Raw genomic sequence first — 55,313 nt, forward strand, 5'->3', positions numbered from 1 at the left:
ATCCACAATAAGCACTTATGGGACACACAAAGCAATTAGATGTAAAATATGATATCAAAAACAGTAATGAGAGGAGGAGAGTACAAAAGCAGGGATTTAAAAATGCATTTGAAATTAAGAGATCAGCAACTTAAAACAATCATATATATATACACCTCATGGCAACCACAAACCAAATATCTATTATAGATACACAGACACACACACACACAAACACACACACACACACACACACACAAGGAAAAAGGAAAAGAGAAAAAAAAAAGGAATCCAAACATAACACTAAGATAGTAATCAAATCACAAGAGAAGAGACAAAAGAAAAAGAAATGTATAAAAACACCTACAAAAACAACCCACAAACAATTAGCCAAATGGCAATCAGAACATACATATCAATAATGACCTTAAACGTAAATGGACTCAATGCTCCCATCAAAAGACACAGAGTGGCTGAATGGATACAAAAACAAGACCCATATATATACTGTCTACAAGAGACTCATGTCAGATCTAAGGACACACACCAGCTGAAAGTGAGGGGTTGGAGTCCCTCCCATCAGGAAGCTTGCACAAGCCTCTTAGATAGCCTCATCCACCAAAGGCCAGACAACAGAAGCAAGAAGAACTATAATCCTGCAGCCTGGGAACGAAAACCACAATCACAGAAAGACAGATAAAATGAAAAGGCAGAGGACTATGTCCCAGATGAAGGAACAAGATAAAACCCCAGAAAAACAATTAAATGAAGTGGAGATTGGCAACTTTCCAGAAAAAGAATTCAGAATAATGATAGTGAAGATGATCAAGGACCTCAGAAAAAGAATGGAGGCAAGGATTGAGAAGATGCAAGAAATGTTTAACAAAGACTTACAAGAACTAAAGAACAAACAAACAGAGATGAAGAATACAATAACTGAAATGAAAAATACACTAGAAGGAATCAATAGCAGAATAAATGAGGCACAACGGATAAATGACCTGGAAGACAAAATGGTGGAAATCATTGCTGCAGAACAAAATAAAGAAAAAAGAAAGAAAAGAAATGAAGACGGCCTAAGAGACCTCTGGAATAATATTAAATGTGCCAACATTCGCATTACTGGGGCCCCAGAAGGAGAAGACACAGAGAAAGGATCCAAGAACACATTTGAAGAGATTATAATGGAAAAGTTCCTTAACATGGGAAAGGAAATAGCCAGCCAAATCCAGGAAGCACAGAGAGTCCCAGGCAGGATGAACACAAGGAGAAACATGCAGAGACACATAGTCACCAAACTGACAAAAATTAAAGACAAAGAAAAATTATTAAAAGCAACAAGGGAAAAATGACATATAACATACAAGGGAACTCCCATAAGGTTAACAGCTGATTTCTCAGCAGAAACTCTGCAAGCCAGAAAGGAGTGCCACCATATATTTAAAGTGATGAATGGGAAGAAACTACAACCAAGAATACTACTCACCCAGCGAGGGTCTCATTCAGATTTGAAGGAGAAATCAGAAAGTTTACAGACAAGCAAAAGCTAAGAGAATTCAGCTCTACAGCAAATGCTAAAGGAACTTCTCTAAGTGGGAAACACAAGAGAAGAAAAGGACCTACAAAAACAAACCGAAAACAATTAAGAAAATGGTAATAGGAACATACGTATTGATAATTACCTTAAATGGGAATGGATTAAATGCTCCAACCAAAAGACACAGACTGGATAAATGGATACAAAACAAGACCCCTATATATGCTGTCTACAAGAGACCCACTTCAGACCTAGGGACACATACAGACAGAAAGTGAGGGGATGGAGAAAGATACTCCATGCGAATGGAAATCAAAAGGAAGCTGGAGTAGCAATACTCATATCAGATAAAATAGACTTTGAAATAAAGTATGTTACAAGAGACAAGGAAGGACACTACACAATGATCAAGGCATCAATCCAAGAAGATATAACAATTATAAATATGTATGCACCCAACATAGGAGCACCTCAATACATAAGGCAAATGCTAACAGCTATAAAAGATAATTGACAGTAACACAATAATAGTGGGGCACTTTAACACCCCCTTACACCAATGGACAGATCACCCAAACAGAAAATTAATAAGAAAACCAAGCTTTAAATGACAATTAGACCAGATAGATTTAATTGACATTTCTAGGACATTCCATCCGAAAACAGCAGATTACACTTTCTTCTCAAGTGCACATGGAAACTTCTCCAGGATAGATCACATCTTGGGTCACATATGAAGTCTCAGTAAATTTAAGAAAACTGAAATTGTGTCAAGCATCTTTTCCGACCACAACACTATGAAATTAGAAATAAATTACAGGAAAAAAAGAAACGTAAAAGTCTCCAAACACATGGAGACTAAACAGTATGCTACTAAATAACCAAGGGATCACTGAAGAAAACAAAGAGGAAATGAAAAAATACCTAGAGACAAATGACAATGCAAACATGACAATCCAAAACCTATGGGATTCAGCAAAAACAGTTCTAAGAGGGAAGTTTCTAGCAATACAGTCCTACTTCAAGAAACAAGAAAAATATCAAATAAACAATCTAACCTTACACCTAAAGGAACTACAGAAAGAAGAACAAACAAAACCCAAAGTTAGTAGAAGGAAGGAAATCATAAAGATCAGAGCAGAAATAAATGAAACAGAAAGAAAGAAAACAGTAGCAAAGATCAATGAAACTAAAACCTGGTCTTTGAGAAGATAAACAAAATTTATAAACCTTTAGCAGGACTCATCAAGAAAAAGAGGGAGGGGACTCAATCAATAAAATTAGAAATGAAAAAGGAGAAGTTACAACAGACACCGCAGAAATACAAAAGATTACGAAGGATTATAAGAGACGACTATGAACAACAATATATGCCAATAAAATGAACAACAGACAAGAAATGGAAAAATTCCTAGAAAGGTACAATCTCCAAAGACTGAACCAGGAAGAAATAGAAAATATGAACAGACCAATAACTAGTAATGGAACTGAATGAGTTATTAAACGACTCCCAACAAACAAAAGTCCAGGACCAGGCAGCTTCACAAGTGAATTCTACCAAACGTTTATGAAAGAGTTATCAGCTCTCCTTCTCAACTGTTTCAAAAAACTGCAGAGGGAGGAACACCCCCAATCTCATTCTATGAGGCCAGCATCACTCTGATACCAAAACCAGACAAAGATATCACAAAACAGAAAACTACAGGCCAATATCACTGATGAAAATAGATGCAAAAATCCTCAACAAAATATTAGCAAACCAAATCTAACAATACATTAAAAGGATCATACACCATGATCAAGTGGGATCTATCCAAGGATGCGAGAATTTTTCAACATCTGCAAATCAATCAGTGTGATATACCACATTAACAAACGGAAGAATACAAATCATATGATCATTTCAATAGGTGCAGAAAAAGCTTTCGATAAAATTCAACATCCATTCATAATAAAAACTCTCCAGGAAGTGGACATAGAGGGAACATACTTCAACATAATAAAGGCCATATATGACAAACCCACAGCTAACATCATACTCAACAGTGAAAAGCTGAAAGCATTTCCTCTACGATCAGGAACAAGACAAAGATGCCCACCTTCACCACTTTTATTCAACATAATTTTGGAAGTCCTAGCCACAGGAATCAGAGAAGAAAAAGAAATAAAAGGAATCCAAATCAGACAGGAAGAAGTAAAACTGTCACTGTTTGAAGAGGACATGATACCATACATAGAAAATCTTAAAGACGCCACCAGAAAACTATTAGAGCTCATCAATGAATTCAGTAAAATTGCAGGATACAAAATTAATACACAGAAATCTGTTGCATTTCTATACACTAACAATGAACTATCAAAAAGAGAAACTGAGTATATGTATAACTGATTCACTTTGTTATAAAGCAGAAGCTAACACACCATTTGTAAGGCAATTATACTTAATAAAAATGTTTAAAAAAAAAAAAAAAGAGAAATTGAGAACACAATCCCATTTACCGTTGCATCAAAAAGAATGAAATACCTAGGAATAAATCTACCTAAGGAGGGAAAATACCTGTACTCTGAAAACTATAAGACACTGATGAAAGAAATTAAAGATGACACAAACAGAATGAAAGATAATACTGTGTTCTTGGATTGGAAGAATTAAGATTGTTAAAATGACCGTACTACCCAAGGCAATCTACAGATTCAATGCAATCCCTATCAAAATGTCAACGGCATTTTTTACAGAACTAGAACAAATAATTTTAAAATTTGTATGGAAACACAAAACACCCAGAGAAGTGAAAACAATCTTTTTAAAAAATTTCTTTATTTATTTCTCTTTATTTATTTTTGGCTGCGTTGGGTCTTTGTTGCTGTGTGCGGGCTTTCTCTAGTTGCAGCGAGCGGGGTCTATGCCCCATGTCCCCTGCCTTGGCAGGCGGATTCTTAACCACTGTGCCACCAGGGAAGTCCAGCCAAAACAATCTTGAGAAAGACGGACAGTTCTGGAGGAATTACACTCCTTGACTTCAAACTATACTATTTAAAAAGCTACAGTAATGAAAACAATATGGTACTGGCACGAAAACAGACACATAGATTAATGAAGCAGAACAGAGAGCCCAGAAATAAACCCATGCACATATGGTCAAAGGAGGCAAGAATATACAATGGGGAAAAGACATTCTCTTCAATAAGTGGTGCTAGGAAACTTAAACAGCTACAAAAAAGAGTGACATTAGGACATTTTCTAACACCATATCCAAAAAGAAACTCAAATTGGGTTAAAGACCTAAATGTAAGACTGGATACCATATAACCCCTAGAGGAAGACATAAGCAGAACACTCTTGACAGAAATCGCAGCTATATTTTTTTTGCATCTGTCTCCGAAAGCAGAGGAAATAGTATAAAAGCAAAAATAAGCAGATGGGACCTAATTAAACTTCAAAGCTTTTGCACAGCAAAGGAAACCATCAACAAAACAAAAACACAACCTAGAGAATGGGAGAAAATATTTGCAAATGATATGACACATAAGGGGTTAATATTCAAAATATAGAAGCAGCTCATACAACTCAACATCAAAAACAAACAACTTGATTTAAAAATAGGCAGGGGCTTCCCTGGTGGTGCAGTGGTTGAGAGTCTGCCTGCCAATGCAGGGGACATGGGTTCGAACCCTGGTCTGGTAGGATCCCACATGCCGCGGAGTAACTAGGCCCGTGAGCCACAATTACTGAGCCTGCGCGTCTGGAGCCTGTGCTCCGCAACAAGAGAGGCCGCGACAGTGAGAGGCCCGCGCACCGCAATGAAGAGTGGCCCCCACTTGCCGCAACTAGAGAAAGCCCTCGCACAGAAACGAAGACCCAACACAGCCAAAATAAATAAATAAATTTATATAAAAAAAAAAAATAGGCAGAAGACCTGAATACACAGTTTCCCAAAGCAGACAAACAGATAGCCAACAGGCACATGAGAAGATGCTCAACATCGTTAATCATCAGGGAAATGCAAATCAAAACCACAATGAGATATCACCTCATATCTGTCAGAATGGCTGCCATCAAAAAGAACACAAATTACAAAAGTTGGTGAAGATGTGGAGAAAAGGGACCCCTCCTGCACTGCTGGTGGCAATGTAACTTGGTGCAGCCATTGTGGAAAACAATATGGAGGCTCCTCAACACTGAAAATAGAAGTACCATGTGACCCCACAATTCCACTCCTGGGTATATAGCTGAAACAACAAAACAAAAACAAAAACACTAATTCGAAAAGATACATGCACCCCGATGTTCATGGCAGCATTATCTACAATTGTCGAGACATGAAAGCTATCTAAGTGTCCATCGACAGATGAATGGATTAAGAAAATGTGGTATATATATATATACACAATGCAATAGTACTGAGCCATACAAAGAAAGAAAATTTGCCATTTGCAAGAACATGGATGGACTTGGAGGGTATTATGCAAGTGAAATAAGTCAGAGAGAGAAAGACAAATACTGTGTAATATCACTTATATGTGGACTCTAAAAAATACCACAAACTAGTGAATAGAACAAAAAAGAAGCAGACTCACAGATACAGAGAACAAACTAGTGGTTACCAGTGGGGAGAGGGAAGGGAGAGGGGCAATATAGAGGTAGGGGACTAAAAGGTACAAACTAGTAGGTATAAAATGAGCTACAAGGATATATTGTACAAAACAGGGACTGTAGCCAATATTTTATAATAACTATAAATGGAGTATAACCGTTACATATTGGGAATCACTATATTGTACACCTGTAACTTATATAATAGTGTCCACTAACTATACTTCAATTAAAAGAAAACACAATGAGATATGAACTCACACCTGTTAGGATGACTACATCAAAAAGCCAAGAAATAACAAGTGTTGTGAGGATGTGGAGAAAAGGGAACCTCATGCATGTCGGTAGGAATATAAATTGGTGCAGCCACTGTGGAAAACCGAACGGAGGTTCCTCAAAAAAATTAAAAATAGAACTTCATATGATCCAGCCATCTCACATCTGGGTATTTATCCAAAGAAAATGAAAATACTAACTAATAGAGATATCTGCACCCCATGTTCATTGCAGCATTATTTACAATAGTCAAGATATGGAGACAACCTAGGTGTCCACTGATGGATGGAAGGATAAAGGAGATACACACCCACACACACACACAAATAGTATTCAGCCATAAGAAAGAAGGAAATCATGCCATTTGTGACAACATGGATAGATCTCAGGGCATTATGCTAAGTGAAATTAATCAGACAGAAAGACAAATACTGTACAAACTCAGTTATATGTGGAATCTAGACAAAACAAAAGCCAGGCTCATAGATACAGAGTGTTCTGCATGGTGGTTGTGAGAGGCGGGGGCTGAGGGTGGAAGTGGGAGAAATGGGTGAAAGGGATCAAAAGGTAAAAATAAATAAATAAGTAAATAAGTAAATAAATAAATTAATTAAATGAATACTCGTTGCAACATGTATATACATATATAAGCTCATTACAGGCTCATATATAAGCTCACACATATAAGTCAATACTAAGCTTAGAAATACTGTTTAATTGATTATTGAATCTACTGAAAAAAATGCATGAATTTTATTTTATGCAACTTAAAATTCAATAAAGCTGAAAACTCCTGCCATTTAGGTAAAATTGGATGCGAGTAGGAGAGCCAGTTGTGGTAGACTGATTGTAAAACTGGCCCCAAGTTGTCACACTACCTTGTCTCCAGGCCCTTTAACACTATGAATTTGGTTCTCTTCCCATGCAGAGTTGGAACCTATTTTTTGCAACCTCCTGAAGCTCAAAACCTCAAAGGCTTTGCAGTTTTATTTTCAACAGTTTCTGCTCTTTTATGCTTTCCTCGTTTTGCTTCATATTTGACGCCCTTTTTCAACCCATGCACTCCCTTCTTACGCATGTAAAAATCTGTACCACTTTACTAGAAATTCTACGGTAAAGAGACCAGGGGATGATTTTCACACACATCACAGCACAACCCAGGGAAGTCTGTGGTTCACCCATTTCTCAGACTCTCTCACAATAACAGGAAAGGCTGTTATAAAATTCATCTGTGCACAGCAACTTCCTCCCTGCCTCAGCCACAACCCTTTCCTGCCTCATCACCTTCACCTTTGGTCTTACCTGTCACACATAGCTGTGGTCGCTTCACAGGACAGAAAGGTTAGGATGCAAGGTCCACTTCTCCTCCTCTACGTGGCGTGATGCTCTCACAATGGACTCAGACCTGGAGAGGAGGCCTGATTAAGGACCCTCACGCTCGGTCTTGAGCTGAGGAAAGAACCAGTGCAAATCAGTGGACGCAGGTTGTTCTGCTTTTCTATGCCTTTTAGAATCCTGACAGTGGTGCTTTAAAAGCCTAAACTTTATATAGAAAACTTAACAAGTCAATTTTTTATCATTGCCTGTTTTGAAGCAATAGCAACTTGAAATTTGTATTAGAATTTCTCTATTTCCAAGTTGTAAATGGTCACAAGTAATTCTGTGTAAATATAAATATGTAAATATCACACATTCTCTCTCATTACATTTTACTTCTATTTAACGGGAGATCAGGGATTTCAGTGTCCAGAAAGCAAACTGGCTATATGCCAAGCATTCTGGGAAATGGACTGACATCAATTATAGACCACAGACGTTCTCTTTCTGCAAACCCTAATAAAAACCAGGGTGCCATAGACAATTAGGAGTATAAGTATCAGAGACAAGAGGTTTCAACAGATTTCCGGAAGGGTGCATTGGAGCAGACATCCACAGCCAACATGGCCCCAGAGAGGCTGTGGCTGAGGTGGCCGCGGATGTTGACGGAAGCACCTCGGACAGGTGGGCTTCAGAAATTTCAGCTCCAAGGGGAGGGGGCTGTAGGGCTGAAAGCAGGGGATTCGTGGAAGAAGTGAGTATGAGACACATGATCCAGTCATCTCCTCACTTCCCCTCATTCGGAACCTCACACTTCAAGGTCCTCTCTTCCCGAGTGGGTAATTGAAGGAATCTCCCCTAAAGATTAGAGCATCTCCAGAGAAAAACCTCTGCATTCTGGCATTTTGGGTTCCCTCTACATAACAGCCTGTCCTGCGGTCACCTCAGGTGAGCCTGCAGTCGGCACCCCTCACTCAGACGTGGAACTTCCAGGTTTTCTAATGATTTATTCCAAACTACAAAAAGGCAGTCAGGGAGAGCTGCTGTTTGACGAAAAACTGCAATATGAAAGACAGATGAAAGAGACAAAGATAAACAGCAAAAATAACCCCAACGGGAGCCATACACGCAGGAAACAAAACCAGGAAAAGACTAACCAAACATAAAAATAAACTTCTCTTTCAGATATCTAGATTATTAATCCTCCCACTGAAATCAACTAAAAATACTGAAAAATATTACATACATTTTCTTAAAAGCGTAGGTGAGCAGGCAAGAAAATAACCTTTCTCAGACACGGAACTAAGTGAAGGTGGGCAAGTGGAGTACAGCAGCTAGCTGTCACCCTGAGGATATTTCACCTGCCCTGGAGAATTTAAAGTCTGCTTTTCAAAACCACACTGACAACAAAGACTGAGAGTTCTTGCTACCAGCACAACCTCACTAAGAGAATTTGTAAAGAATGTACTTGAGGCAAGAGGAAAGTAATCACAGATAGTAAATCAGAGGTTGAAAAGAAAGAAGAAAGAAAGAAGAAGGAAAGAAAGAAAGAAAGAAAGAAAGAAAGAAAGAAAGAAAGAAAGAAAGAAGGAAAGAAAGGAGGAAAGAAAGGAAGGAAGGAAGGAAGGAAGGAAGGAAGGAAGGAAGAAAGGAAGGAAGGAAGAAAGAAAGAGAGAAAGAAAGAAGGAAAGAAAGGAGGAAAGGAAGGAAGGAAGGAAGGAAAGAGTGAGCAAAGGAAAGAAAGAAAGAAGGAAGGAAGGAAAGAAAGAAAGAAGGAAAGAAAGAAATAGAAAGGAAGAAAGAAGGAAGGAAAGACAAAGAAAGGGAGAGAAGATAATGGTAATAACTTCCAGGGTTTAAAAAGGAAAAAAATAAGAAAATAAAAATACACAACAATAATGCAAAAATGGGGTGGAAGGTGGGAATGGAGTTTAAATGTTCTATAGTAATTTGTTGTATAAGAGGAAGATTAAAATATAGATTCCCTTTAGACTTTGTTAAGAATATGTGTTGTATGAGGAATATAGCCAATATTTTGTAATAACTGTAAATGGCATGTAACCTTTAAAAATGGTATAAAAAATTTAAAAATTTTGAAAAAAGAATATGTGCTGAGGCCACTAAGAAAATTAGGAAGAGTGTATATAATTTCCAACTGAGTAGAAAAAAACATAGAATGTGAAAAGAACCAAATAATCCAAATTAAGGCACAAAGAAGAAAGAAAAACAAACTATGAAACAGGTTGGACAAGTAGAAAGCAAAAACTAAAATATTACAAATGCATCCAAATAGATCATAAATTATAACTATGATAAATACACCAATGATTTCTGATAAAAAATAAGTATTGTTTGGAGTGGATTGCAAAGGAAATCCGAATCTAAAACATGAAACTTGAGATAGGTTGAAAGCAGAAGCAGAGGCAAATACAGCAATCCAATTCTAAACAAACAAGAACAAAATATCAAATGAAATAGAATTTTCATTCAGTGTTTCTTGCGAGCCTATTATATGCCAAGCACTGTTTTAGGCAATTGGGTATATTAGCAAATAATAGCAGGTAAAGATCCTTGCCCTCCGGATCTTTCAGTGTTCCTTGAAGGGACAGAAAAGAAACAAAAAAGGAATAGTGTGTGAATTATAGAATAATTATAGGAGATGTTCACTTACGTAAGAAAAAAAAATCAGGGAGCGTGGTAAAGAGGACCAAGAGTGAGAAGGCAGGTTAAACTTCAACAGTGTGGAAAGGGAATACCTACAAAGTCCTATCCCGCAACATGGCAACTTGTTGATTGCAAATCCTAGAGAATGCAACCCAACATAGGAAGAGTTTTAGATAATCGAGATGCTTTTTAACAAGAAGAAAGAACTTTGAGAACAATTGCCTTGGGTATTCCATTTTTTATATTTGTTTATAAATATAGATGAGACTGATGTTTAAAAATATAAGTTGGTTTGCAACGTCCTCGGGATCTTCCCAGGTGTCTTCTGAAACCCGACGGTGAGGCAGACCACTCCGGGTGGGCAGCTGGCAGGTTTAATAAGCAAGGAACTTATAAAGCTTGTCCTGAGCGGCCACGAGGAGAATAGCTTTCCACCCGTGTCTGCCAGAATCATCAACCTTTATCCAGAGGCCTTCAGTGGGTTCGGTCCCGTATAGCATCCAGATAGTGTCAATTTCTACTCAAGGCTGTATCCTTGCGGAGGCTTCTGGGAGTGGGGAGGCCAGGCAGAATGCACATTCCAAGGACAGCGGAGTAGGTGGGGAGCCCCCAACTGCGTGGGTCCAGTTCTTAGGTCCAACTCTCAAGCCCCGTGACCCGCTCTCGCGATCTCACAGGCTCTCGTCTCGCACACCGCGCCCTGGTGGTCAGCAAGGGCTTTCACTAGCGCGGAGGTGGCTCCTTTGGTAGCTCCCTGGCTGCACTGGTGGCAGATGTCACAGCAACAATACAGTCACATGCAAGAGAAAACGCAGGTTAAGACAATGATTCCCAAAATCAATGACCAACTTTCTCTACCAAGAACCCTATGATCCGAGCCACTGATTTACTAGGTCCCCAGGTAGAGGGGTCAGATCCCTCAGGGTGTTCACTTGTGCCCTCATGTGACTCAATAAAGACGGTACATTAACAGTCTCAGCAGTAGGAACACACTGCATTCTGTTTGGACAATGGCACGGGTGCTTCCTTGCCAGGCAGGGATCATGTCCAAGGCCATTCTAGTTTGGAGGGCAGCTTTTCTCTTTAGAGAAATGTCAGCGTTCAGTAAGGACAGGCTTTGTTGGCTACCATTCAAGACTTGCTGGGTGAACTTATCAAGGGCTTCTATGTCTGTGTACCTTCCAGAGAGGATGCAATTTTGCCTCTATATTCAACAAATTACCATTCCAATGAACTTTTGGTTGTTTGTGGATTATATACGCAGCACTTTACAAATGATTGCTGTGTCTCAAACATGCCTCCTTTGACCTTGGGGCTCATTTCTCAACATCTCTGGAACCCCTTCTGCTGGAGTCATCTTTGAACTTAAAAGCCACAGTGGAAAACAAGTCTCTGATTTGTAGCTTCCTTTTCTTTTCAAACAGAAGCATGCTTTCAAGTTTGATCATTGACCCTGTTCACCAGATTGAGAATCTGGCACAAAGTAAATCCATTCTCCATAGGTCAAGTTGTGATCTCTAAGAACGGTCAGAACTTTGGCCACAGTCATACCATTAACTTGTTGTGACAGTCTCCTATTCATAGCAGTGAGCTTTACTGCCTGTCCTCTCCTTAGCCACAAGGACGGGGAGACTCCATGGCACAGACTTTTAGCTGGTCGAGGCTCCGCTCTGATTGACCGTGAGAAAATAAGGCTCAGGGCTCTTAGGGACGCTTCCCCCCCTTCAGATGTTGCAGGCCCTACTCCACCCCTTTGAATCTTTTGACTCTGTGGGATGTACACATAAATACCCCTCTGGGAATGTGGTCATGTCAAATTTCTTCCCATGATCTGCACGAGCAGAGCGCTTCCCTGGACTCCTGCTACACCACTCACGGGAAGCACGCAGCGCCACTCTTACAGGAAGAGGGTTGGCAAGATCTTGGCGTTCTTCTCTAGAGTGATCTCCTCCATAGCAAAGAAGGTGATCTATGGCTAAGCCTGTGATTAAATAAGACAGGCTTCACAAAGAAGGGAGGGCAAAGAAGGAAGACATTTATTCTTGTCTCCTACTGGCCCATCAAACTGGGCCCATTAGTGCCTCATGAAGGAAATCTTGGATAGCTTCTGCCCTAAGCGCAAACCCTCTCCAGTCTCTGTGAGTCCCATTTGTGTAATTACAACATCCAACCCAATAATCAAACTCGGAATTTCATTGCAGGGTAAAGCCTCTCCTTCCCCTGGCTTGTGCCTGCTTTCGCCGAAGGACCAGCAGTGTGCACAGGGCTTCTTCCATCTCTCCCCACCCTGCCCTTCGCCTCCTCCTCCTCCCGTCACTCGCGTTGGTTGTGACTCCTCGTGGGTTGGAGGAGAAGAGGAAAAACCATTGAAGACAAGTCAGGTGTAATCTGGCTTTGGGGGATGGAGGCGCACTTCGTGGCTCTTTTCCTCACGGGGCCCCATTAATGACTGTTCAGAGAGTCTCCCTGGAAATCTGCAATTACAAGTCCAACTGATGGCCACTATCTCCCCTCCAGCTGGTCACTTCGACTCCAGTTCCGGGCACAGTTGCGATCCCTGGTGGACTTCCGGGCAAGTCCCCTTCAAGCTGGCTTTGGCTGGCTCCCTCCTGTGTGGCCCACGTTTGGTTTATGGGGAGCACATACTTTTGCCGCACAGTCAGTGAAAGTTGTGGTTGCTTCCAATCAGCCTCCTCAGTCTTTACCCCCTGGCGCATAGCAACGTCCTTTCGTATTATATTTCCCACAGGAGCACCCGGCTCCAAAGCTAAACTCCAGAGGACACAGGTCATGTCCTCCCAGGAATCGCTCACCATACACCACTCATGTCCTCTGGCAGCATCAAAGCCCAAGGGGCCACCTTACTTGCTGTGAGGTGAGAGGGAACCGTCGTCCTATTGGGCAGGGCACACAAGTGGAGCCCCGGTGGAGCCTCCCTTATTAAATCACATGGTTACACAGAGATCTCCCTCTTCACCAGGGAGCCAATTACTCTCGAGATGAAGCCCAAGAATTTGCCAGTCCTGAAGCTTGTTGTCCTTATGATCTGAATGTCCTCTTTTAAAAAGCCCTTTCCTCTTGACCTCTTCAAACACCTACCGAATCAGTTGAAGAGCTAAACCTCACCTAACTGGTTTCTAGCTCCTTCCTTGGCAGGTCCTGCCCAGATCTTCTAGTGTATGAGTTTGGAATGTGGGGGTGTTGGCAATACTGAGGACTCAGCTGAAATTCACATTTATGTTCATATCCTGCCACATTCACCCCAGGCCTCTCACATAACCTTCAGTCCAGAATTTCAATGTAGGACGTTGACATTGGACCCGCCCTTTGACGTCTGCTACTCAGCTTGTCACAGACCTAATTGAGTACTGTCACTCCTGAGTCTACCCCGATGATCTTATCTGCAGACCCTAACTTTCCTGTTTCTGAAGAGAAGCATGATGAATCATTCCAGGCACCCACATGGACACATCCTATACATCCTTCATAGGAGATTTCAAGCCCTGAATTCTTCCTCAAGTCTTCTCCTATGAATCCTACTTTCATTCCCCAATTATGGGTCATGGCTCTCACATATTTCAACAATAGGAATAATGCACACAATAAGTGCTGGAATTTCCAGAGACCTCAGAACTCAGAACCACCTTCAGAGAAAACTGGGATGTAAGGATTGTGAAGATAATTGAGCAGGCAAGAATTCCTTCGACGCAGGAGAAGATAATGTCGATGATTTTTATTTGATTTACTCATTTCTCCTCTGGGCATGACTTACCTTCCAAAGTGGAATATAAGTTGCATCTTCCATAGGCCCTAACATATGCCTTGATACACACAAGTTAATTGAATTCATAATGCTTCTGCAAGTTGCTGAGAGAAAATATCATTTAAATGGTCCTTAAATGAAAGGTGTCAGGACAGTGCATGAATAGTTCGCTCTCTAGAGACAATAGTGCACTGATGAATCACTCACAAGGAAGTACCTCTAAATATAAGAATTGTGTTATCGGGAATAGCAGTTTGGACTAGCGGTGTTATGTCACAACATATATTGTGAATGTTTTCTCACAATGGGCTTTTCTTCCATGCTGTCTTTACTCCATTCGTGATATTTGTGACGACCCTTAGCATGAGCAGGTATTTGGGATCCTATTTTCTCCAGATTTGATCTCGAATCCCTGCCTCCCTAAATTTCACCAGTGCAGTAAATACTCTCAGTCACATTCACAGGCAAAGCAAAGGACAGCTGTAAAAAGTCCAACAGTTTGAGTTTGGGTTATCTGCCATCATTATAAATGATATAAAGTCATCCCTCTAACTTTGAAGTTTTGCAATGATTTTAGCCGGACGGAACCTTTTATCTGCTCACTGCCAATGTCACAGTCCATGGGGGTAAACTTGTCCCAGAGATTGCAACAGTCAGGAGAGATTTTTCTGCTGGCAGAAAACACTAGAGTGAATTGAAAAACAACAACAACAACAACAAAAGTCAGGGAATGCTCTGAAAGAGAAAAAGAAGTAGGTATCATAAGATGTATCAATCAGGATTCCAGCAGAAAACAGATGGCTTAGTATAATGAAGTAGTTGGAGGAGAGCCTAGTGAAGGGGCTTCCTACAAGCTGTGGATACAGGGGTTGGAAATGACAAGGGAGAGGGCTAGGAACAGCGAGGAAATTACATCCTTACCCTAAGGGGTGAACAAAAGCTGGAGCCCAGAAGGAGAGCTGGGTAGAGAGCCTCCAGGGGAGGAGTTATGAGCTTCGGCTTAGGGTTGCAGCTAGTGGGAGATGCCCCTGCAGGGAGAGAGGCAGGAAAACAGATACCCTGACCTTGCTTTTCTACCGTCAAGAGCTCTCCTGCTTGGAATTCCCATTGGCAGAAACCAAGCAGAAGTCAGAGAGCAAGAGATCCCACTGACGTAGTCCATTTAGATCAGCGTCCCAGGCAAAAAGCTAGAGTGAAAGAAGGGTGAACTGTGGATCTGCAGAGGCAAGAAAAATATTTGGCACAGAAGAGATTTCTAAGGGACAGCAGGGGCATTTTAAGTTAGGATGGTACCTTAATAAAAAAAGAGAGAGAAAAAAACAATAAGAGGATTTATCAACCTCCACATCTCCGTGAACCACAGAGTAACGGTGCCAGAGAAGCCTGATGCTTCACTAACAAAGTACTCATAGATGTGGATTGAAATAAGACACACTATCAGTGGTGCTGACACTTAACGTATGCAGGGTTTCTTATTTGAAGTTTCCTAAATTGACTCTTTGAACTCTCTGAAATAGATCATTGCCTGCTTATGTCAATTTCATAACCTCTTACATTCACTGGCATCGTGTAGAAGGACAGCTGGGAGCCGGGAGTCTTGGGGAATGTGCTGGGAAGATATTTCATTCTGGTTAGCTCTCACTGCATAACAAACCATCCCAAAACTTAGTGGTTTAAAACAACAACAATCATTTATTTTTCTCATGAATCTGCAATTTGGGCAGGACCCCGTGGGGATGGCTCACGTTTGCTCTTTGCAGCTTCATCAGTAGGCAACTGGAGAATGCACTTTGGTGTCGCCTCGCTTGCATGGCTGGCAAGCTGCTTTTGGCGGGCAGCTGAAGTATCAGCCAGGGGAGTGGGCCAGTGACTTCAAGTCCTCTTCATGCGGGTGACTTGGGCTTCCTCACAACATGGTGGCCACATTCCAAGGGCAAGCACCCCGAGACAGCAAGGAGGCATTTTCCTTTTCTAACCTTGGAAGTCACATGGTGTTGCTTCAAACACCCAGAATTTATCAAAGCATTCACAAAGTCCATCCAATTTCAAGGCAGGGGACATAGACCCATAACTCAATGGAAAGAGTAACAAGGTCAGATTGTAAGAAGAAGTCAGAAAGAAGATATGGTTTTAGCCCTCTTTGGAAAATGCAAACTACCATATTAACAAGTTACAGTAAATTGAGAAGTAAAAATACAATTTACACTACTTCCAAAACATTTGCCATACTTTTGAAAGAATATTTTTAATCCCCTTGAAAACAATTTGAAATAAATTCTCCTTGGCTTCTTCCCTTATATTTTTCATTCGTTCATCATGCTTCTTCATTAGCAATTTTATTTGTTCCTCCTTTTCTTCCTGTGGTCTATGGGCATATTCCTTTTGAAGTAGTTTAATTTCCTTTTCTAACTGATCAGCGTAGATTTTCTTCAAGACTTCCTCCCGCTTTCTCAGCTTTTCCTCCGTGTCCTTGTATATGGCGTCGGAAAAGTAAGCCCCCTGGTTGTTCTGCACCATCTTCTCTATCAGCTCCACCAGCTCCCGCACCTGAGCTTCCTTCTCAGCCTGGTCTGTACTCCTGTTACTGAAGGCGCAGCAGCGGTCTCCGCACTCCTTGAGGATGCTTCGTAGCTTTACATCCGCACCCCGCACAAAGTCGCTTAGGCTGTGGTCCTCCAGCTCCTCTTTGCGAGTGAACAAGATGATCATGTGCTTCGTGGCTGCTTCCCCAAACACAGCCTTGATCAACGCCACGGTTTTCTGCTCTTCCTCCGTGTAGCGGCCCAGCTGCATGACCAAGACGATGGCGTGAGGTCCGGGGCAGGAGGCGAGGACACAGCGGCTGATTTCCCTGCAGGTGGTGCTCAGGCTCTCCTTGGTGTCGAAGAGCCCTGGGGTGTCAACAACGAGAAGGTCTCTCCCCTCCCATTTCCGGGATGCTTTCTGACAAGTTTTGGTAACAGCCTGGGCAGCAAGCCTAGACTTGAATACGTTTCCCCCGAGGATGGTGTTTCCTGTGGCACTTTTCCCACTTCCAGTCTTCCCGACCAGCACGATCCTCAGAGCGTTGTCCTGGGCATCAGCCATGTTTATATCAAGGGGCCTTGGGGCTTAGGTACCCACAAGATCTTAAGAAAAGGAAGGAGAGGGGAAAAGGGTCAATTTGGGCAAGTGAGAACCATTCCCAACTCTCTTTTTTTTTCTTTCTTTTCCTCCCTGAAAATGTGTAATATTCTATTATGCATAAACAGCTCAATTGCTGTGGAAGAAATAACAAAGTACTTAAAGAGTATCCCCACAAAAGAGTCATGTCCAGATGATTTCACATGGAATTAACTGAAACCTTTGAAGATCTGATAATCTCAGTGCTACTTAAACAATTCCTGATCACATAAAAAGAAAGGAAAACGTTCAGCTCTTTCTATGAAGCAAGTGTAATGTTGATCCTAAAAGCTAACCACGATTTCACCAACAAATAAAGTGATACACATGTCTCATGTGTGAGTATTGATTCAAAAATCCTAAATAAATTATTAGACACTAAAAAGCAATACACCTTGACTAAGTATTACTGTTTCAGAAATACTAGGGTGGTTCAACATGAGGAAATTGTTGTAACACATCCCATTAATAGGTTAAGAAGAAAAGGAACTAGGTGCAAAAAAGACATTTGGCCAAATTCAACACTGATTCATGTTCTTTTTTTTTTATAAATTTATTTATGTATGTATTTATTTTTGGCTGCATTGGGTCTTTCTTGCTGCACACAGGCGTTCTCCAGTTGCGGTGACCAGGGGCTATTTTTCATTGCGGTGTGCAGGCTTCTCATTGCAGTTGCTTCTCTTGTTGCAGAGCATGGGTTCTAGGCACACGGGCTTCAGTAGCTGTGGCTCACAGGCTCTAGAGCGCAGGCTCAGTAGTTGTGGTGCATGGGCTTAGCTGCTCCACGACATGTGGGATCTTCCCATACCAGGGCTTGAACCCGTGTTCCCTGCATTGGCAGGCGGATTCTTAACCACTGTGCCACCAGGGAAGCCCAACACTGATTCATGTTTAAATCATAAAATTTAAATGAATAGATACTTCTTTAACATGATTTTACATAAATATATATTAAAATTTTTTTTCATCGCTTTTTTTTCATGCAACTAAAATCGTTGATTATGAAGTTCATTTGGATGAAGAAAACAGAAAATTAGCCTTGGCAATCAAGAAAAGAAAAATGAGGGAAGACTAGCTCTACCAGATAGTAGAACATTATAGTTCCTATAATTAAAGCAGTATGATGTTGGTGCACGAATAGAGAGAACAGTGAAACAAAAACAGAAGATTCAGGAGTAGACCAAACTGATCACACTATATTCATTTATATTCAATTCAATTATATCATGTTATATTTATATTCAATAAGGCAGCATCTCACATCAATGGGAAAAAAGATGGACTAATAAGCAACACTGAGATAACAATACAGAAAAAGATAAAACTGCATCCACTCCTGATGCCATTCAAATTCCAAATAGATTAGAAATTTAAATGTAAAAAAAATCCATATGATAATAGAAGAAACATGGATAAATCTTTGTAACCTGGGGGTGGGGAAAATATTTCTAAGATTTGAAATAGAGTAAGGAAAAAGACTCCTAAATTTGATTACATAAAAATCAAAAAGATAATGTGAGGCAAACAAACAAATAAACAATCCATACACAAATTAAAACACAAATGTCAAACTAGGGGAAAATTCTTTTTTCCAACTTCTGTAAAAGAGGGGCAAGGGGCAATTTTCCTTTTACACAAAGAATATCTATACAGATGGCCAACAACCACATGAAAAGATGCTCAGCATCACTAAACATTGAAGAAATGCCAATCAAAGCTACAATGATGTATCACCTCAGAGCAGTCAGAATGGCCATGATCAAAAAGTCTACAAATAACAAATGCTGGAGAAAATGTGGAGAGAAGGGAACCTTCCCACACTGCTGGTAGGAATGTAATTTGGTGCAGCCGCTATGGAGAACAGTATGGAGGATCCACAAAAAACTAAAAATAGAGTTACCAGAGGATCCAGCAATCCCACTCCTGGGCACATATATGGACAAAACTCTGATTTGAAAAGATACATGCGCCCCTATGTTCTCAGCAGCACCATTTACAATAGCCAAGACATGGAAACAACCTAAATGTCCACTGACAGATGAATGGATAAAGAAGATGTGGTACATGTATACAATGGAATATTACTCAGCCACAAATAAAATGAAATAATGCCATTTGCAGCTACATGGATGGGCCTAGAGATTATCATATTGAGAGAAGTAAGTCACACAAGGAAAGACAAATATCATATGATATCATTTACATGTGGAATCTAAAAAACATACAAATAAACTTATTCACAAAACAGAAACAGACTCACACACATAGAAAACAAACTTCTGATTACCAAAGGGGAAAGTGGCGGAAGAGGGATAAATTAGGAGTATGGGATTTATGGATACATACCACTATATATAAAATACAAAAGCAACAAGGATTTACTGTATAGCACAGGGAACTATATTCAATATCTTGTAATAACCTATAATGCAAAAGAATCAGAAAAACAAAATATATAACTGAATTACTTTGCTGTACACCTAAAACTAACACAGTATTGTAAATCAACTATACTTGAATTACAAAATTAAAAAATAAACAAAGAATATCTAAAAGTAGAGAAACAAAAGACCAGCAACTCGATAAAAAATGGAGAAAGATATAAATAAACAGTTCAAAGAAAAAAATGTAAATATCCTTTGAATATATAAAAGAGATTAACATTCACTCGTAATAGAGAAAAATATATCAAAACATAGAAAAATTAAATTAATTATTTAATATTACACTAAGATACTATTTCTCACCTACAGGTTTGGCAAAAATCCAAAAGTTTGCTGGCATAATATATTGGTAAAAGGTGTAGGGGAAACAGGTGCTCTCCCACATGGCTAGTGCGAATGGAAAAGCAGTCTAAAACATCTAGAGGAGAAGTTAGCAATATCTTGCAAAAGTACATGTGCATTTACCCTTTGATTATCAACCTCAATTTTGGGATTTATCCCAAAGGTACACTGACAAAAATACAGAAACAAATTATGCAGAAGGCTGTTTACTGCACCACTATTTGAAATAGCAAAAGACCAAAAACCTATCAAATGCCCATCAGTATGGGCCTGGTTGAATAAACTAAGGTATATTCACGCAGTGCAGTACTAGCCAACTGTAAAACGGAATGAGATATATCTTTATATCCAGGTACGGAGACATCTCCAGGATATATCATTAAGCAAAAAAAGCCAAGTGAAAAAAATAATGTAGAGTTTACTATCATTTCTCTAACAAGGAGGACTGGGGCCTACATATATAAAAGGTAATATGTATATTTTTTCATTCATACGTAAAAACAATGGCAGGATTATCGGAAAAGAAAGCAGACAAAAAAGTTACTTATATGGGGATGGAAGAAACAGGGTGGAGGGAAGCTGGGGATAGAAGCTGGGAGCTAGACTACTTTGGATATACTTAGATTTCATAGATTTGATCTTGAAAGCATATATTATACAGCAAAAATTATATTTCAAAATACTAGTAAAAATCCAAAGCAAATGAAACAAACTAGCCAGATTGTATTTTGTGTGGTGGATGAACCACAAAAAAATTGGCCCTAGAGACTTGACAACGCAGTAATTTCTTTGTCCATCCCCAGTAGGATATAGTTAAGCACCACCCCCCCAAAAAAAACCTGCAAAAAATTGTTTTCGGGAATCCTACTCTTAGTTGTGTGTATGTGCGTGTGTGTGTTTCTATAGTTTTGAAATCCATTGAAAAGGCATAAAAACAATGATGAGCTCAGTAACAGTGAGCACCCTTCGTGCAGATTGTAACCTTCAAATGCCATTTCCCACCAGAAATTCAGGGCTCTCAGGAGAAAGCATGGATTCCAGGTCTGGGCCAGGCAATGTACGAGTTGAGCATAGACCGTCTTGTCATACTAGACAGCAAGGATGCTATGAAAAAAATTACTAGGATCGCATCAAAAGGACTTAAGAGCCAACTTGAAGACGATCCCCCACGGGACAAAGATGAGACAGTTTGAGCATCAATAAGAATAATGATTCCAAGGGATTGAAATATATCAAATAAGTTAAAATCTATGTGTTCATAGCAATGCCATCTTCTTAGAAGAAGTCAGTTGTTCGCTTTGGAGTATGTTAGGAGTATGTCATTCTGAACGTTGACAAAGGGAAAGAACAAAGCATTTATCTTGTCTTTCTTATATAACTGTGCCTCGTGGAAATGAAAGAATTGTTGAGGGGAAGTTTCTTTTTATAGGATTATTCCATCTAATAAATGAAGAAAGAATGATAGAATTAGAATATCATAATTTGTGACCCTTAAGGAAACGTATACTCAAGGTAATCATTAATATCTGAGACAACCAAACATTATGTGCCTTCTGATTGACGTTAACAACTGCACCTGTGAAGTACTCCCACCAAAACACCAGCCAAGCTTTAATCTGACCAAGCTTCTCCCTAAACAGAAGGCACACAAAACACTGGAACTAGAAGAGCATGACAAGTGACATTTTGGGGTATAATCAACAAAGTGTACACTTCCAATTCTGTTGGACAAAAGACTTCCCCTTTCTTAAAGAAATTTTACAGCAAGAAACAAGGAAGGTAGAAACCTATGTGTTAAGTTAAATTTAAGAGATTTCAATGAATTGCAATTTATGGACCTCATTTGGGCGCAACTTCAAACAATTTTTAAAATTATGAGACAATCAGGGCAATGTGAATATAACTGGTAATTTTCTAGAAATTCTCATTGCTTTTTGAAGTCTGATTATGGTAATTTTTTAAAATGGTCTTTATCTTTCAGACATACATACTCAAATATTTACTGATAAAGTGACACAAGGTCTGACATTTGCTTCAAAGTAATCTGGGGTGGCTGGGGAGTGGTGAGTATATAAATGAAACAGGACTGGCATAAACTGATAATTGTTGAAGCTTGGTATAGGTACATGGAAGTTCCTTATATTATTCCCTTTATCTTTCAATAAGTTAAAAAAAATTCCACAATAAAAAAAATAACCTGGGTGTAGTGTAACCGCTACTGAATGTATACTGTATACCAAGCACACTAATAAATATGTTTTGTATATTACAGTCATCCCTCCATATCAATATGGAGGGGGGATTGATTCCAAGACCCCAACATGTTCCAAAATCTGCAGATGCTCAAATATCTCATGTAAAATGGCTAGTACAGTTGGCCCTCCATATTGGGTTTTCATATTGGCAGATTCAACCTACCTTGGATGGAAATTTCCATCCTCTTTGGTTGAATCTGCCAATGTACAACCAGGGATATGGAGAGTTGAATGTGCATTTATTGAAAAAAATCCACATATAAGTGGACCCGCACAATTCAAATCTGTGTTGTTCAATGGTCAGTTGTGTCTCACTTACTCGCAAAACTAACCTGCAAGGAAGCTAACTTTATTACCTGAGTTTTTTAAATGAGGAGACTGATGTGGCTCAAGAATTCTGAGACACTTGCCCAAGGTCATTGTGCCAATAGGTGTTGAACAGAGAGGGGTCCAATTCAAAGGCTGTCTGACTACCACGCTCACTCTTAAGCACTGCACACTACGGCCTCTTCTTGTTCCTTCTCAGATCCGTCATTCTATAGTCTACATCAGGTCAGAGGCAGATGAGGGGAAGACAGTCCACACTCTTTCCCGAATGGTGAACTGGTTAGCAAGCCTATCATTAGGGAAGGCAAGGAGGGGGGTCTCACATACATGTTTTTTTTAGAATAGCTAATCCTCTCTGCCTGGCACTTGCTCCGCAACTCATATGTCACCCTATTAGGGACACAGCTTCTCTCTGTGAAGTGTCGGAAAGAATTCAAAGTGAATTCTAGATTTCCTGTGTCATTAGTGACCTGGGTAATCCCTGGAGAGTCACCATGCTCTCAGGGGTTCTGATCCTCTTTAAGGAAAATCAACAAGGGCCTACTGTATAGCACAGGGAACTCTACTCAATATTCTGTAATAACCTATATGGGAAAAGAATCTGAAAAAGAATGGATATACGTATATGTATAACGGAATCACTGAGCTGTATACCTGAAAGTTACACAACATTGCAAATCAACTCTACTCCAATATAAAATAAAAATTAAACTAAAAACAAGAAACAGGGGTTTAGACTGGGTGGCCTCTGAATTGCCTTCCAGCTCTAAAGACCTGCCTTGGGGACACTCATTTCCTATTAAGGGAAAACTCTGGGTTATCAAGTGGTACTCAATGTCCATCACAACAGCAACTAGACAGACGGTGCAGTTTTCAGCTAAGGTTTGTCCTGTTGAATATGAGGTGTATGGACATTATGCTCATAAACGTCTTTCCTCCCCTCTCTCCCCTCCACCACCAGCACTCTGGCAGCATCCTCCTTCCTGCGTTGCCTGCACACCACCTGGTCCCTTCTCGGGCCACAGCCCACCCCCACGCAGACTCCCTGTATCCTACTGCCCCTCGCAGCTCTATCCTCTGGGGCCTCTTCTCAGCCAGGCTCACCTTTTGAAGGAGTTGATGAGTTGTCAAGTTTTCTCCAAAGAAGCTGTTTGAGCCCGTGCTTTTGCTTTAACTATGAGGGGAAAATGTTTGCACCCTCTGAAACCTCTGAGCCAGGAAGCAGATTGGGTGGAGCCAGTGAAGGAACTGTTTGCCTTTAAAGAGACAGAAATATTGCCCCATAATCTGGTGGGTGCTTCAGCTTTGACAAGTTGAAAGCTTTTTCTCCGTGTGCCTGTTATCACACCAACATTGCCAAAGTTATACTTGTTGTTTGGGGTTATTGTGGTGGATCCAAAAGGCCCTTAGTAAATGACCTAAATCTTGCCCAGAAAGCCAGTCACACTGTCTGATCATCATTCCTGGGTGCACTGGGAGACTGCAGGGCTCTTCGGGGAAGAAAGAAGTCAGACACGTGCCTTGGTGTATCCTAGGGATAGCGCCAGTCTATTGCTGGGTGGAGAGTAGAACTTGTAAGTGATGAACTTGAATATTTAGCTGAAGAGATTTCTAAGTACAGTGTGGAAGGTGCAGTCTGCTTTCTCCTTGCTGCTTATAGTAAAACGCAAGAGGAAAGAGACTGGAGTGATGCAGCTACAAGCCAAGGAATGCCGAGGACTGCCAGCAACCACCAGCAGCTGGGAAAACACAAGGGAGGATCCCCCCTGGAGCCTTCAGAGAGCATGGCTTTGTCAACACTTTGAGTGTGAACTCCCAGAACTCTGCAGCAATAAATGTCTCTGCTTTGAAGCGTCATAGTTTGTAATAATCTGTTAGAGCAGCTCTAGGAATCTAGTCTATCACCTTTCTCTTTTCCTCTACCTTTTCCCCTGCCTGCTTTCTGTTCCTCCTAACGGCCTAAAGACTCCTCTCCTGCATTACATGGTCTGAGCGGTGCAAATTGACTAGAATGTGCTCTTCTGCATCCCCTACCCACACGTCTGGCCCAGATGGACCATGAAAGTCTCAGTGATTAGAGAAGTTGTGGCTTTCTCAGGAGTTTAGCTTTGAAATTCTCTGGAGACTCTAGCTTTTTGTCAACAATTTACACAACACTGTCAACTGAAAAAAGTGCACAACCGAAAAGTTGAGAATTCTCTTTTATTCCGCAGACTTTCTGAGGACTTGAGGCCCCGGAGGCAGCCCCTCAGCTAGCTCTGAGCGACCACTCCCAAGACATAAGAGAGGAGCCTGGTACTGGATCTTTACAATCGACACGGCGCTTTTCTCCAGCACAATCCAGTGTCAGTAGATCGGCTTCACTCTGTGCGGGTCAGCGGACCCAAGTTTGCTTCAGTAATAGAAATCATCTGTCACGTAAATGCTATTAAAAATGCATTTGCCTAACTGTATTTTCTTTAATTTGCTTTTCTATATCAGTGAGAAGATTTTCAACGAAACTGAAATTTAAGAGTTCTGTGTTTTAGAACTTTAGGGTTTAATTTATCATGCCTTCAAAAGCTTGCCTACGGTAGGTACTCAATAAAGACCCTCTTTTAAGTGCACAGGTTAGACCAAGAGCAAATCTCTATTGTCACTGTTATTAGCCCCTGAATATTAGTTCTTAGTTTTCCTTTATGTTGTACAGTCCCAGGTAACACTATCAGTTTCCTTTAGTTGGTTTAATAAATATTTCCTGAGGGGCAGGTCCATAAGCTCTGTCTTATATTGCCACACAAGGGAAGTAATCCCCAGTGAAACATGTCTATCCTACAATATAACTAAACAAAAGCGATGTAACCGTCTTATATAAAGCCTATTTACATATACCAATTTTTATTAACTTTCATCTCAGTGTTATCATCTTATACCTTTACCTTTAGTTTCCATTAGGAGCCAATCAACAGGTCTTCTCCTCTCTGGGCTCAGACCTAGGTGGTGGCGACATGGCTAAATGCACCAAGAAGGTCAGAATGGTGGGTAAATACAGGACCCATTATGGTGCCTCCCTCCGGAAAATGGTGAAGACAATTGAAATCAGCCAGCACGCCAAGTACTCTTGCTCCTTCTGGGGCAAAATCGAAATGAAGAGACGAGCTGTGGGCATTTCCCACTGTGGTTCCCGCATGAAAACTGTAGCTGGTGGTGCCTGGACCTACGACACCACTTCTGCCGTCACAGTAAAGTCAGCCATCAGAAGACGGAAGGAATTGAAGGACCAGTAGAAGCGCCACCATTTGAAACATTGCTAGCCTACAATAAATGGGTTAATTTATGTAACAACAACAACAAAAACAAAAAACAAGGCTTGTTCTTACAAGGACTCCTAGAAGTTTTTTTTTCTTTTTATCCCCAACCATTTAATCTATTTTGTATAAAAAGACTCTGGGTCCCCAGGGACTTCCCTGGTGGTGCAGTGGTCAAGAATCTGCCTGCCAACGCAGGGGCACAGGTTCGAGCCCCGGTCCGGGAAGATCCCACATGCCGCAGAGCAACTAAGCCCCTGAGCCACAACTACTGCCCCGCGTGCGCCTAGGGCCCGCGCTCCGCAACAAGAGAAGCCGCCGCAATGAGAAGCCTGCGCACCGCAACGAAGAGTAGCACCCGCTCGCCACAATTAGAGAAAGCCCGCGCACAGCAGTGAAGAACCAATGCAACCAAAAATTAATTAATTAAAAAAAAAAGACTCTGGGTCCCCAGAGAGGAGTTGAGCCAAGGGACCCAGGCCCTGTTGTCAATCTTTAAACTTGACTAACTGGCCTAACTGCTGCCTCAGGTAATCGTTGTTCAGGTATCTCAGTGTAATTTTCCTTCTGCCCTTTATATAGAGAGATATATTATAGATATACATATTTATTTATTTTAAACTGGGGTAAATAGAGTGGACTTGATTGGGGCCTTTTAATGTTGGGGACCAGTTGGGGGGGTCCTTTTGGACCATCCAACCTTAGGTCATGTTCTATCAAAACCTTTTCCTTTAATCTTATTAACATTCATTTTATTTACCCATTTTTAAATACCAGTGATAGGGATAGAGTAGGATAGTTACACAGGTAGTTTTAGAAATGCCACTAGGGGATTATAGATGGAGAGGGAACTTTAGGCAACTTTGGGAGACCACTCTAAGTTAATGATCACTCAGGAAAGCTATTGGAACATCATGAAACAAAGCAGGCTTGCTGAACAATAAAGCCATATATAAAAGCACAAGATATTCAAGGTCAGCAAGATACTGATCCTTAGGACCAAGTGGAACGGAGCAGAACGCAGAACCCTGAAGTGCCCCCCCCCCCCCAACCAGACTGTAGCCATGACATAAGCTGCTCCATCTTGAGCAGTACTGAATCTAGGGCCAGCACAATTCCAGGAACTGCCCTCAAGAGAACGCGATTAACATTATTGCTCATAATAATCTATATCTTTGTGGACAGCCAAAGAATTGTAGCTTTTCTGCTCATATATGTAAACAGGCAACTAAAATTGTCAGCAAAGAGGTGCTACAGACCCATCATGTCAACATCTTCCACTCTGAGAGGATGGCACCCTATGTCAGCATGAAGTTATAGAAGATGAATCTTTGCCCCTAATCCCATAGAAATGGAGTGATCTTTAACAGTGGGGAATTGAAAGCAGCTCTTTCGCCGCTTTCCTGTTTGCCCATTTCCATTCCCCTCTAACCTTAAAATAACCTAATTATAGGAATGAGATCACTAGGCAATTTAACCTAACTCCTGACTTGAGCTCTCCTGAATGCACACCATGCCTCGTCTAACCTGTTGAACCTTTTCCTAGATTAAACGAAGAATGAAGAATTAAGTAGCTAAGGAATGACCAGCTCTCTGCCCCCAGTAGCCTCCTAGGCAATCCTGCAGGCAGATCACACAGGCAAGATAATATCTAAAGAGAGAGCCAGCCAGCCTGCACACAATGGAGAAGGATGCAGAACCCAACTTCTTGCTTTGATGATTCACTGAGATTCCTGTCCCCCATTTTTCCCTTTAAAAACTGTCATGGCTGAGCAGAGTCTTCGGAATTGGTTTCTGGACATGAGTCCACCTTCTCTCCAGATTGCCAGTTTTTCTGATTAAAACACTTTTCCTTTCTACTGACACTTGCCTTTTACATTATTGGCTCCTGAGCGGCTAGCAGCTGAACCTGGGTTTGGTAACACAAGGACAGGAATATAAGGGAAAGGTGACATTCCAAAGCAGAAGACCCTCATTATACTGAAACCTGAGATGACTTAACATATTTGAGTATATGTTGCCACACTTCTGCTGATCTGAATAGCGCCATGACAGTCCTAGTTTGATCGTATAGGGTCAAAAACACCCCCGCCCAACGTGAAAGAGGAGCTAATGACGTAAGCATGACATCTACTCAAAGAATGAGGAAGAAGGTGGTCTTCTCTCCCTCCCCACTTTTCCTTTGGTTATAAAAATGTAGCCCATTTAGTTCTCGGGCAGAGCCCTCTTGCTTGCCCACTTGTATCCTTCGCGAGGGTCCTATATTAATAAATCTAGTTCTTACCTGTCACATTGCTTCTTGCTGAATTCCTGCTGCACCGAGACATGAAGAACCTGAGCTTCATTAAGTCCTGAGATGAGTTGTGCAGTTTCAGTTGGAAGATTGTGGGTTCGAGTCCCAATTGAGGTGTGCGGTTTCACCAAGAAAACATCTGTTTATAATGAGAGCTTTCTAAAAATTTACCGATTTAGAAGTTTTTCCAGTTTCAAGGATCCATCATCTGGCCATTAATGAGATACAATATTAATAGTGATTCAAACCAATAAGATGCAAGAGGCTTCCCCACAAGAGGGTGCAAAGGATGCACCTAAAAAAGATCCAGAGGGTTTATTCCCCAAAATAGTCTAAGAAAGTACAGGCTGATGCAACAAAGGTTAAGATGGCAACAACAACAAAAAAAGAAAACCCTGAAAGTTGACACAGGCAAAAGACTGCTCAGAATCCAAGTCTATTTGATTGGCTGCTAAATGTGCACCTATGGGTACCTTTTGGATGGCAGAGACTATAACAGGAAAGAGCCAGTTCTGACTCCATGTTGGATCTGTTTCTTTGCCTTTAGCCTTTGCTTTTCGTTGCTTTTGTGACTATAATCATACATAATGGGCTGCTTCAGGGAATCCTACCCACCTGTGAAGGGCTGCAAGACAGAAGAAATTAATACATCCCCTCCCCGAAGCTGGCCATTCCAGGAGATGTTTTGCAAGACTGACGGCCTTTTTTCTTTATTTCCTCCCCACCTCTCCCTCTCTATTCTGCCTTTTTATTTACTTCCCTCTCTGATTCTATAAAAGAAGCTGGCATCCAGACCCCGATAAGATGCTTATTTTGAGACACTAGTCTGCCGTCTTCTCAGTCTGCCGGCTTTCCGAATAAAGCCGTATTCCTGGCCTCAACACCTCGTCTCAGATTTATTGGCCTGTCATGCAGCGAGCAGAGCAAGCGTGGACTCCGTAACAAGACCAAGTCTTCAACACACAGGTGTACACACCGAAACGCCCAAAGATCAGGTAGAACATTGACATTTCAAAGGCACAGGAAGAGAAGTGCCAGTCCCCACTTGAAGGGCTTTTGTTTCTTTAAGGTCAGAATACTGAAAAGATGTTTCTATTAAGCGGGCTTTTCTAATTTAACTGTGTAGGCAATAAAAGAGCCCCATCTTAGCCATTTTAAGGGTGAGAGTTCCTTTAATTTCCAATTCAGTAGGTACTTATAAGTATGAGCTCTGTACATACATGAATCTGGCTGGAGTTTTAGTCGGAGGTTGGCTTTCTGATGCCCCTCATTTTTGTGTGAGAGAATCTATTTCCCATTTTAAAGTTGAGCTTGTTGGGGATAAAATTTACTAGTGTGCTTTTATCCTGACAAATTCTTGTGAAGATAGCCAATTTGAGGAAAGATGTCAGGTCAGCCTCTTATCAAACCATTCGTCCTAGACCACTCAGTATCCTTCCAGCTGAGCAAATCCCAGTGTTTTTCAACCGGCTGCCCTAGTATCTTTCATCTAGAAGGGGTCACTCCCCAATATCTTTGAATTGGGGAGCCAGGTAAAATCACTGCCAAATTAAACTCAAGATCATCAATTAATAATTGGGAGATCCGAGAACCAGGAGAGACTCACGCAAATTCGTCTGGACCTTCCCAGGAGGCAGGTGGGCACAAGAGGCCTCTGCTGGTACCAAGGCTCTGGTTCCTCGTAGAGTTCAGATGGAGAGAAATTTGCTCTGGGGCGCTTTGTGATCGGTTACCAAAACTGTCAACTGAAAAAAAAAAAAGCACCACCTAAAAGTTGAGAATTCTGTTTTATTCGGTCGACTTTCTGAGCACTTCAAGCCCAGGAGGCAGCGTCTCGGCTGTGAGGGACTGCTCCTGTTGAGGATGGAGTAGGATAGTTACACAGGGAGTCTTAGAAATTCCGCTAGGGGATTAAGGGTAGAGAGGGAACGTTGGGAGACAACTGTAAATTAACTATCACTCAAGAAAGCAATGAGAACATCATGAAACAAAGCAGGTTTGCTTAACAATAAAGTCATAAATAAAAGCATGAGAGAGATATGCCCCAGGCCATTACGTGAAGAAATGAGGCCTGCCTCCTGCTGGTCGACATCAGCAAGATAATGATCCTTAGGACATGCACCTCCGCACATACCAAGGACAGAAATATAAGGGAAAGGTGACAGTCCAAAGGGGAAGACCCTCACCATATTGAAATCTGAGATGATTTAACATATTTGAGTATATGTTACCACCCTTCTGCTGATTTGAATAGCGCCGTGACAGTCCCAGTTGGACCATATAGGGTCAAAAACTCCCCCACCTGGTGCAAAGGAGGAGCTAATGATGTAAGCCTGCCGTCTACTCAAAGAATGAGGAGGAAGGTGGTCTTCTCCCCCTCCCCACTTATCCATTGATGAGAAAAATGTAGCCCACTTAGTTCTCGGGGCAGGCCCCTCTTGCCTGACCCTTGTATCTTTCACAAGCATCCTATACTAATAAATCCACTTCTTACCCATCACTTTGTCCCTCACCGAGTTATTTCTGTGCCAAGACATAAAGACCCTGAGCTTCATTAAGTTCTGAGATGAGTTGTGTGGTTTGACTCCCAACAGGTAAGAGAGGAGCCAGGATGTATAGGAATTTTGCAAAAAAGAACAGGTAGTCAGAACTTGAAAAGATTACTGTTAACTCAAAAAAAAAAAAAATCAAGACAACAAGTCAATGAATTTAGTGCTTTTCTCTATCTGAGAAGATGCAAGAGTCTGGGCTCATGGAAGTCATTCCTTTGATATGCACCTTAGCTGTCTAGGGCCAGTATCCTGCTCTCTGCCATCCTGAGTCCCCTCAGGGGACACGGTTGGGGGTCTGCAGTGGCTGGGGGCGCGGCAGCAGGCGGCCTGTTTGTCTCCATCCTGAGTTCCCTCAGACTCACCGTGGGGGTGGGGAGGGCGGTGGTCGGGGCTGCTCGCCTGATGGCCGTGGCATCCTTTGTTTGCTGACATGGCAAGCAACATTTTTCATTCACAACACCAAAATAAAAACCCAAAAACTGTTGTTTTTTTTTTAAAGAGAAGCTGAAGGAATCAAGGCCTGGGAGTGCCATTTAAGGTCTCCTAAACTCTTAAGGGGAACAGGCTGACTGCCAGGCTATTATGAGCTCAGTGAGTTCTAAGACCACCTGCCTTACATCATGTCCCAGTCCCACCACCAAGAGCCCAGCCCACACTTTTACAGAATACCAAATTCACACAAAAGAATCGTTTTATCTAAAAAAATAAGAAGAGGAGGACATTATCCTTTAAAATAAGACAAAGCAAGCTTTAATGCATTGAAAGGTGTGGAGGACTTCTCCCGAGGCTACACTGGCGGTGCAGGATTTCCGTCTCTGTCTGAGTGGCTTAGCAGCATTTAGCAGCCTCCTGTGAGCCCATGACACTTGTCTCGTTCCATGAGACTCAGTCGTACACTCTCATATTAGCATATGGGCACCAGGTCTCTCAGTTAACATACGAAATGCAGACAGTGAAAACGTAGGTGGGTCTTGATTCTGTCACTAGCAAGATCTATGGTTTGGGGGAGAAAAATATTACCCCTCTGAGCTCATTATCTTTACAGATGGGAAGATAAGGAAGTATTACTGAAGTCAGATGCCTATTGTGGAATCGTATCATACTCTAATATCTGGGCCTTGCCCAACCAGAACAAATCCCCAGACTCTCCCACTGGCACGAATCATGAACCCTGGCCTGCTTACCCACACTGCTTCTCAGATATCGGTTGGTTATAGTTATAAACTTCCAGCAGTGGCGCAGAAAACAGCGCTCCTAAAAGGGAGACCACCATGTGGGGGGGAACATTCCTGAGGCTCTTGGCTTCAGGGGTTTGGGGTGAGGGACCAATATTAGTACCGGCCCTCCCCTCCCAGTGTTCTTGAGTTCCGAGGGTCATCAGAGCAATGGATGGTTACAGACAGTTACATATATCAGCTTTATTTACCGCTTGGCTCCAATAGCCAAAAAAGCAGTCAGCAAGGAAATGGGTTTTTCACCCACAGTTTTCTATTTCTCTCAGGAAACCCACAGTTCCCTTTCTTCTTTGCCTACCTAGATTTCTTAGTCCCACACCTCCAAAGCCCACAATGTCTGCTTAGAAATCCCCTGGATTCTTAGCCATTCCATGATCCTAATGGTGGAAGAGCCCGATTAAGAGAACAAGAACTGGGAAAGAATTTAGAGGCTGCCATAGTCACCCGATAGCATTCAATAACTTGCTTTCTTTCTGCGGTTTGTAATTTGGTTTGCATAATTTCTGCTATGATTTTCATTTCTTCCTTTTGGTTTCAATTTGACAGCTTTTGTTGCTTCACTTCAATCCTCTTGTAAAGACAATGTTCTTCAGTGCTTTCTTACTAATGATGGGTGCTATAAATAAAACTTTAACAAGGGGTAAAGGAACAACTGCAATGTACACCTCAGCATATCACAGCAGAAACTTCTTTTTGTTTCCCATAAACCCCTAGATTTTCAAGAAGTGGGCAAGAGGATGTTCTATTGTACATTCACTTGTGCAGAGAAAAACCCACATCCTGCCTCAGCTGCCGCCATTTCCTGTTTGCGCCTCCTCACTACTCTGTCTTATTCATCACTTGAAATTGTGGTCATAGCACAGGCTAGAAAGGCTAGGTTACGGGGTCCAGGTCCCCCTCTTGGTACCTGCTGAAGTGTTCAGAAGGGATGAGAGGAGAAAGGCTAGGCCAAGGAGAAATCTCACCGTGGAAATTGCACTGAACTCTCCTTAGGATCCTTTTCAGACCCCTCCTCAGGCTGCCCTGGCCTGAGGATGAAGTGAAATGGTTTTCCTGTGAGTCTCCAAACCCACAGCAGGGCCTCATTGAAAGCAGGTCCAGCAGTCAGCACTTTTGACTTCAACATGAACGAAACAAAATAAGCTCTGCTCTAAACTGGAATAGGTGTGTATGGAGGTTGCTATCTTTCAAAATCCTGACAATGAAGTTCTCAAAGCCTAAGTAGCTAATAAACAGCTGAGCAGCCTCATTGCTTTTGACTGTTGCTTATCGTGAAAAAAATATAACTTGAAAATGGTACTTAAATGACTCATTTCTAAGCTTTGAGAGGCCGCACGTGACTATTTGGAAATATAAGGAGACACTAACATTTTTCTTATCCTCTGTCAGTATAACTTGTTTGCCTTTAGTGGAAAACCAAGGATTCCAGATAAAATAGCAATCTGGAAGACAATGGCAGCTGCCACTTAGGACCCTGTTAGCTATATTTCATTCAACTACAATAAAGAACCACAAGAAGGGGAAACTAAACTCTACAAAACCCATGCACTCAGCAGGAAGGAAGAAGAGGGGAGCTAGCAACGTGGCCAAAGTTTAATTTAAACTAATGACAAGGTGTCCAACTCCAGAAAGAATTTTGGGAAGCCCTGCAAGCTTTTTACTGGTGAAAAACCATAACCAGTGGAAATTCTCTTTTAAAGAAAGCAAAGTCTCTAGACGTTGTCCTAAGATCATATAACAAGTGAATAGACATTTATTTTAAAAAAGTCTACTGAATCTGAGTAAGAACAGTGAGAGTCGTGCTTGAGCCGTGACCCACTTTTTCCATTCCCAACCCATCCTCTGCTCAGCTTGAAGGAAACTCCATTCTAGGCAGGGGTAGCCAAGATGATGGGGCCCCCTCTCCCCTCAGCTACCCAGCAAGAATATAGTATAGTACCAACAGGGCCAGGCTGGCCACATTTCCCATCCCCTCCAACACTGAGCTGCAGAGACGAAAGTTCTGGTGAGTGCAGCCAGCAGTACCCTATTGCTCCTCTATTCATAGGGCAGACACTCTACCCTAGGCATGACAGGCCACAACTGCCCACACTCCAGCTCCCTCTTAAGATAGAGGTTTCATGCTAGGAGAGGCAAGTTGAGAAGTCCAGAGGCTACCATCCCCTGCTCTGGGTTTGGAGCTGTGGCTCAAAGATTTTGTTCAGGATGAAAAGAAGTTCATAATAACAGAAAACTCTAAAGCCCTCCCCAAAGGAAGCAATTATTTGAAATAGAGTGTAGGAAGTTCAAGTAAAAGGGTATTTTTTTAAAATTTTTTAAATTTATTTATTTATTTACTTATGGCTGTGTTGGGTCTTCGTTTCTGTGCGAGGGCTCTCTCCAGTTGTGGCAAGTGGGGGCCACTCTTCATCGTGGTGCACGGGCCTCTCACTATAGTGGCCTCTCTTGTTGCAGAGCACAGGCTCCAGACGCGCAGGCTCAGTAATTATGGCTCACGGGCCCAGTTACTCCGCGGCATGTGGGATCCCCCCAGACCAGGGCTCGAACCCGTGTCCCCTGCACCGGCAGGCAGATTCTCAACCACTGCGCCACCAGGGAAGCCCAAAAGGGTATTTTTGAAAATGATAAAGATTTTAATGGTAAGCAATTTAAAGGAGACTGGTAACACTGTGAGAGTCATAAGAGAAACCATAGGCCAACATTTTTACCAGCAAGAACCAGAAAAATAGACAGGTAAGAAAAGTCCTTCTAGGGCCAGAGAAAACCTGAAAAACTGGCCATGAAAACTACCCCTGCAAAGGAAACCAAATTTAATTAGACCAGACTGTGGAGCAATTTATGCTCATGAACCTCATCAAAAACTAGAGTGCAATCAAATGGCAGTTAGTAAGCCTAACAGCTGGTGTAATACCAACAGAGACACACAGATTAGCAAAGAGATTAGGGAAACAGACATTCGGAGAGAGCACTGCCAAAACTTTTCATCCCAGGTGACTGTGTGAATGCCAAAGTCTGTACCCTCTGAGGAGCAACATCAGAGATTCCACACTGCGGGGGAAATAGTCTTCACCAGAAGAGTCTAGCTGAGTCACTAAACAAATAGGGAACAACAGCAAATCAAGCCCCAGAAAAGCAGGAGGTGAATCAATATCCAGAGTTGCTACACTATATTACCTAAAATGCCCAGTTTTTTAACAAAAACTACAAGACATACAAAGAAACAGAAAAGTATGATCCATGTACTGGAAAAAGTCAGGCAACAAGAATTGCCTGTGAGAGGGCCCAGATGTTGGATTTGAAGACAGAGCTTCAAAGCAGCAATTATACATATATTTAAAGAGCTGAAGGAATCACACTTACAGAAATAAAGGAAGCTATGATGACAATATCTCATCAAATAGAGAATGTCAATAAAGAGATAGAAATTATTTTTTATAAAAGAACAAAATAGAAATTCTGAAGTTCAAAAGTAGGACTGAAATTTTAAAATTTACCACAAGGGCTTAATGACAGATTTGAACTGACAGTAGAAAGAATCAATGAATTTGAAAATATAACAATTATAAACATATGAACTTAGCAACTGAACCCTGAAACACATGAAGCAGAAAATGACAGCAATCAAGGCAAAATAGACTATTCAACAGTAATAGCTGTAGAGTCCAATACCTGACTAAGAATAATGCATAGATCAACTAATCAGAAAGTCAAGAAAGAAATAGAAGATATGGCCAACACTATAAATCAACTAGATCTAACACAAGATACTCCACCCAGCCACAGCAGAATACACATTCTTTTCAAGTGCACAAGGAATATTCTCCTAAATAGATCATTTACAAGGCCATAAAACAAGCCTCAATAAATTTAAGAGGCTTTAAATCATACATAGTGTGTTCTCCAACCAAAATGGAGTAAAATTAGAAATCAATAAAAAAATTGAGAAATTCAGTAATATGTGGATATTAAACAACACTATCTTAAATAACCAATGAGGCAAAGAAAAAATCAAATGGGACATTATAAATACTTTGAGATGAATGAAAATGAAGAGACAACATAGCAAAATTTACAGAGCTAAAACAATGCTTAGAGGAAATTTTATAGTTGGAAATACCTACATTAAACAAAGAAGATCTCAAAACAATAATCTAATATTTCATAATAAAGCAGTAAGAAATTAAGAACAAACTAAATGTAAAGCAGCCAGAAGAGGGATATAATAAAAGTTAGAGTGGAAATTAATGAACTAGAGAATATAAAAACAATATAAAACAATATAGAAAATCAACAAAACCAAAACTTGATTCTTTTTTTTTTTTTTAATAAAACAAATATAACTTTATACGTTCATAACCACACTAGGCATTATCATGACTGATGGTGTTATCCAGCTTGCTCTAATTTGGGGCAATAGTTATACATAATTCTTGAAATTCACTGACCATTTTCATAAAAACATTATGAAGTTTTAATTAAGAGTATATAAATTTTCTCTTTCCTGTCTTTATTCACAATCTCTACATTTACATACATCCTCAGTGAGTTACCCTAACTCCAGGTCTTTTATTACTAAGAGAACCAGCACAGTTCTATTTGCCAGTGGCAACATCCTTAAAAGTTAATGAATAACTGATTGATAGATCACCAACAGGTTTTGACCTAGTTCCTTCTCCTTTAGAGCAAAATGAACTTTCACCTAGGTGTAAATACCCTTCAAACAACTCCTTCAAAAGCACTCTAAACAGCCATTTCCATTTTAATAGTCGGGTGAGGATTGTAGCCTTCAATCTGAAAGTCTTCAGCCTTGAAGTCATCAATTTTCTCAACTTTTCGAAGGATTCTGAGCTTGGGGAAAGGCCTTGGTTCTCGCTGAAGCTGAATTTTCAGCGGCTCAATGTGATTCAGGTAAATGTGTGCATCTCCCAAAGTGTGTACAAAGTCACCTGGCTTCAGGCCCGTGATGTGTGCGATCATGCAGCAGGGCGTAGCTGGCGATGTTGAAGGGCACACCCAGGCCCATGTCTCCTGACCTCTGGTACAGCTGGCAGGACAGCTCACCGTTCACCACGTAGAACTGGCAAAGGGCGTGGCACGGGGGTAGGGCCATGAGAGGGAGATCTTTTGGATTCCAAGCACACAGGATGATTCTTCTGTCGTCAGGGTTGGTTTTGATTGTGTCAATCACTTTTTGCAGTTGATCTACTCCTTGATCTGAATAATCTGAATCCATATCTTTGTATTCGGCCCCAAAATGCCTCCACTGAAAGCCATAAACTGGGCCTAAATCCCCTTCTGCTCTGGTGGAGAATCCCAGGCTGTCCAAGAAGTCTCGGGACCCATTGGCATCCCAGATTTTCACTCCCTTGGAAGACAGCTCCTTAGCGTTTGTGGATCCCTTGATAAACCACAGCAACTCCTCCGAAACACCCTTGCAGAAAACACGTTTGGTTGTCAGCAGAGGAAATTCATCTCTCAGGCTGTAGCGCGCCTGCATGCCGAACACCGACAGGGTGCCGGTGCCCGGGCGGTCATCCTTCCGAAAGCCGCAGCGGAGGATGTGCTCGATCTGCCCCAAGTACTGCAGCTCCCCGTGCGGCGGCGGCGGCCGCGACTCGGCGCCCTGCTCCCGCGCGGCGGGCGGCGACGTCAGGCGCAGCAGCTCGGAGCCGGCGGCGGGCGTAGCGCGGCAACAGGCGCGGCAGCTGGGACGGGACTGCAGCTGGCACAGGACTCCAAAACTTGCTTCTTTGAAAAGATCAACAAATTGACAAATCTCTAGGTAGTCTGGCCAAAAAAATATGGAGGAAAATTAAATTACTAAAATCCTGAATGAAAGAGGAAACGCTGGTACTGAGCTTACAGAAATAAAACAATTACAAGGAAATATTATGAACAATTTTATGCCCCCCAGATTAGGTAACTTAGATAAATGGACAAATTCATAAGCTATCACAACTGAATCAAGAAGAAATAGAAAGCCTGAATAGACCTATAACACATAAAGAGATTCAATTAGTAATAAAAAATATTACTACAAAAAACAAACAAACAGGGCTTCCCTGGTGGCGCAGTGGTTGAGAATCTGCCTGCCAATGCAGGGGACACGGGTTCGAGCCCTGGTCTGGGAAGATCCCACATGCCGCGGAGCAACTGGGCCCGTGAGCCACAACTACTGAGCCTGCGCGTCTGGAGCCTGCGCTCCACAACAAGAGAGGCCGCGATAGTGAGAGGCCCGTGCACCGCAATGAAGAGTGGCCCCCGCTAGCCGCAACTAGAGAAAGCCGTCGCACAGAAACGAAGACCCAACACAGCCAAAAAGTAAATAAGTAAATAAATAAATAAATAAATAAATAAATTTAAAACAAAAAAACAAACAAACAAAACACCCAGGCCCAAATGGCTTTACTGATTAACTCTACCAAACATCTAGGAAGAATTAATAACCAATTCTTCACAATCTCTTCCAAAAAAATAGAAGAGGACAAACACTTCTCAACTCACTCCATGATGCCAGTATTATACTGATATCAAACCGGAAAAAGACATCACAGTAAAAGAAACTATATACCAATATGTCTTATGAATATAGATGCAAAAATCCCAACAAAATACAAGCAAAGAGAATCCAGCAATATATAAAAAGGCGTGTACACCATGAACAAGTGGAATTTATCCCAGAAATTCAATATTGGTTTAAGATCAATTAATGTAGTAAGCCATATCAATAGTATAAGGAAAAAATGATCATTTCAGTAGATTTAGAAAAAGCATTTGAGAAAATTGAACACAGGTTCATAGTAAAAGCACTCAACAAACTATGAAGAGAAAGAAAATTCGACAACCTTGTAAAAGACATCTGTGAAAATTCTACAGCTAGTACCATACTTAATAATGGGACACTGAAAGCTTTCCTGCTAAGATTAGATATAAGACAAGGATATCTGCTCTTGTCACTTCATTTCAACTTGGTACCAGAGGTTCTAACTAGAGCAATTAGGTAAGAAAAGACACTGTTCAAAAATGAGGTGAAGAGGGATGCAAAGATGGTTCAACATCCACAAATCAATCAATGTGACACACCACATTAACAAAATAGAGAATAAAAACCATATGATTGGAACAGGATAGAAAGCCCAGGGATAAACCCACGCACATATGGTCACCTTATCTTTGATAAAGGAGGCAAGAATATACAGTGGAGAAAAGACAGCCTCTTCAATAAGTGGTGCTGGGAAAACTGGACAGGTACATGTAAAAGTATGAAATTAGAACACTCCCTAACACCATACACAAAAATAAACTCAAAATGGATTAAAGACCTAAATGTAAGGCCAGACACTATAAAACTCTTAGAGGAAAACATAGGCAGAACACTCTATGACATAAATCACAGCAAGATCCTTTTTGACCCACCTCCTAGAGAAATGGAAATAAAAACAAAAATAAACAAATGGGACCTAATGAAACTTAAAAGCTTTTGCACAGCAAAGGAAACCATAAACAAAACCAAAAAACAACCCTCAGAATGGGAGAAAATATTTGCAAATGAAGCAACTGACAAAGGATTAACCTCCAAAATTTACAAGCAGCTCATGCAGCTCAATATCAAAAAAACAAACAACCCAATCCAAAAGTGGGCAGAAGACCTAAATAAACATTTCTCCAAAGAAGATATACAGATTGCCAACAGACACATGAAAGAATGCTCAACATCACTAATCATTAGAGAAATGCAAATCAAAACTACAATGAGATATCATCTCACACCGGTCAGAATGGCCATCATCAAAAAATCTAGAGGGAGATGCAAGAGGGAAGAGAAATGGGAACATATTGTATATGTATAACTGATTCACTTTGTTATAAAGCAGAAGCTAACACACCATTGTAAGGCAATTATACTTCAATAAAGATGTTTAAAAAAATTAAATTAAATTAAATTAAAAAAAAATCTAGAAACAATAAATGCTGGAGAGGGTGTGGAGAAAAGGGAACACTCTTGCACTGTTGGTGGGAATGTAAATTGATACAGCCACTATGGAGAACAGTATGGAGGTTCCTTAAAAAACTAAAAATAGAACTACCATACGACCCAGCAATCCCACTACTGGGCATATACCCTGAGAAAACCATAATTCAAAAAGAGTCATGTACCACAATGTTCATTGCAGCTCTATTTACAATAGCCAGGACATGGAAGCAACCTAGTGTCCATCAACAGATGAATGGATAAAGAAGATGTGGCACATATATACAATGGAATATTACTCAGTCATAAAAAGAAACGAAATTGAGTTATTTGTAGTGAGGTGGAGGGACCTAGAGTCGGTCATACAGAGTGAAGTAAGTCAGAAAGAGAAAAACAAATACAGTATGCTAACACATATATATGGAATCTAAGAAAAAAAAAAAAAAAGGTCATGAAGAACCTAGGGGCAAGACGGGAATAAAGACACAGACCTACTAGAGAATGGACTTGAGGATATGGGGAGGGGGAAGGGTAAGCTGTGACAAAGTGAGAGAGTGGCATGGACATATATACACTACCAAACGTAAAATAGATAGCTAGTGGGAAGCAGCCGCATAGCATAGGGAGATCAGCTAGGTGCTTTGTGACCACCTAGAGGGGTGGGATAGGGAGGGTGGGAGGGAGGGAGACGCAAGAGGGAAGAGATATGGGGACATATGTATATGTATAACTGATTCACTTTGTTATAAAGCAGAAACTAACACACCATTGTAAAGCAATTATACTCCAATAAAGATGTTAAAAAAAAAACCCAAAAAAACCCCCATATGATCATCTCAATAGATACAGAAAAAGCATTTGACAAAATTCAACATCTTTTCATGATAAAATCTCTCAGCAAACTGGATACAAAGGTAACAAACCTCTAATAATAAAGGTCATATACAATAAGCCCAGAGCTATCATAATCAACAGTGAACAGCTAGAAGCTTTTCCTATAAGATCAGGAAAAATACAAGAATGCCCACTCTCACCACTTCTATTCAATATAGTACTGGAAGTCCCATGCAGAGCAATTAGGCAAGAGAAAGAAATAAAAGACATCTAAATCAGAAAGGAAGAAGTAAAATTGTCTCTATTTTCAGATGACATGATCTTATATATAGAAAATTTTAAAGACTCCACTCAAAAAATGTGATAAGTAATAGGCAAATTCAATGAAGTTGTGGGATACAAAATCATATACAAAAATCAGTTGCATTTCTAAACACTAATAATGATTTATCAGAAAGATAAATTAAGAAAATTATCCCATTTACAATAGCATCAGAAAGAATAAAACACCTAGGAATAAATTTAAGAAAGGAGGTCAAAGACCTTTACATGAAAATTATGACACTGATAAAAGAAATTAAAAGACACAAATAAATGAAAATGTATTCCATGCTCATGGATTGAAAGAATTAATATTGTTAAAATGTCCATACTACCCAAAGGTATCTACAGATTCAATGCAGTTCCTATCAAAATTCCAATGGTGTTTTTCAGAAACAGAAAAATCAATCCTAAAATTTGTATGGAAACACAAAATATTTCAAATAGCCCAAGCAGTCAGAGAATGACAAATACTGTATGATATCACTTTTTTATGTGGAATTTTAAAAAGCCAAATTCATAGAAGTTGAGAGTAGAATCGTGATTACCAGGGGCTGGGAAATGGGAGAAATGGGGAGATGTTGGTCAAAGAGTACAAACTTCCACGTAGAAGATGAGTAGGTCTGGGGATCCAATGCACAGCACAGTGATTATAGTGTAATTCTGTATTATCTACTTGAGAATTGCTAAGCGAGTAGATCTTAAATGTTCTCACCACCAAAAAGAAATGGTAATTATGTGTTGTGATGCAGGTGTTAGCTAATGTTATCGCAGTAATCATTTTGAAATATAAAAGTGTATCAAATCAATACATCATGCACTTTAAACACATACAATGTTATATGTCAATTATATCTCAATAAAGCTGGAGGATATGGGGAGGGGGCAGAGTGGGGGGGAGACCAGGTGGAGTTCAGTGGGAGTTGGGTTCTTCACTAAAGAGCTGGCAAGAATGGATGAACATCAGACCCCAGCCCATTAGCTTCAGATGAAGTTAATCCCCTCACTACATATGTGGAAAGTCAACTCCAGAAAGTTGAAGTGAGTTAGGCAAGATCACATGGGTTGTTAATGATGTAACCAGGTCCAGGGCCTGTGTCACCAAAATACTTCTCTCCACACAATGATTGGCTATTTTACTCACCTTTCTCATGACCCTCCTAAGAGGAGAAACAGTCACTTGAGTTGGAGGTACCAACAGAGATGGCTAGGTTAAGCCCTGTATAAAAATTTTCTGTCTTCTACCTGCTGTCCTATTTTTTTTTTATCATTTTTTTTTAATTTATTTATTTATGGTTGTGTTGGGTCTTCGTTTCTGTGCGAGGGCTCTCTCCAGCTGCGGCAAGCGGGGACCACTCTTCATCGCGGTGCGCGGGCCTCTCACTATCGCGGCCTCTTGTTGCGGAGCACAGGCTCCAGACGCGCAGGCTCAGTAATTGTGGCTCACGGGCACAGTCGCTCCGCGGCACGCGGGATCTTCCCAGACCAGGGCTCGAACCCGTGTACCCTGCATTGGCAGGCAGACTCTCAACCACTGCGCCACCAGGGAAGCCCTGCTGTCCTATTTTTAATAGCTGGAAAAGCTCTCCTTTTCTTTCAGAATGATGAGACTTTGCGTGTGATGTTCCTGGCAGATAGGACCACTTTGGTGGCGTTGTCCACTCTGAGGTTCATTCAGAAATTCCTCTCTTGGGCTTCCCTGGTGGCGCAGTGGTTGAGAATCTGCCTGCCAATGCAGGGGACACGGGTTCGAGCCCTGGTCTGGGAAGAGCCCACATGCCGCAGAGCAACTAGGCCCGTGAGTCACAACTACTGAGCCTGTACGTCTGGAGCCTGTGCTCCGCAACAAGAGAGGCCGCGATAGTGAGAGCCCTGCGCACCGCGATGAAGAGTGGCCCCCGCTTGCCGCAACTAGAGAAAGCCCTCGCACAGAAACGAAGACCCAACACAGCCAAAAATAATAAAATAATAAATAAATAATAAATAAATTTTTAAAAAAAGAAGTTAAAAAAAAAAAAGAAATTCCTGTCCTCGGGAAGGAGACCCTCAAGAGACCATTTCATCTTTTAAAAAAAAAAAAATGCCTAAAAAGCAAAAGACAACTGGCAATAAGATTGTTGGTCAAAGGTCAGAAACAAAACGAGGCTTCAGAAACCTAAAATGCTCTTCCCCACTGAGGTTATAGACCCTGCCAGGGACAAGATGCTGGTGTCACAGGAACCTCTGGAGAACAGTACCATAGCCCAAAGCAGGGGGTGGGATTCGCAGTGACAACATTGCATACCCACCACCTCACTGGCCAATGTTTCTGTCTCTTTAAGTCATCACCACTGGGCCCTCCCTCCCTGAGCTTCCTGAGCTCTGAGGTCTGAGAGGCACAGAGACTTCCTCCATGTGTGGGGAGGAAACGGCCCACTGCACCCAGAGTCCAAGGGCAGGTTGGTAGGTCAGGAGCTTCTTGGAGCCAGCGTTAGAGCCTGTGACCAGTTCTGCAGGAACGGTGAGCACAAGGGAAAAGGAGCCAGCCTGGAACAGGACCTGTGGGGATCAGAAAGAGCTCTGCCTGGGCGAAGCTGGCTGGGTGAGCGGCTGCATTCTAGTGAGTACGAGAAAGGAGAGCAGGCTCTAGAGACGGTAACTCCACGTGCCGAGGTTTGTAAGGATGCTCTGAGTGTCAAATACAGTAAGTTCAGAAGAACCGCTAAGCATCTTCTCCCGCTCTGGAGTGCACACACTCTTCTTTGGGACTAAATTCTCTCTCCTTCCCTACTCCCTTATTAACAAATAAGAAAGGTATTTGCTAGGACTAATGCAGAAGGCAATGAACACTCCCCAAATGCATATGCAGCAAATGCAAAAGATATTCCTGGGGACATATAAGGGAAGCTAACCTCAGAACAAGTTACAAAGTGAAAATTCTGTATATATCTGAGCTGAACCCTCCTAAAAACCTCCACTCTCCTTAGCACTATCCACAACAGTGCAAGAGACAGCTAAGGTTATGAACTTGGTCCTCACCCCTTGCTCTACATGATCACTTGAACATCTGCTACCCACCCCAAACTCAGCTCTGTGGACTGCTCCGGTGTCAATTAAGGGAGTTTGTTGATTTCTAGACACAAAATAACGAATCACATTATGTGATTTACCCCTGGGGTAAACTTTACAGAAAGCTTTGGGCGGGGTGTAACGGGAGGCAGCGGCAGAAGAGTTACTGCAGAAACACCGACAGCTTTGGCTTGAGTTCTAGGCAAACCTGCCATCTGAGTCCTTTGGCCAGAGACAGGTTATTCAGCCAACCTCTCCCTTTGCTCTTGCTTCATTGTTGGTGCCAGTAGGGGGAGAACACAGTTACTTGTAGGAACCAGGTGGGCGACATGAAGAGGTAGAATTTGAAATGGATGTTGAAGCACAGGACAGGACTCAGGCAGAAATGTGTGGTGGGATGAATGGTCCTAGGAATGAACGCACGAGGTGGCTTGGAAAAGGCCCTGAAATCTGCTGTTTGTGGAGGGGCTGACTGGGGAGGGGATTAGGTGGAAATGAGGCTGGAGTAGACGGAGGAGAGACTGTGCTCTCGTGCTCAGGCGCTTGTGTGATCAGGCAAACTTGACCACAGAATGTTTAATTGTATTAAATAATGTTTGAGTGGGTATTTTACTTCAAAAAGCCTCAGGTTTGAGGGCAAGGACATCAGGAGTTAGAGGAGAGTATCCCCGTCTCTCCAGCACACAGATCATATTTAGACTTATTTATTTACTTATTTTTTACTGAAGTATAACTGGCTTACAATATTATATTACTTTCGGTATACAACATAGTGATTCTACATTTTTATAGATTATGCTCCATATAAAGTTAATATAAAATATTAATTAACTATATTCCCTGTGCTGTGCGTTACAGTGGTGTGTCTTAGTTATTTCATACCTAGTAGTTTGTACCTCTTAATCCCCTTCCCCATCTTGCCCCTTCCCCTGCCCCTCTCCCCACAGGTAACCACTAGTTTATTCTCTGTATTAGTGAGTCTGTTTCTGTTTTGTTACATTCGTCTGTTTGCTTTATTTTTAAAATTCCACATATAAGTGGAAACATACAGCATTTGTCTTTCTCTGTCTGACTTATTTCACTAAGCATAATACCCTCCAGGTCCATCTGTGTTGTTGCAGATGGAAAGATTTCATTCTTTTTTATCCTTTTTTTATGAGTAATATTCCATTATATCTATCTATCTATCTGTATATATATGACATCTTCTTCATTCATCTGTTGATGGACCCTTAGGTTGCTTCCATATCTTGGTTATTATGAATAATGCTGCTATGAACATTGGTGTGCACACATCTTTTTGAATTAGTGTTTTCATTTTCTTTGGGTATATACCCAGGAATGAATTGCTGGATCATATGGTAGTTCTATTTTTAATTTTTTGAGGAACCTTCATACTGTTTTCCACCGTGGCTGTACCAATTGACATTCCTGCTATCAGTGTACTAGGGTCCCCTTTCTCCACATCCTCGTCATCACCGGTTGTTTCTTGTTTTCTGATAGCAGCCATTCTGACAGGGGTGCTCCGTGCTTCCTGTACCTGGATATCTGTTTCCCTTTTCAGGTTAGGAAAGTTTTCAATTACAATTTCACCAAATACATTTTCTACCCCTTTCTCTCTCTTCTCTTTCTGGGACCTCTATCATGTGAATGTTTGCACACTTGACTTTGTCCCAGAGGTCCCATAAACTAGCCTCATTTTTTTAAATGTGTTTTTGTTTTTGCTGTACTGATTGGATGATTTCCACTAGTCTGTCTTATGTGTTCTTCTACGTCGCCTAATCGGCTCTTAATTCCTTCTAGCGAAGTTTTCATTTCAGTTACCGTATTCTTCAGCTCTGACTGGTTTTTGTATTTTCTAATTCTCTGCTGAAGTTCCCACTGTGTTCATCTGTTGTTTACCCAAGTTCAGTTAGCATTTTTATTACTATTGCTTTGGACTCTTTAGCAGGTAAATTATTATCTCTGTTTCATTAGGGTTTTTTTTCCTGGGGTTTTATCTTGTTCTTTCATTTAAAACATATCCCTTTGTTTTCTCATGTTGTTTGACTTTCTCTGTTTGTCTCTATGAAATTAGGTGAAACGGTTACCTGTCCAGGTCTCAAAGGCATGTCCTTGTGGGGAGCTACCCTTTGCAGTGTGCCTGTCACCAGTGGCTTTGGTGGGAGAGCTGGACGTGAAGTGAGCGGGGACTGCTTCTTCTCCCACAGTGTGCTGGCGGCCACCGCCTTGGTGGGAAGCAAGGCTGGAGCCAGAGGGCTAGAGCCAGAGCCGGGTGCCAGCCAGGGCTTCTCCTCGGCTCAGGGCTAGTTGTTAGCCTATTGTGGGAGGAGTCAAGGACCAAGGGGCTGGGCAGGAGTCCTAAGGGAGTTGGGCTTCCTCCAGATGCGATGACAGTCTTCACCTTGTTTGGGGGCGTGGCCAGGGCCTGAGAGCTTGGGGCTGCACTTCTGAGCTGCTTCTACTTTTTCCGCAGTGTGTACCCCTTGGTTAGAGGCAGGATAGAGAGCCAGAGGGGTTGGAGCCGCACTCCGGAGCCCTCTCTGCTCCTTCCCGGGTGCACACATGCCCACTGGCAATGGCGGCCTCGGCCTTTGTTGGGGGCAGTGCTGGAGCAGTAGGGGCTTGAATGGGAGCCTGGAGAGGGCTGGGAGGTGCCCTGGGGCAGTCCCGGCAGGCTGGCCGGAGCACCAGGCAGTCTTCAGTGTACTGCCTCTGCACTGGGGCTGCGAGCAAGCATGTCTGTGCTCTGCAAGACCAGAGTCTCAGTGTCTTACAGCCCTCCAGCGAGCCCTACTGATTTTCAAACCAGCTAAGGGGGCTCATCTACCCAGTGTCAAGCCCAGGCCTGCGGTGCCTAATATGTGGCTCAAACCCCCCACTCCCCAGGGAGGATCCCCAAGCCTGGGATAGCCCCCTCCACTTCTAGGTCCCCACTAGGGATTCAGGTCCCAACCAGATTGCTTCTCCTCCCCCTGTACCAGACTCCATGTGGTTCTTTCTTTACAGCCTTGATCGTAGAAGAGCCATTTTGCTAGTCTTCAGGTCATTCTCAGGGAGAGTTTCTCTATACATAGTTGTAGCTTGGATGTGTTCATGGGGGCAGGTGAGCTCAGGGTCTCCCTCCTCCCCCTTCTGGATCCCACCTCCTAGACATAATAGGACGAGCCAAATCTTGTGGTTTTCTGAGCACAGAGTCAGGAGCTCTCCAGAGCAGCTTGGGAAAGATGTCTGTTTTCTGATTTCCAAAAACAAAATTCCAATTTTCTTCTTGTTTCCCAGGCCAACAACCCTAAGGTAGGTCCTAAGTCAGTGAGCAAACTTTCTTGTTCTCAGGGTTTTCCAAAGCCCCCCACCCCACCCCCAGCTGCTGAATCTCCAGGGAAAACTTATTTTCCACAACCTACGTCACTGACATAGAATTACCTGGGAAAATGAACATCAGAAGCTTACTCATTGACATAGAATAAGTGTTGTCATGTCCCCTCTGCTCTGTGCATTTCGAGGCCCTGAAAAGACAGCACAAGCTCACCAAGTGTTCTCACAGTATCGTCCCAACCACAGACCAAGCTCTTCCACTGTCTTCCCTAAATTCTGATGCTCGGAGAGGGCAGGAACTATGACATTTTAACTGTGGTGTCACCAGCTCTTTGGACTTTGCCTGACACATAGTAGGTAGTTTTACCTATGAATGAATGAATGAATGAATGAGTGAACGAATGAAAGACTAAATAAATTGTGTTGGGGACCCTTTCAGGGAATCATGAGAGGACAGAAGACAGCAAGAGATGAAGAAAACGCCTATGGTAAGAACATGCCTCACAACGCGTGTTTGCCCCCAGGTATGAGCTCCGGGTAGTAAGGGGGACGGGCTATCTCAACACTGAACAGGGAGAAGCCCCAGAGGTTTCTCGATGCTGGGATGAAACAGCAAAGAGCCCTGGGGCTGGCATTTGACCTAGATCTCTGCCCCTGACCTGCTGTGAGATATTGAGTTCTTTGACTAACCTGCACCTCCGTCCCCAAGGTAAAATGAATAAACCTCCTCTGATCGCCACAGAAGGGGATGTAGAGGGAATCCAACTGTACACTAGAGGGAACATGATTCACCAGGTAGAAGGTGTTAGGGAACAAGGATGGAGGGTTAACCAGGTATCTTATTAGGCAGCAGGTTTAAGAGAGAGGAGAGGAAGAGGAGGGCAAGAGGGAGGGAAGAAGAGATGGTCTCATCTTATCCTCCCAACAGCCCTATGAAGACAGCGCTACATTATTGATCCCATTTGTGCAGAAGAGGTTTAGCACTTAGGTTAAGCAGCTTCCCAGGGTTACACGGCTGGCAGGGGTTGGGCTGTGATTCAAACCCAGGGTGTGGGACACCAGACAGCCCTCACGGCCAGGCCCACGGCCCCTCCTGCCTTTCTTCAGTGGCAGGGTATCTGGGAATGTATGGCAGAGGCTACTGAAGCTGTCAAATAGGGAGCAGCTCTGCGCAGTGTGGATGACAGGTCATGTCACACGAAGCAATGGCCTGTATTATACAGGGGTGTCCTCTACAGAAACGTTCACCAGGTGCTGGAGCACCTACAGGTGCATGTGTGACGTCAAAGAGGGAAGAAATAGACGGGTAGAGATCCCCCCGGAGCTCACAAATCTCCGACCAGGGCACTCAGTAAAGGGTTGGTCCGAAAAGCAAAAGTCGAAGCACTCTGTTCTCCTTTGTCCAAAGGCGTCCAGGGGACCCGGGCACCAGGATATGTGCTTTCAGGTTCGGGAGCTTACACATCATTGGTGCTCACAGGTGCAGAAGCCGACGAGTCTGCCCTGCAGGAGCCCAGGCTGCGGCTCCTCCTGGCTGGGAGGTCAGGGACTGGGAAGAGCGCCACGGGAAACAGCATCCTGGGCCAGAAGCGCTTCCTCTCCAGGCTCGGGGCGACGTCGGTGACCCGGACCTGCGCCGCGGGCAGCTGCAGGTGGGCCAAGTGGGTGGTGGAAATCATTGACACCCCGGACCTTTTCAGCTCCGAAGTCTCCCAGACAGACCCGGGCTGCGAGGAGAGAGGCCGCTGCTACCTGCTCTCGGCGCCGGGGCCCCACGCCCTGCTCCTGGTGACCCAGCTGGGCCGCTTCACGGCCCAGGACCAGCAGGCCTGGAGGGGGGTGAAGGCGCTGTTCGGGGACGGCATCGTGACGCGCACCATCGTGGTCTTCACCCGCGAGGAGGACCTGGCCGGGGGCTCGCTGCAGCATTACGTGCGCGACACCGGGAACCGCGCGCTCAGGGAGCTGGTGGCCGAGTGCGGGGACCGATTCTGCGCCTTCGACAACCGAGCCGCCGGCGGGAAGCGAGAGGCGCAGGTGATGGCGCTGATGGGGCTGGTGCAGGAGCTGGTGAGGGACCACGGCGGCGCCGCCTACACCAACGACGTGTACAGCCTGGCGCAGGCCCTGGGCGGCGCGGACCCCGCGGAGAGGCTGCGCAGGGTGGCGGAGCGAGTGGCCGTCTGCGCGCAGAGGCGGCGGGAGCGCTGGCCGCTGGCCTGGCTGTGGCGGTGGCCCAAGGCGCCGGGGACCTGGTGTAAGCTGGGCGTGTGCACCCTGCTGGGCGCCCTGGTCCTGCTATACATGCAGATCTCCAGGCACCAGCCTGACGCCTTTGGTGAGATCAGTCCTGACAGACTGTAAATAACACTTTGACCCATCCACTGATAATTACCTTCATCCTTGGTGCTCTGAACCTTCAGCGCCCACATCTCTCCTTTCCTCCCTCACCTCGCCTATTCTACGAATTTCAGAGTCCTGCCAGGTCCCATCTCCCACCTGAAACCTTCCTATGAGCTCCCCCTTTCCCAAAGCCAAACAACCACAGTTAGTTTTGCCTATTTTCTACTGACCTCAGACTGCCTTTGACTGTCTCCTGTCATTGAACTGTCTTCACCCATGAAAGCAGATGAGGAGCCTTTGCCCTCTCACCCCCTGGACTCCCGGCAGGACCAAGGTTAGAACCACCACAGAGCAGAGTCTGAGTACATACTCATTTGCTTGAATTGAACTGAATGAAAGAAATAAATGTACTGGACAATCACATTGTGTTAAATGAAATCAACATTTGTAGATGTTTGTTCATCTGCCTTTTTATATGCCCACTGAGCAAAGATCCAACTCTCTCATTCCTGACCCCACGTACAAAAACCTTGCACCCACACACACTCAGGTGTGTGATCATAAGGAGAGAAGACATTGGTGCACGCCTGCCCCTCTGTACCTCAGCAGCTTGAATGCAGATGCTTCTGCAAGTGCAAGGAGACTATCACTGGAGACTTGATTCCCTAGGGGCCATTGAGGTCCTGCAGAAAGTCTCCTTCCAAGGAGGAGTTTTCTCCCTGGCTTACACACTCACAGGGTAAGCAAGGATATGATTTTTCAATTCAGAGATAAATTAAAAATTTTAAGCAGTTTGGTGATTTTTCTTTTATATGAATCTCAAAATAAAAGGCAAACAGGTCTTTGTGGGCTGAGAACTGGTGACATGATGGTGGGGTAGAGAGTCATCTCTGTCCCATGAGTATCTGGCAGAATCAGCTCTCTGGTGCAGGTAAGTGAGACAGGTTAGCCTGTGTGGTCAGTCCTAACTGTGCCTCCTTCTCTCTTCACCCACACTTGCTTTGTCCCCGACACCACCGTCTTCACACACCAACACAAGCTCATCTCTGACACAGCTATGAAATTCCAGATCTCCCCCCTACAGTATCCTCTGCCCATTGCCTTCACAGCCAGAGATTCTCAGGTTACTGATGACCTCAGATCACTAAAGAGACATGTAAAAAGGGAAAATAATCTGCAACAGCTGAGCACATCCTGGAAAGCGGGGCCCACAACCCCTACATGGACACCATTGCAAACGTTAACAGGAACACCAGTGCCAAATGCTGAGGCTTGAAATTTCCTCAGCCAGAAAGGTCATTTTGGTTTAAGGGGTTGTGTGCAGATCTCAGCAGAGGTCCTGATAGAGGATCTTGATTTTGGTCTTGTTCACTTTTCAATATACTCTTGGAATGAACAAACAGAGAAAAATCCTGCCATTGTCACTCCACAGAGAAAAGGGATGGTCACTGGTGAAAATGAATGTGGAAAAAGAACGAAAATAGAATGACAAAGTGCCCAGTGTGAGCAACGGAAAGTTTCAATCCATGACCCAAATAATGAGAAACATTTGATTCTTGCTCTTGCTTTGGGGAAGAATGAAGCCCAGGGAGTTCCTAAGTGACTGTGATTGAGTTGATGGGCATATGGGGAGGAACATGCCAGGGATCCCAGAGGGCAGGCAATCGCCTAGTTCAACCCACACCCTGCTAAGGCTGTCAGCCAGTACACACAGGGGAAGAGAGTGTATCTGCAGGCAGTGTGTTGCGGGCTGTCTGTATATATGCAGGATATACACAAAAGGATAAAGAATGCCATGAAGAATATCTGAAACAGATTAATGGATAAAAACAACATATAGTGCTGGGAAAACTGGATATTCACAAGCAAACTAATGAATTTTGATCCTTATCTTGCACAATATAAAACTATTAACTCAAAATGGATCAAAGACCTAAATGTAAGAGTTAAAACTATAAAACTCTTAAACCCAAGTGTAAATCTCCATGACCATGGATTAGGCAATAGTTTCTAATATATGACACCAAAAGCACCAAAGAAAAACAGATAAATTACATTTAATCAAAATTTAGAACATTTTCTCCATCAGAGAACACTATCAAAAAAGTGAAAAGACAACCCACGGAATGGGAGAAAATATTTGCCAACATATATCTGATAAAGATTTAATATCCAGAATATATAATATAATATATATAACGAACTCTTACAATTCCATAATAAAAAGACAACCCAATTTTTAAATTGGCAAAAGATTTGAAAACAAATTTCACACAAATGGCCAATTAACACATGAAAAGATGATGAACATCATGAGTCATTAGGGAAATATAAATCAAAACCAAATAAGATACCACTTCATACACACTGGGATGGTTATAATTTTTTTAAAAAGAAAAAATAACAAATACCGATGAGTATGTGGATAAATTTAACCCTTATACACTGCTGGTGAGCATGTAAAATGGCACAGCTGCTGTGGAAAACAGTTTGGCACTTCCTCAAAAAGTTAAACATAGATTACCATATGATACAGTAATTCCACTTCCTAGGTGTATATCCAAGAAGACTGACAACACATGTTCATACAAAAAATTCTACATAACTGGTAAAGCAGCATTGTTCATAATAGTCAAAAAAAAAGTGGAAACAACCCAAATGTACATAAAAAGGAATGGAGTGCAGTTACATGCTACAATGTGAATGAGCCTTGAAAGCATTATGCTAAGTGAAAGAAGCCAGGAAAAAGATCACATAAAGATATGATAATATTTATATGAAATGTCCAGAAACGAGAGTGGGCTCATGAGAGTGTCCTTAAGAGGGTTTTAGTTTTAGTTCCTTGTACTCTATTAATATTTATATTCAGCTTCACTTTTTAAGCCTTTCTCCCCTCTTATGGCTTGAATTGGGGGCAAAAAGATGTTGAAACCCTAACCCTACGAATCTTACCTTATTTGGAAATAAGATCTTTGTAGATTTGATTGTTAAGGTAAGGCCATTAGGATGAGCCTTAATCCATACAACTGGTATCCTTATTGGAAGAGGGAAATTGGACATGCATCGGGAAGACAGTCATGTGAAAACAGAGGCAGAAGTTGGAGTAATGCTGCCTGGGGTCACTAGAAGCTAGAAGAGGCAATGAAGGATCTTCCTCTACAGCCTTCAAAAGGAGCATGGCCCTGCCAACACCTTTATTTTGGACTTCTGGCCTCCAGAACAGTGAGAGAATAAATTTCTGTTAATTATAAGCCACTTCGTTTGTGGTATTTTATTACAGCAGTCCTGGGAAACGAATAGGTCTTCCATGTTGTGATTCTCTCTAGTTAGCCTTGGTCAACACACAATAATTACATGTTGCTGCCATTCAGGGAGATGAAATGTCAGATCTTACATAGGTGTGGGGAAGCAGAGCAGTGAAGGGGAATGCAGGCTGCCCTCACATCAGTTTCCTCTGAGGATGGCATGGTGGTGGCAGTAATGACCTAGGGAGGACATTGATCCTGGAGGTCAGCTGCTGACCAAAACCAAATCAAGCTGAGGTTCACTGTAGAGCTGAGTGACATTCAAGCGAAGGGTGATTATGAAGTAGCTGATATGCAAGGACAAACTCAGAAACACCAGGAGACTTTTATTCCCTAACCCTAAATACATAGTTGGATAGGGAGTGAGGTGCCTAGATCCTGCTATTCTTTAGACAAGGGAGACAGAAGTGGCAGACTCTTGAGAGGAACATCATGCTCTGCCTCCAGACTTTTCATCAGAAATCATGGAGGTCAGAAGGAAGGGACACAATATTTTTCAAGTGTTGAAAAAAAAAGTGCTGTCAACCCAGAATTCTATATCCAGAGAAACTATCCTTCAAGAATGAAAGGACAATCAAGGCATTCTCAGATGAAGGAATGTTACTTAATGGAATTTGCCTCCAGCAGATTTACTCTAAAAGAATGACCAACAGGAGTTCTGAAACAGAAAGGAAAGAATAAAAGTACCAGGAAGGAAGAAAGTAGCAAAAATATGGGTAAGTAGACTGTCCTTCTCCTCTTGAGCTTTCTAAATTACGTTCGATGGTTGAAGAAAATATTATAACACTGACTGATGTGGTTCTAAATTTATGTAGAGGAAATAAATTTTAGAAAATTATATTGTAAACAGGGGAAGTTAAAGGGATGTAAGGGGAAGTAAAGTCTGTATACTTCTCTCCAACTGGTAAAATAATAATACTGGTGGATGGTGATAAGTTATATACACATATTACAATCCCTAAAACAGCCATTTTAAAAGTTATACAGAAAGGTAAATTTTAAAAACACTATCTATAAATCAAAATAGAATTCTAAAAATTGAGTAACCCACAGGAATGTAACAGGGGTAATAGAGAAATGAAAAACAGAACAAAGGAAAAAAAACAAAGTAAAATGGCAGACTTATGCCCTAACATCTCAATAATTATATTAAGTGTAAGAGCTCTAAATACACCAATTAAAAGCAGAGATTGGCAGAGTATATTAAAATACATGATCCAATTGCTTACAAGAAAATCATTTCAAATATTATGGTAGAAACAGGTTGAAAATAAAAGGATGGAAAAAGGTAAATCCTGCAAATATTAATCATGCAGAGGAAAGAAGAAATGGCTAAATTAATATCAAATAAAATAGAATTTAGATCAAAGAAAATTACTAGATACAGAGAGACATTATATAGTGATTAAAAAATGTCAATCCACCAAGAAGACAAAGCAATCCTAAATGTGTACTCCCAAAAAATAGAGATGCAAAATTTGTGAAGCAGAAACTGACAGAACTGAAAGGAGAAACAGACAAATCCAGAATTACCGTTAGAGACTTCCCACTCCTCTCTCTCTCAACAATTGATTAGAACAACTACATAGAAAATGAGCAAGGATATAGAAGAGTTCAATGACACCACCAATCAACAGGATCGAACGGATATTTAGAGAATACTCTACTGCACTCTTTTCAAGTGCACATGGAACGTGCACCAAGATAGACCATATTCTGCGCTATGAAACAAAACCCAACAAACTTAAAACCACTGTGGTTCTCTGACCACAGTGGAATCAAGCTAGAAAACGATAACAGAAGTGTCTTCTTCACTGCCCTATCAACAGCATCATGACTCCCTAAAGGATCATCAGAACCTGAGAAAAGACCTTGCTGATGGCCCCACAACGTCAAACTCTAAGTCTGAAAAGGGACTTTTCTGGGCTTGGAAAACACTCATGACACTGTCAGTGAAGGATGGGAAAGTAAGGGGTAAATGGCCATTTCCCCCTTTTTTTTTTTTTTTTTTAAAGTAAGCAGTACCTTATTTTATTTAATTAATTAATTTATTTATTTTTGGCTGTGTTGGGTCTTCGTTTCTGTGCGAGGGCTTTCTCTAGTTGTGGCAAGCAGGGTCCACTCTTCATCGCGGTGCGTGGGCCT

General features: G+C 42.1%; 4 protein-coding genes across 7 annotated transcripts; 2 read left to right on the top strand and 2 right to left on the bottom strand.

Annotated features, from left to right (window-relative positions):
- Positions 1-16,290: 16,290 nt before the first annotated feature.
- LOC118900901 (GTPase IMAP family member 7-like) lies at positions 16,291-23,853 on the bottom strand. Its single transcript, XM_036863753.1, has 2 exons — positions 23,765-23,853; positions 16,291-17,258 (listed from the first exon to the last, which is right to left on the bottom strand). The coding sequence occupies exon 2, from the start codon at positions 17,215-17,217 to the stop codon at positions 16,336-16,338; it is 882 nt and encodes a 293-aa protein (XP_036719648.1). The 5' UTR covers positions 17,218-17,258; positions 23,765-23,853; the 3' UTR covers positions 16,291-16,335.
- Positions 23,854-25,647: 1,794 nt separating this feature from the next.
- On the top strand, positions 25,648-25,984 carry LOC118901306 (60S ribosomal protein L37a-like). The gene has a single exon (XM_036864492.1). It carries the CDS (start codon positions 25,648-25,650, stop codon positions 25,924-25,926), a length of 279 nt encoding a protein of 92 aa, XP_036720387.1. The 3' UTR covers positions 25,927-25,984.
- A 10,490-nt stretch (positions 25,985-36,474) lies between these two features.
- LOC118901166 (thymidylate synthase-like) lies at positions 36,475-46,769 on the bottom strand. Its single transcript, XM_036864256.1, is given in 4 exon segments — positions 36,475-37,005; positions 37,007-37,814; positions 46,293-46,430; positions 46,607-46,769. Coding segments are annotated over 4 exon segments (1,347 nt in total). The 3' UTR covers positions 36,475-36,767.
- LOC118901325 (GTPase IMAP family member 1-like) lies at positions 43,564-50,284 on the top strand. 4 transcript variants are annotated; one of them, XM_036864528.1, is made up of 3 exons: positions 43,564-43,806; positions 47,960-48,008; positions 48,929-50,284. In XM_036864528.1, the coding sequence occupies exons 2-3, from the start codon at positions 47,966-47,968 to the stop codon at positions 49,882-49,884; spliced, it is 999 nt and encodes a 332-aa protein (XP_036720423.1). In that variant the 5' UTR covers positions 43,564-43,806; positions 47,960-47,965; the 3' UTR covers positions 49,885-50,284. The 4 variants fall into 4 exon arrangements, with proteins under 4 accessions (XP_036720423.1, XP_036720419.1, XP_036720421.1 ...); XM_036864524.1 differs by having other exon boundaries at positions 43,564-43,753; XM_036864526.1 differs by having other exon boundaries at positions 43,564-43,753; positions 49,001-50,284.
- The last annotated feature ends 5,029 nt before the right edge of the window (positions 50,285-55,313 follow it).

Source organism: Balaenoptera musculus, chromosome 9 (genome assembly GCF_009873245.2).
Source record: "Balaenoptera musculus isolate JJ_BM4_2016_0621 chromosome 9, mBalMus1.pri.v3, whole genome shotgun sequence".
In the NCBI taxonomy this organism is placed as follows: Eukaryota; Metazoa; Chordata; class Mammalia; order Artiodactyla; family Balaenopteridae; genus Balaenoptera; species Balaenoptera musculus.

Excerpts from the sequence above, each read along its gene's own strand:
- LOC118900901 (XM_036863753.1), bottom strand. The coding sequence starts at position 17,217 with ATGGCTGATGCCCAGGACAACGCTCTGAGGATCGTGCTGGTCGGGAAG.
- LOC118901306 (XM_036864492.1), top strand. The coding sequence starts at position 25,648 with ATGGCTAAATGCACCAAGAAGGTCAGAATGGTGGGTAAATACAGGACC.
- LOC118901325 (XM_036864528.1), top strand. The coding sequence starts at position 47,966 with ATGAGAGGACAGAAGACAGCAAGAGATGAAGAAAACGCCTATG. Across the intron at positions 48,009-48,928 it reads AGATGAAGAAAACGCCTATG|GCGTCCAGGGGACCCGGGCA; the intron begins GTAAGAACATGC and ends CTTTGTCCAAAG.